A 72,089-nucleotide genomic window follows, 5' to 3' on the forward strand; every position below is an offset into this window, starting at 1 on the left:
TTTTTGGCCTCAAGAGCTGTGTTTTGTCCAGAAAATTGCATTTCATAGCTCTAATCTCAAGAATTCATTTTTAAATAACTTTACAAAGTTATTTATATTAGACTGAGGATGAAGAGTAAGTAAAGTATTTAATATTTATCATACTGGTTGTGTTTCCAAAAGAGTTAACAGAAAAAGAACACAAGGGCATTGCAGCATGAAGATTTCTGACTTGATAAATTTATGATATATCATATTCAAAGCAATGTAAAATAAACATAGTGTACTGACTACATATTCACTGAAAACATGCAGTAGCAAAGAGGTTGCAAAAAATAAGACTAAAAATATAAAATATCACACCACATATCATTGCCCAAAAATAAATGAAGAAAGCTGAAGCAGAGTTTGGAGGCAATAAAAAACTTTGGGTGCATATTTCACACAGAGACATACATGTACATGATTAGACTGAGAACACATGCCAAAATGTCAATAGCTGTAAGTCTTTCTATTCAGTAAAATGCCAGTTTTGAAGTTGTAACCAGTATTTGCCTATAACTAACTTCTATTTTAATAATTTACTTCGAACCCAACTTAGGATATACAGATTATATTCCTTTTCAGATAGTTGTATTTGTGATTTAGCATAACTGAAAATAATTTCTAAAACAGCAGTCAATAGTTTTCATATACAAGCCATAGATTCTTCATATAAAGCACTATGCTTATAATGTGAATAGTTGACATTTGTGATTATTTCCTTGAATGGATTTCATACTTCATTTTAAAACATTGTTTTGGAATTATTCTCCTCTAGTGCTGATGAAACTGAGAGTTAAGCACCCTGTGAAATTTACTATTTCTTACTACGAGAGGATTCCATCTGAGACTGTGTTAACTTTGAAAATTGCTTTACTCATAAGGTAATAATTTAAGATTTGAGCATGGTATAGTTTTAACTAGTGTAAACACGTCTTCTTTTTTTTTATATTGGGTGTCCATAAAAACTGTGTATAACAAGTATTTCATTTTCTATTATAAAATATACTTTTCAAAACACATTCCTAGGATTTCCAAGAAATGTTTGTATAATGGAAGCAATAAGACAATAAAAGCTTTTGCTTATTTTCAGATGGAGAGGCCAGGGAGATAATGTGAATAAAGTTGAATTCTTAGCATAGCTGTTTTTATCTTATTTGTCCAGAGGTCTCTCCTTCTTCTTGATAACTCTACTGACAGCACATTTCACTTCTTTGTTTCTGAGACTGTAAATGAGTGGGTTGAGCATGGGGATCACAATGGTGTAAAACACAGAAGCCACTTGATCCTTTCCCAAGGAGAAGGACTTATTTGATTTTAAATGAGTAAAGATCATGGTTCCATAAAATATAGTAACTGCCAGGATATGAGAGGCACAAGTTGAGAAGGCCTTTTGTTTTCCTGTATTTGAATTGATCTTCAAAATAGTAGAAAGAATGGACACATAAGACACAGATATTGTAATAAGGGACAATAGTAGGGTGGACCCAGCAAAGACAAATATAATGAATTCAATATCATGTGTGTTGCTGCAAGACAGGGCTATAAGTGGGGATGTGTCACAAAAAAAGTCATGGATGACATTAGAGTTGCAGAAATCCAGTGTTCCCATGCATATCATATTAACAGTAGAATCCACAGCTCCAAACACATATGAGCCAGTAAGAAGGGCACTGCAGAATCTGCTGGACATAACAAATGAATAGTGTAGAGGGTTACAGATAGCTACGTACCGATCATAGGCCATTGAAGACAGAAGGAAACACTCAGTGGCGGCCAAAAGGACAAAAAAGTACATTTGGATGAAGCAGCCCATGAAGGAAATGCTCTTGTTTGAAGTCAGCAGGTTCTCTAAGGTTTTAGGTGTGATGACAGTTGAGTAACTGAGATCAAGGAATGACAGGTGGGTGAGGAAGAAATACATTGGAGTGTGAAGCTGGACATCTAGATGAATGATCAGCATCATGCCTATGTTCCCCAGCACAGTGACCAGGTATATCAGGAGAAACAGCACAGAGAGGACCAACTGGATCTCCTTGGAATCTGTCAGCCCCATGAGGACGAAATCAGGCTTGCTTGTGTAATTCCAGGTGTTCATAGTGAATGACCCCAAACTGTTCAGAAATCAAAGGTGACACTATGTAGAATGAATCTTAATAAAATATTTTATGTATGTTTACCTATTTTGATAATGAATTTCTATTGCCTCAATCTTATGTAACTTTTATTGTGAATTAAAAAAAAGGAGTGCCAAAAAGCGAAGCATGACATTTGGTTATCATGTAACAAAGTTAATAGAATTCTTTACATGTTCAATGGAACATATATCCCATCATTTGCAAAGAGGAACAAAGTGCAGAATATTAAATAACTACTGAGTGTTTGCATCAAATGCCTCATGATTGTCTGTATGTATTCTGACTCCAGAACATGCTTGTGATTCTGTATTGCTCTTTATCCTTAGTTTTTGAAATTTAAACAAATCTTTGACTATACCACGAACAAAGCTAGAAAATCATTTTAAAGTACTATTTGCTCTTCATTTTCTTGAAATATGCATTGTGTCTCATTACTAATAAATCACCTTTTTAAATAAGTCTTGTTGGCTGTGTTAAAGCTTATGACTATTGATGAAAAAATAGTCTGCCTCAGCAATTCAAAATTCTACTAGAAGTAGAGTTTCAAAATATGACACTGACTTTTAGAATCTCATGTCATTAACACATTTTTTTGCAGAAATCCTGACAGTCCTTGTGACAGACCCAATCTCTGTGTGTACAGTCTTATCATAAGCACATTATTTTATTTTAACTGTCTAAGTTCTTATAAATTTCAGAATACTTACTGTGAGCCAAATTATTGGGAAACAACCACCACAAACAGACCTTTCAATATCGTATAACTAAAATTTTGACAATTTTCAGCTTTTTTTCAAAAAATAAAAGAGGAATTAGGTTTAAGGATCTTAATGCTTCTGAAGTATGGTTTTCCTTCAGATTTTCAAATATTGGTGTATTCATTTTCTTTAAATGGGAAGTCAGCCAAAATGTTTTATTCAGAACTTTTTGAATAGAGCATTCACAGTAGCTAAGAGCCAAATGAGTTCTAGGAGCTCCTATGAGTCTCAGTAGAGCAGGGTATGTACTTCCTCTGTCCCTAATAATTATAGGGAAATTTATCTAATAGTGCTTAGCATCATGTAACCTGTGGTCATCCTCAGGGGCCAATTTTTAAGCAAGATTGGCCTGCTTTTGAGAACCAAAGTTCAAGGAGTAATTGAGCCAAAGTTTTCATTTTCTCTCGAAGCCCCACAGTGAGTAGCATGGACCAACTCTTCCCTTCTAACAATACATTTGCAATGTAGAGTGATCATATGCAGTCATTTTTTTATTACTTCAGAAGAGAGAAGATGTTCACAGATATGCATGTTTAGCAGTGGATCCTCGAGATGGTACATATGAAGTTTTCAGTGAGATATATTTGAAATGGAAAAGAATGATTCTGTAAACAAAGGCTGTGTTCATTAAAAAGAATATGCTACAATAAAATATCAGCATGCCTCATTTTTATACCCTGCTTATGATTTATTTTTTATTTCATTAAACATGACAAATGAGATACAAAATTAAAAATTACTAACCATTAAAAAACACATAGTGGTGCAAAGCTCACTCCATTTGTTACTCACTTTCTTAAATGAGAATGAACTGTTTTAAACTATGGTGTAAATAAAGCTAAATAATTTTTGAAGTATGTTTTCCCAGAGTGAAGAATAAAAAGGATAATAAATCATTTTACACAGAGAAAATTGGAGTAAAACACTCTTGTTAATCTGACATCAATTTAAGGTGAAAAAAATCTTTACATGTGAAAGTGACTCCTTTAGAATGGGGTACACACACCTTAGAATTTCAGGAGATATTTCATTATGGATAGAGATATTTATTTTGTGTGTATTACATCTTTGATGAACTTCATATAACCAATGCTATTTGTTAAATGAATCTTAGCTATTACTGACTAGACAACATAGTTTGTAGAAACCAGCATCCAACCATGTGACAAACAGGTGACCTTGATAGTTTCAGCTAACTGAGTCGCTAAGGCTGGCTCTCTACATGAATCTCAGTATACATTCTAATTGCCAGATGACTTTGAAAATGTTTTACATGGACATTTTCACAGACATACTTTTTTTGTGAGTGTGGATTGCATGCAGTCCAGGTCATGATAGTAAAGCCAATATGCCAATATGTAGTCATTGTAGAAGCCAGAATGTTTTCAGAGTTTATGCTGTTTCAGTTTACAAAATAATGCCATTTACAAAGCCCCATGCCTGAATTTCTTCTTTCTTGAATTATTATTACTATTGAATTATATTTATTTTATAATTCATTCATCAGAGGATAACCTTATTTTTTTAATTTCTACTTAGTTTTTTTTCAGTTAATTGAACTAGTATGTATTATATAAGCAATGTTTTGCACTATGAAAATTTCATACATGTATATAATGTGATCATCTTAACTTTCCCTTCTTCCGTTCCTTGTGCCCACCACCATTGTAATCACCCCTGGTTACATTCCTCTTCCACAAGAGCCTTCTTTTAAAGTTCATTTTTGTTTTCCTCTCTATTCCACTTATGAGAGGAAACATAATACTTGACTTTTGACTCTGGCTTCTTTCACTTGACGTTATGGTCTCCATTAATGTGCATTTTATATCATTACTAATCTGGGTCCATTTAATGTCTGTAGAACACTGAACTGTACGTACATAGGTGCTAGACTATATCTTCCCACTCATCTGTGATTTGGTAGAAGCCTGCTGCATGGCTTGACTGTAATGAAGGTGTTACAGAATAAGTGTGTAGCTATTTCTGATGGACAGTGCCTGTGATTATGTCAAGTGTACATTTGGAATGGTATTGCTGAGTAATATGGTAATTCTTCTTTTGCTATTGTTTCCATTATTACATATTTTATTTTATTTTTAAGTTAGTCATTACAATTTTATTACACACACACACACACACACACACACACACACACACACACAATTATCCCCTATTATACTCTCTTCTCATTCTCAACAAAGCATTTGTTCTTATTTTCATGTCTTTCCATTTGAATGCCTTTCTAGTTTATTTTGTTGTGATGCATTACATTTAATTAGGATTGCATTTATGAACATGGATGGGCCTTATTTAATTGAGCAAGGGCAATTTACAGATGACTACTACTGAGGGAGATTACTTCCCAAACTACATCAAGCATAAACTTTCTATAGCTCCTCAGCAAGGGCTAGGGTCTTACGAGCACTTCCTCACCTCCATGATGAGATGCTAATGGGTCCAGTCTTGTGTAGACAGTCATGGTTGGAGAGTGTTTATGAGCACAAAAGTCATGCCATGTTCAGGTTTTCTTTGCACCCCTTCTCATTCTCTGGTTCTTACGTTGTACACCTTCTTCCATAAGATCCCCTGAACCTATAATGGGAAAACATAGAAATACCATTTAGATCTCAGGACTTAAAAACCACATATTCTAAGCATTTTACCTGCAATGAGTCTTTGATTTAATAACTTCCCACTTGAAGCACAAACATTTGTCAGGAAGATTGAAGGTAGGACAGATCTATTTGTATAAACATAAACACTCATAGCCATAATGTTTGCTGTTAGAGCTGTATTTACTATACACCAAAGGTCCTGACAAGTTATATTTTCATTTGTATTTATTCTAGGATTTTTTATATTCACACTGATTTATTCCATGGTCCATTCACAATTTGAAAGCATTTTATTTAATCACCACTCTTTCATATATTCTGTTTAGTTTATTTTGGTGTTGACTTATGTTTTTATTTAGTATGGTCTTTTAAAAAACAATGAATTATTTTGTATTTTTATATTTGTTAATAATTGCTTCATAGCATAAAATGTGATAAAATTTGGAGAAAATGTAGTTAAATGCTTAGAAAAATATTTTATTAGCTGTTAGATAAAATGATTTTACTATAGATAGCTGTTCAACTCGATTGATATATTTTGTAGTTTAATTTTAGGGTTTTGTTGATATTTTGCCACTGTTCATTGGAAATATGTATAATTCAGAAAGCATGGAATCTATCAATCATCTAATGCATTGATAGAGAAAAATAAAATATTAAATTTCTAGAAAGAATTATATAAAGACATCTGATAGTATCAATATGTAAACTAAAAGTGTTTTTTTTTACTTGTTTATTTAGAATAAATAAAAGTTTGGTAGTTAACAATATAAATTTTCATTTCCTGAGTATTTAGTTACTGAACAGCAATGTATGTCAAACAATGTTTTGGATTTCAGAAAACAGATTAATTTTTGAAAAAATTCTAAATTCATTACATAGTATGCAATATGAACCTCCTTCTCCATCAATGATGGAGTGATGATGGTATCAGTCTTATACATTACTTATGCAGTTAACCAGAGCTTCTCTGAGTCCATAATTGCAATGGGCTTATTATATCCAGAGGAAAGCATTTCATGACACTCCTATCTATGTTCTGTCTATTTTTCTCAACCTCTGCCAGGATATTTCTTTAGCCTTGAAATAGGGGCTATAGATGTCTTATTTAGTACTGAGGAATTACAGTAATTTATTCTCAACACTTTGATCAGTTATGAATATCAGTATTAACTGATGCTCATTGTAATAGCAAGATTTGCTGACCATAGAGGGTGGACTAACATATGAGTATAAGCATAAATATATGGAAGACAGAAATTTACACTTTATGAAACAAAAGCAATAGATCCCTCTAAGGACAATCTTTTTTAGAGCCCAGAGCTATTAACATGAACAGTCATTATTTCCTCCAAGAAGACTAGGTCCTGAATGCAATCAGAATAGGATCATTCACACAAAATCAGTTACAGCACTATTGCACTCATGGTTACTGGCAATTCAGTATTGTCCTCAAGTAGTCTGCAGCTGAATAAAAATTACTGGTTCTCACTGGGAATTTTTTTCTTTAAACACAAACAACTCTAATGTCTTTTGGTGAAGGCTTATAATCCACCTACTTCAAAGTTTAAGGTGGAGTATTTCAAAGCCTGTCTAATAACAAAAGAAACAAAAAGAAGAAAAAATGAATAGCAAAAAGTATGTCCAAAGTCAGAGTACATTCACAGTATGTGTTTCTATGTTGAATTTTTAATAGGAAAGAAATGACTTAAGCAAAGCTCTATCGGTATTTGTCATATTGCAATAGACATAAACATGCAATTTATGTAAGATATTTATCTGCATTGTTATGAGTCATGTTGGAAGTTGTACTACATCATTTTTGGTAGACTATAAATTATTTGACCTGTGTTTCTTTTTCTTTAAGATTTATTTATTTATTTTTATCAATTTATTTTTATTTAACATCCCTGCAGCAGTTTCCCTGCACTCCTCTCCTCTCAGTCCCTTCCACCAGTCCTCCCTCTGTCATACCTCACAATCCACCACTCCTTTTCTGTTCGGGAAAGGGCAGTCTTCCCATGGGTATCAACAAAACATGGCATATCAAGTTAAGGTAAGACTAAACACCTCCCCATTTATTAAGATGGAACAAGGTGACCCAGTATGATGAGTAGGGTCCCAAAAGCCAGTAAAAAAATCAGAGACAGCCCCTGTTACCACTGTTAGGAGCCCTGTAAGGGGACAGAGCTACACAACTGTGATACATATGCAGATTGTCTAGGTCAGTCCCATACAGGCTCCCTGGTCGTTTGTCAGTTCAGTCTCTATGAGCTCAGGTTTATTGATTCTGTGAGTTTTCTTTTTGCGTCCTTGACTCCCCTGGATCCTACAATCCTTTTTCCCACTCTTCTTCAGAATTCCACAAGCTCAACTTAATGTTTGGCTGCGGGTCTACATCTGTTTCCATTAGTTGCTGGACAAAGCCTCTCTAACGGCAATTGCCTAGGCACCAATATGATCATAGGAGATGGCCAGCTCAGGTAACATATTGTCTATTGCCAGGAGTCTTAGCTGGGGTCATTGCAGATTCCTTAGCACCAGGTTTTTATCAGAGCCCTAAAACTTCTCTTTCTAGTAGTAGTCTCTTTCAGCATTCTCCCCCTCCATTCCACATCAACCCTGATCAGTCATGTTCCCATGCCTATCCTCCCTCAGTTGACTCATGAAATCTGTTGAACCATCCTTGTTACCTAGTCTCTCTAGGTCTGCGGCTTATAGCATAGTCATTCTTTATTTTATGACTAATATCCAATTAAGAGTAAGTGCAAACCATATTTGCCTTTTTGGTCTGGTTTACCTCACTCAGGATGATTTTTTTCTACTTCTATTCATTTGCCTACAAATTTCATGGTGTCATTGTTTTTAACAGCTGAATAACACTTTATTGTGTGAATGTGCCACGTTTTCTTTTCCATTCCTTGGCTGAGGGACATCTAGGTTGTTTCCAGATTCTGGCTATTACAAATAAAGCTGCTATGAACATAGTTGAGCAAGTGTCCTTGTAGTATGATTGAACATACTTTAGGTATCTGCCCAAGAGTGGTGTAGGTGAATCTTGTAGATTGATTTGCAGTTTTCTGAGAAACAACCACACTGGTTTCCAAAGCGGCTGTACAAGTTTGCACTTCCACCAGCAGCTCCACTTCTTCTCCATAATAAACTACTGTTAGTGTTTTTGATCTTAGCCATTCTGACAGGTGCAAGATCTAAACTCCAAATCTCAGCCATTTGAGATTCTTCTACTGAGAATTCTCTGTTTAGATATGTACCCTATTTTTTAATTGGATTATTTGGTTGGTTGAGGTCTAGTTTCTTGAGTTCTTTATGTATTTTGGAAATCAGCCCTCTGTTGATGTAGGGTTGCTGGATATCTTTTCTTATTCTGTAGGCTGCATTTTGTCCTATTGATGGTGTCCTTTGCCTTGCATACAATTTTCAGGTTCATGAGGTCCCATTATTAAGTGCTGATCTTCATGTCGGTGCTATTGGTGTCTTGTTCAGGAAATTGTCTCCTGTGGCAACATGCTCAAGGCTAGTTCCTACTTTCTCTTCTATCAGGTTCCATGTATCTGGTTTTATGTTGAGGTCTTTGATCTACTTGGACTTGAGTTTTGTGCAAGGTTTTAGATATGGACCTATTTGCATTCTTCTATATGTCAACATCCAGTTATACCAGCACTACTTGTTGAAGATGCTTTCTTTTTTTCATTGTATAATTTAGGCTTCTTTTTAAAATCAGGTGTCCATAGATACATGGATTTATGTCTGGATCTTCTATTCAATTCCATTGATCCACCTGTCTGTCATTATGCCAATACAATATGGTTTTTATTACTGTAGTACAGCTTGAAATAAGGGATGGTGATACTCTGGAAATTCTTTTATTGTACAGGATTGTTTTAGCTTTCCTGAAATTTTGTTTTTCCACATGGAGCTGAGAACTGTTCTTTCAATGTCTGTAAAGAATTGCATTGGTATTTTAAAGGAGAATGCATTGACTCTCTGTACTGCTTTTGGTAAGATAGCCATTTTTACTATGTTACTCCTACTGATCCATCAGCATGGTAGAGCTTTCCATCTGCAATTTCTTTCTTCAAATACTTGAAATTCCTGTCATATAGGTCTTTCACTTGATTGGTTATAATTACATAAAGATATTTTATATTATTTGAGGTTATTGTAAAGGTATTGATTCCCTTAATTCTTCCTCAGCCCGTTTATCATTTGTATATAGGAAGAATACTGATTTTTTTTTTAGTTAATCTTGTATCAAGTCACTTGACTAAAACAGTTTATCAGCTGTAGGAGTTCCCTGGTAGAATTTTTGGGATTGTTTATGTATAATATCATACCATGTGAGACAAATGCTTGGACTTCTTCCTTTCTAATTTGTATCCCCTTGATTTCCTTTCGTTGTCTAATTTCTCTAGCTAGAACTTAAAGTAATATATTTAATATATATGGAGAGATTGGACAACCTTGTCTTGTTCCTGATTTTAGTGGAATTGTTTTGAGTTTCTCTCCATTTAATTTGATGTTGGTAATTGGCTTGCTGTAAACTGCCTCTATTATGTTTAGGTATGTCTCTGGTATCTATGATCTCTCCAAGACTTTTATCATGAAGGGGTGTTGGATTTTTTTCAAAGGTTTTTTCAACATCTAATGAGATGATCATGTGGTTTGGTTTTGTTAGCCTTTCAGTTTGTTTATATTTTCGTATGTTGAACCATCCCTGCATCTCTGGGATGAACCCTACTTGATCTTGGTGGATAATCTTTTTAATGTGTTCTTGGATTAGGTTTGCCAGTATTTTATTGAGTATTTTTGCATCAGTGTTCATGAGTAAAATTGGCCTGTAATTTTCTTTGTATGGTTTGTGTATCTAGGTGACTGTGGCCTCATAACATGAATTTGGTAATGTTCCTTCTGTTTCTGTTTTGTGAAACAATTTGAGGAACATTATTAGATTTTCTGTGAAAGTATAGTAGAATTCTGTACTGAAACCATGTGTCCCAAGCTTTTCGTTTGTTGTTGTTGTGAGACTTTTAATTACTGCTTCTATTTCATTAAGGTTCATCAGTATATATATATATATATATATATATATATATATATATATATATATATATATATATATATAAATTGTTTATCTGATTTTGATTTCACTTTGGAAAGTAGTATCTATCAAGAAATTTATCCATTTCTGTTTGATTTTTTAATTTTGTGGAGCACAGTTTTTATTGTATGATCTAATGACTTTTGAATTACTTGGAGTCTGTTGTTCTGTCCTCCTTTTCATTTCTGATTTGATATTCTGTCTCTTCCTTTGAGTTAGTTTGGATATGGGTTTATCCATTTTGTTGATCTTCTCAAAGAACAACCTCTTTGTTTTTATTTTATTTATTTCAGCCCTCAGTTTGATTATTTCCTACCTCTACTATTCTTCGGTGTATTTGCTTCTTTTTGTTCTAGAGCTTTCAGGTGGAAATTTAGTTGCTAGTATGAGATCTCTCCAAATTCTTCATGAAGTCACTTAGTGTCATGAACTTTCCTCTTTGCATTGATCATTGCGTCCCATAAGTTAGGGTATGTTATTATTCACTTTCATTGAATTCTAAGAAGTCTTTCATTTATTTCTTTATTTCTTCATTGAGCCAGTGGTAACCCAGTATAGAGTTGTTCAGTTTCCATGAGTTTGTAGGCTATCTGTTGTTTCTGTTGTTGTTGAAATCCAACTTTAATCCATGGCAGACTGATAGGATACAGGAGGTTATTTCAATTTTCTTGTATCTGTGGAGACTTATTTGGTGGCCAAGTATGTGGTCAATTTTGGAGAAGATTCCATGAGATGCTAACAAGAAGGAACATTCTTTTTGTGTTTGGGTGAAATGTTCTGTAGATATTTGTTAGGTTCATTTGAGTCATAACATCTATTAGTTCTGTTATTCACTATTTAGTTTCTGCCTGGAAGACCTATCCATTGATGAAAGTGGGTTGCCAAAGTCCCCCACTATTATTGTGTGAAGTTTGATGTGTGATTTAAGCTTTAGTAATGTTTCTTTTACAAATGAGAGTGCCCTTAGGTTTTGGTCATAGATGTTCAGAATTGAGACATCATCTTGGTGTATTTTTCCTTTTATGAGTATGAAATGTCCTTCTCCATTTCTCTTGATTAATTTTGGTTTCAAGTCCATTTTGCTAGATATTAGGATAGCTACACTAGCTTGCTTCTCATATCCATTTGATTGAAATCTTTGTCTAACCCTTTACTCTGAGGTAATGTCTATCCTTGATGTTAAGATATATTTCTTGTATGAAGAAGAATGATGAATCCTGTTTTGGTATCTATTCTGTTAGCCTTTGTATTTTTATTGATGAACTGAACTGAGTCCATTAATTTTGAGGGATATTAATGACCAATGATTGTTAATTCCTGTTATTGTTATTATTGTTGGAACTCTCTCTCCCTCTTTCTCTCTCTCTCTCTCTCTCTCTCTCTCTCTCTCTCTCTCTCTCTCTCTCTCGGTGTGTGTGTGTGTGTGTGTGTGTGTGTGTGTGTGTGTGTGTGTGTGTGTATGTGTGTATGTGTATGTGTATGTTTGTATTTCCTTTCTTTGTATTTTTGCTGCTGTGAGATTATCTATGGCCTGTGTTTTTGTGGATGTAGTTAACTTCCTGGGGTTGGAATTTTCCTTCTGGTAACTTCTTTAAGGCTGGGTTTAAAAACAGATGCTGTTTAAATTTGGCTTAGTTGTGAAATGTCTTGTTTTATCCATCTATGGTACTTGACAGTTTTATTGGATATAGCAGTCTGGGCTGGCATCTGTTGTCTCTTCTGGATTTTAAGGTCTCTGTTGAGACATCAGGTTTGATTCTAATAGGTCTGCCTTTATATGTTACTTGGTCTTTTCTCCTTGTTACTTTTAATATTCTTCCTTTGTTCTCTCTGTTTAGTGCTTTGATTATTATGTCGAGAGGTGTTTTGCTTTTCTGATCGAGTCTATTTAGTATTCAGTTAGCTTTCTGTACCTTTATAGCCAGGTCCTTCTTTAGGTTGTGAAAATTTTCTTCTATGATTTTGTTAAATGTATTCTCTGAGTTTTTCATCTAGGATTCTTCTCCTTTTTATATTCCTTTTATTCTTAGGTTTGTTTGGTCTTTTCTTAATGTCCCAGATTTCACTAGTGATTTGCTTTAGGAATTTCTTATGTATAACATGTTCTTTGGCCAATGAATCTATTTCTGCTATTGTGTCTTCAGTGCCTGAGAATCTTTCATGTACTCTGTTGGTGATGCTTCCATCTGTAGTTCCTGTTCAGTTACCCAGATTTCCCATTTTAAGAATTGCCTCTGTTTGTGTATATGTGTGTGTGTGTGTGTTTTATTGCTTCTATTTCTATTTTTAGGTCTTGAACAGTTCCCTTCATCTGTTTGTTTCTTCTTAACATTTTTGGGATTCTTTTAGGGATCTATAGATTTCAGCTAATTTTTTGTATGTCTTTTCTTCCATTTCTTTAAGGGATTTCTTTCATTTCCTATTTAAGCACCTCTATCATCTTCATAAAATCATTCTTAAGGTCAATTTCTTATGCTTCATCTGTGTTGGATTGTTTAGGTCTTATTGTCATAGGATAGCTGGGCTCTGGTGGTACAATATTGCCCTTTGTGTTATTGACTGTGTTCTTACATTGACACTTAGGCATCTGGATTTGGGATGATTATAGGTCTAGGTGTTTATCTGTTGGATGGGTGTTTTGTTCCTAAGTTTCTCTTCCTTCACTGGTCTTCTGGCCTGGGTTTCCTAGATCCGGCCTGAGCTCTGGTAAAGCCAAAGTCTTTAGAATTTGTAGGCCAGGATATGGAGCCCAGGGGAGGGGATTCAGTCTGGAGTTGCTTGACAGGCTTAGAAGGGTTATGTGGATGGTGGGTGGTTTCTTAATTGGGGTCCCTAGGAGGAGTCTGTCCTCTGGTAAAACTTTGAAGGATTTGGGTCCTAGTGTGAAGACCAGGGGAGAGGGTGCAGCCTGAGGTTATTGTGTAGTTTTTAAGAGTGTTAGCAGGCAGTGTGTGTTATCTTATCTGTAGTCCCTAGGATGATTCTCCCCTCCACTAAAGCTGCTAGTTTTGTGGCCCTTGTATAAAGCCCAAGAGAAGGGGTGAAGTCTGGCATTGTTGAATAGGCTTAAAGAGGTTTAGTGATCAGTGGGTAGTTTCTTACCTAGAATCTCTAGGACCAGCCTGGCCTCCCGCAAGGCTTCAGAAGCTATGGAGCCCAGTATGAAGCCTAGGGGAGGAGGTCTGTTTTATTTTATTATTTTATTTTATTTTATGTGTGAGTGCTTGTATAAGTTTATATGTACCATAAGTGTACTGTAACCAAGAAGGACAGAAGAAGGCATTAGAGCCTCTGAAACTAGAGTTATATACTGTTGTGAGCAGCCAGGTGGGTACTGAGACCCAAGCCCAGGTTTGTTGCAACATCAGCAAGTACTTTTATCTGCTGAACTATTGCTCCAGATCTAATTTGCATCTCTCAGTCTGAGGTCATTACTATTAACAGAAAATAAGCACTGCTGATGTTTTGATTGAAATAAGGAATGCCACTTCTGATCCTTTCAAACAGGCAGATATTAGAAAAAAATATACATGTTTCTAATACTTTTGATAGTTACATAAAGGGTACATTCTTTAAACATGCAACACAAGAAATAAGTTATGTAAATAATCTCATATCTATTTAGAGCCTTACATATTTAATGAAAACTACTGCAAAAAAAAAGAGAGGCATTTTTAAGCATAAAAACATTCAGTTTTCCACAAGACTGAAATTTGAGAGGATGTTGGATGGACATTCTTTAACCGTGCAGAAGATAGCAGCTAGAGTAGCAGAAAAATAGCACCTCCTGCAAATATTTGTGATTCACACTTTAGTCAATTCAGGACAAATAAGGATAAAACAAACCTGTGGGCTGCATCCAAGGACATTTTTGTCTTTTTTGAGCCAATCTCTTTCTAGGCCTCTTTACTGTACTCTGAAGCTTATTCCCTAGCATAAATCCCATCTCCTGAATAATGCTGTCTTATGATCTCCATCCCTTTACCAAGTTCACTTTTCTGTATATAAGAAAATACTTGAGTATTTATATTTGAGACATCTAATATATTACGGTGAAAATCACACAAGGTCTGGCCAGCAGCTCTAGAGAACATTTGAAATTGACATACAATTCTCAATGTCTTCTGTTTTTAAACTATATTTTTGTGGAAACAGGGAACCAATATGTAGACAGTTGAATGATTATGTGCATAAAATCTATATGATATAACTGTGATTAGGACTAATGTCAATATGCTAGAATTAAAATATGAGGTATTTTGTAACTAGCAGTTTAATGGTGAGCAAGTTATTTATTCTATGAATGAAGCAGACTCATCAGTATAGCAGGTCCACAAAGTCCAATTAATGAGATGTTGCACTGAGCTGGAAGAATAATTCTTATGGTCATTTACTTAATTATGTTAAAATAAAACAAAACACTAAGCATAAGATATACAAATAATATAGCTAATAACTTCTATGAAATATAAATGAATCACAAGAGATGGATGTCAACAGATATCACTTCAAATACACAAAGCAAGGGTGATTTCATTAAGTAAGAAAAAACATTTTCACTTATTTGCATAAAGCAATATTCAATAAAGAAATAAAATGGAAAATGTCCAGTAAATATGTGGACCAACCTTTAAAGGGAAAACACAGGACTCCATGCTGTCAAAACCGCTTAGCATAACCCATGTAATGGATGGTTTAGGAGTGAGGACATCATATTTCACTGATTGTCAGTTGTAAAGATTAGGAGGTTACTCTACACGTGAACAAAAGACTTATGTCTTTTGTTAAGAAGGTATTAAAACAGAATCCAAATTTATTCTAGAGGTAAAATCAACACAAACTCATAGAATGGTTAAAATATTGTTGGATATGATAAAATTTCAGTAAGATTCTTAATGTTTAGTTTGACCAGCTATATATGATTACAGAAGCCTGAAAACCCAGCATTTGGGAGATGGAGGACCGAATACCAGGATTCTGAGGTCATCTTTGCAACACAATGAATTGAAAACCACCATTACCTAAAGGGACCCTGTATCAAAACAAAAATTAAATGCTTTCTTGAGCATGGGCCCTACCTGCATATAGTGTAATGGATTCACTTAGTCTCATTCCACTTACAAAAACTCACTTTTCATCTCTCATCAAGTATAATTTGTAAACAGCTTCTTAGTTTTCTGTTTTCATTTGCTTTGTTTGAAGAGAGAGCAAGAACTTTAAGTCTGGTGAGTAGAAAAAGAGAGGCTCTGGGAGGAGTTGGGAAAAATAAGGATGATAAAAATGTACTGGATGAAATTCCCAGAGAATAAATCAAAACAGAGAAAAAGAATAATATAAAGCCAAACAAATAAAAAAAAAACTGAGCTTGTCAAATAAAAATGTAATTTCCATTAGTTAAGGATTTTTTGTTATTTCTCAGTTGCCAATTTTATTGTAACTATAAAAACTATATATAAAGTATAAAAAGGCATTTTGGTATATATTTTGGAGAAAATATAGTTGTGTCACATTTAAATATTTAAATATAATTGTAAAACTATCTACATTTAGTAGATACACCTTATCAGATTTTGTTGTTCTTCATTGATAACTCAAAAACAAAATTAAAATATACTTTAGAAACAAGCATAAATAAAAGCAAGATAAAAAGATGTTAAAAATGATTAGAAAAAATGAAACAAATAAACAAACATGATCTTCTTTAATGTGTATTCAATATCAGTAATGAGCCAAAGCAGGAATTATAAACACTTATCATTTTCATTTTTCTAATTACAAACACAAGCAAATTAGAATAATAATAGTTGCAGATTCTAGACAATACCAGTACAAGAACAAAAATTAAACTTAATACTTTTCTGTGATATAGGATGCTTCCAATAAGTTTTTTTAAAAAAAAAAAAAACAGAGAAATACAATACATATATTAAAGTTTTGGAAAAATCAGATGACAATTTTAATTTGTAAACAATTATTAATTATCTATTAAAGATACAGTTTACATTTGTTTGTAAGGACTTGTGAGTTTTAAGAAAAATAACTAAATACAGTTTGTAGTTAAGGTTTATATATTTCAGCAAACAAATATTTAATGTTGGAATGAAATAATTTCAGTACTAATAGGTACAGGAATAAAGCAACACAATTTAGCTAAAGAGACCACAGAGGATAGTATAGGTTGTTACCATTGCTTTGGATTGCTGGCCTGAATCAGGTGTTAAAACACTATTGCTGAAGATCATATCCATTTTAGTTACAGGACAAAGAGAAATAAAGCTGAAACTGTAATAGGGGCTTATTTCTTGTTGCTGTTTAGTATACACAGAGCTTGAAGGGACTGTTCAGGCTGCTTGGGATAGAAAAGTCATCAATGGTAGTTACCCAGCTGTGGACCCTCCATGCTACAATACCCAACTGTCAGGGAAGGTAATGCCCACTCTTAGAATAGTGCCATGGATATTTCAGGAGTAACAAACCACACTTCTACATTTGAGATCTTCTTTTAGAAGCTACACCTGGTACTGCAATCTGATCAAAAGTCTATGATCTGGGAGATCACAGGTCCTATAGGAGAACATATTGACATTATTTTGCTGAATGGACATGTTATCAAACTATCTTCTAAACGTGCATGCTTACATCCATAGAATAGCACTACTCTTAACGTTTAGACAAGAAACTTTGTTTACGTAGTAGGAAACTGTGAATTCAGAGACATATGTGGTAAAAACACTGAGAAAAGTGAGTGTTGAGGAATCATCAGTAAAGGAAAATCTTTCATTCATTCCCAAACCAGGGAACGTTTAAGAAGAGGTGGTAGAAGGAACGCAACAGTAAGAGGATTGGGAGAAATGCTGTGGAGCACCGCAATCCAGTCAGGACCTGGCCCTTGTGTCCATGAAGACAAAGCAGATAGAGATATCTGTAAGAGCTTCCTTAGACCTTTCAGCTTTCTGCCATGTATGTGTGTGGTGTCTCTGAAGTCCCACTTTACCTCATTGTGATCATTTAATGATTGCCAGGAGAGATTACCTCTTCTTTTCACTGATATACACATAGCTGACTTGCCCATGCTCCATAAAATTATCTGTCACTTATGTTCACATAAGCTAACTAGGCAATGTAGGTCAAAGAAAAAAATCTATAATAGCACACTAGCTTGGAAAAAGAGAGATGGACAGAATAAAAGTGGGTAATGGGGGTTGAATAATATATATATGACTTTTAAAAAATAAAGACAATTAATTTGAAAACAGAAATTAAACAATTGGGAAGTAGACCATGTGTTTAAATAGAAGGAAGATAATTCAAACTGCAGTTACAGAACATGTACCATCATTGAAAAGCTTGCACATGGATGTTTCTAATTCTTACAATGTTTCTATTCCTTAAAAACTAAATATTTTTCAAATTTTCACCAAAACTATCATATAGAGTTTTGTCAACTTAATTCTCTTTAACAGTTTACTCTAGATTTGTGCTGTATATTCCAGAGAATGCTCTTTGACAGACATATTTTGTTTGGAATGAGTGAATTTATTTAGTATATAGCAAGACTCAGTAAAACAACAAATAGTAGGTTAGCTAGACAGATCAAGTATAGATGATGATGATATGTAGATGGCAAATAGATCTATAGGTAGGTAGATAGAGGATAGATAGATAGAGAGAGAGAGAGAGAGGGAGAGAGAGAGATAGATAGATAGATAGATAGATAGATAGATAGATAGATAGATAGATAGATAGACAGACAGACTGATAGATAGAACACATCATCAGATCTAGTCCTCAAAATAGCCAGACAAAAGCATCCAGGATATTATCTGTAAGGAATCCAGATGGATGTCCCAATAGAGATAGTAAAGCATCCCCTTGAGTGAGACTTCCAATTAAAACTGCAAATATGAACAGATGAAGATAACATTATCAAATTGGACACACACACTATCAATCAGAAACCAGGGAAACTGAGACAGTCATCTGGTGTTCCCAATTGAGCTCTCTCCATGGATGAATTTTTAGCTTCTTTTTTCCAACTATAAGCACTTTATTTCATAGTATAAATAGGAGTAATGTCTGTTGGACATGGTTCACCTTCTAGTGGTGCCCAAGAACACAATGAAACTATTTGTTATTCCCTTCCATCGATATTGTAGTGTTCTGAGAGCAATATTATCATTGGAGATATTGGCAGATACTTTGAGACAAACATGCTTGGCTCTAAAATGAGACAGGGTCACACCACTTTCAAACCCAACTTCAATGACCACAAACAACACCTGACAACTTACCAATATAATGTATGTTACAAAATCAGTGTCTGATAATCACTGATTGTGTTCCTTCTCATCTAATTGTGTTTTCCTGAGCTAACTGGAAAATTATTTGAAAACAAAAGTAGTTATTCTTCAAGAAAGGGCATCATGAGTATAAAATATTGGAAACTAAGTATTAATGAAAATTAATAGTGTTTGTGTTTACTATGCTTATACTTATGATTGAATAATAATAGATTGAACATATTTCATCTATTATTCTATCACATACACCTAAAGTTACTCTGTCTACTCTGAAGCTGAGTAAAATGAGGCTTAAACATTCAGAGAATCATTAATCATTTCATAGCTAGCTAGTCAATTCATATACTATAAAAGAATGATTCATAAGCTATTGATATTGTGTCAAAATTATCTTTTCCATGGCATAACTAAAATTTAGTATGTTGAGTTTCTGTTTAAGATAGCCTTAGAATTACACATTTGTTTTATTAATTTCTACACTACATGCCTTCAAAAACATAATTATTTTAACCATGACCAATGTGTTTTCTGACTTCCAAATATGACAAAGTTTGCAAACCACATTCCTGTGAATGGTAAATACAGTGTTTGTGTAAGGGAAGCTACACATACATAGAAGTCAGACTGTCAGAGTCAGATGCACTTAGAGAGGCAAAGCAAGGGAGAATTTTATATGAAAAAAGGAAACAATCGTTTAATCACTTAGCGCCAATGTGAACTTAACTGCCTTGAGCCCTCCTGCTTCTTGATAAATGTGCTGACAGCATTTTTCACTTCTTTGTTTCTGAGGCTATAAATGAGTGGGTTCAGCATGGGGATCACAATGGTGTAGAACACAGAAGCCACTTGATCCTTTCCCAAAGCGTAGGACTTACTTGGTTTCAAATAAGTGAAGATTAAAGCTCCATAGAAGACAGTGACTCCCAGGAGATGAGAGGCACAAGTAGAGAAGGCTTTGTGCTTTCCTGAAGTAGAATTGATCTTCAAAATAGTAGACAGAATGGACACATAGGATGCAGATATTGTAATAAGAGAGACCATTAATGTGAAACCAGCAAAGATGAATATAATGATTTCAATGTCATGTGTGTCATTGCAAGACAGTGCTAAAATTGGCGAGGTGTCGCAAAAAAAGTGATGAATTACCTTGGATCTGCAGAAATGTAAGGTACTCATACAAAGCATATTAACAGTGGAGTCCATAGTTCCAATCATATAGGAACCAGTGATAAGGGCACTGCAGACTCTCGTGGACATAATAACTGCATAGTGTAGAGGGTTGCAGATAGCTACATATCTATCATAGGCCATTGAAGCAAGAAGGAAACATTCAGCAGCAGCTAAGAGGACAAAAACATACATCTGAGTAAGGCAGCCAGTAAAGGAAATAATCTTGGTGGAAGTCAGCAGGTTCTCTAAGGTTTTAGGTGTGATGGCAGTTGAGTAACTGAGATCAAGGAATGACAGGTGGGTGAGGAAGAAATACATTGGAGTGTGAAGCTGGGCATCTAGACGAATGACCAGCATCATGCCTATGTTCCCCAGCACAGTGACCAAGTATATCAGGAGAAAAATCACAGAGAGGACCAGCTGGATCTCCTTGGAATCTGTAAGCCCCATGAGGATGAAGTCAGGCTCATTTGTGTAATTCTGAGGGTTCATAGTGAATTACCCTAAAACAAAGGAGAAATCAAAGGTGATCTCAAGCTGAACAACTTTACTAAGAGTTTTATTGAATTGTACATGCTGGTATTTGTTTTGGTATAGTTTGGGTTAACTCAATCTTGATATTTCTTTTACAGCACAAGGATAAAGAAAATTGACAGGTATAGATATAAAAAGTCATATTTGAGTAAAATTTGATAAAAGGTGGCATACTATGTTTTTTAACTACCACGGTAGTTTTCTAAATGATTTCCTTTAATAGAACCTTAATTAATATAGAATATTTGTTTGTAGGTAGAATTGGCATAGGTTCATTTTAAATGAAGAATTTAGAAAGTTCAAATAATTTGTCAGACCTCAGTTTAAATGAATGCTGCCTCTTTTCTGTTTTCTGTAAAATTTTGCTTAGAGAAGCATGAATATGATACCATATCTGGCATATTACTGATCATTAAATTCTACTTATTACATATAATGAGAAGAGAAAACAACTTTATAGATTATCTTTTTTTCATTTAATTTTGATGTCAGTTAAAACCAACTACATATATATTTTAGGTTTTATAGATTTTAATATGGTACTTGAAAATGAATAAACATTAATGGAGACTGGATACTTTCTCTTCCTGTAAATGCAACATCAAATATCTTCTAAAATTATATCCATCATTCATAAACTGTTTTTGTCTCTTTACAAATCTTCATATTTACTTGGACAAGGCATAGATGCTAAGTGCTTACTTGTTTCTTTCCATAAAGCCCTTATTTCATCCTAACAGATTTAAACCTTGCCAATTTTAACAATACTTACTGTGAGCCAAAGTTTGTGAATGGAAAACAACACCAACAAAAGTAACTGAATAAACCTTTTAATATCATACATCCAAAATGATGCTAATTGCCAATTTTTCTCATAAATAATATATGAAATTTAATTAAAGACATGAACATTTCTGTACTGCAACATTTTTCCCATGTGATCAATACTTTCATATATTTTTCCATCGTTTTTTAAAAATACAGAGTTAAGTCACCCTGGAAATTATTCTTGGGTCTCTACAAAAGGGAAATTTTCTCAGATCAGGCAGATATTCTTTAAAAGCAACTCAGGGAGCTACTGTGAACATAAGCAGAGCAATACAGGACTTTTATCTCTGCCTTCGTCTAAGGACATTAGGCATCACCCACCATGTGGTCTTCCTCAGGGACCAATTTTCTAGCAAGATTACTTGGCATGATTTCAAAGACTAAAGATCAAGGTTTTGGTTTCTCCCAAGGAGCATGATGAGAAAGATAAATATGTTCAATGTGTCTGGTTTTATCTTTTATGAACTAAATTTAAAACACATTTTAAATTAACAGTTAATAATTGTAAGAATGTATGAATTTTTGAAGTGTATTGTTTAGGTAGTACAATGGTCATATCAGATAATTTCTTACTCCTATGGAACATAACAATATATTATGCATACATACATATGCACTTTGTAAGTTAGTTTATCAGTGACAGTCTCAAGGATAAAGTGGTGAATTTTTCCCTGAGAGAAAATTTAAATGTAAAATTGTGATTCAAAAAAAGCAGTAGACTATGGCAAATCTGACATGAGTCCATGGAGGCAATCCCTAGTTCTTGTTAACGGCTATGTAACAGTAACATATATATATATATGTATATATATGTATGTATGTATATATACACACACACACACACACGTGTGTGTGTGCCAATTTTCACAATCATTTTCTTCTGTGTGCAAGCACAGTTTTTTGTCTCACTTGCATATTTTCATAATTATTATACTATATATATTGCTATTTTGCCATTAGAATTTTATGTACTATGGACTGACTTGTGCTTACATTTTACAAAACCCTTAATTTGATTTATTTTGTGTTGGATGGGTGTCAGTCTTAACTAAGTGAACCAAACATTCCCAATCTGATAAACACATTTTAGCATCACAAGGATGACTGATCCTCCATTTTGATTGGGGATGTGACCTACTTTAGCAGCATATGACATTTGAACAACTTCCTTCATTTTCACGGTGAACTTTAATGTTAGTTTTATTTTATAAAAACATATTATGGAAAATATATGGACAAAGTATATTCTAAAACTAATAAAAACGCTACAAAAACTGAGTAAAACAAAGCTCATTTCATATATTCTTAATTAAGTCAAATGGGCTCTTTAATAAGAATGAAATAATGTATGTATGATGTTAATATGGGTAAATATTTTAAATTTTTTTTTGCTGGACAAGGAAGTATTGCATTGAGAATCAAAGTGAAATATTCTAGTGAGTTTTATCTGAATTCATAATGAAATCAATATTCCGGAATAGGTAAAAATGTCTCCTATGGTTTAGAAAACAAGGGATTGTGGCATGTTCAATAACACCACAGGGTGTCAGATGTCAAATGAAATAGAACCTAAGGCTGAGTGATGAGTGGGATCCAGCCTTTGGAGAATCTCATAAAAACGGAAGAAGACTCAGCCTAAGAAGGAACTTTAGCTTTCAGCTAGCTGTATCTTACTTTTAGAACTGCCTTGTATGTATTTGTGCATGTAGTTTAAATAAAACATTTGTAAATATCAGTATTTTGTGTGTAGAATTCAACAATTTTATATTATTTATTGTTATTAACAGGGTCTTACCATGTAGAACATACTGGTCTCAGATGAAATATTCTCTTATATCAGCCTCTTAAGTGATGAGAATATAGGCAAGTACATATCTATGTCTGTTTCAGTAATATTTCTCATGCCAGTGCAATGGTTGATGAAATATATCGTGAATAAATACATCTTCCCTAAGTAACACAGTAATAATAAAGCTCAGGGATGTGAGCACTTAATGCGAGGGGCCAGAATCTCTACTTATGCTTAGACTTCTGTAAATTCATAGATAGAATGAAGCACAAGATAGCTTTTACCTTAAATTGAATGCCTTTAAGTTAAAATATAAACTAGATTGTTATATATTATTATTATATATTTTCTGACTAGTTCAAGGATATTTGATTAGTCTGGTAAGATATAAATATGATGTTTTAACATATATTGCAATATGTGTTTTATAAAATTTGGAATTTATGGTTATATAGGATTATACATTTTTAAAGTTTGAATAAATGTGTGCATCTGTGAGTGCACATGTGTGTGTGTGAATTATATACATATATTCATATTTATATTATCAGTCTGGTTTTCCTCCATATGTGACTCTATTCAAAATCATATTACTTAAAAAAATGAGATATAATGAGGATGTCTATGTAAGGCTTTATTCAATTGTTTAGTATCTGAAGAAGGTGAGATTTAGGTATAGGCATTTACAGAGATAAGAATATATAGAGATAGAGGGATTTGGTATTGCAAACCACAGAGAAAAGCCTCAGAAGAAGTCAACCCACCCACCACAGTTTGGCATGTCTAGCCTCCAGAAGCACAGGGGAAAAAATATTTCTGTTGTTTAATTTATTTGTTATATGGCATTTGCTTACTTTAAACAGAGCAAATAAATACAATTAATATCAGTATGTGCATGAATACGTGTGTATGGAAGTAAATGAGTGCATGAACTGAATAAGAGAAAACTAGGGGATGATTTTTTCCCACTTGTAAAAAAAATGAAATAAGTTTAGTGAAAATTATGATTTTTATTTTTGTATTGAAAATAGATTCTTCTCTCATATACTACATCCCAGCCACAGTTTCCCTCCCTCCCCTATTTCCAGTTCTCCAAATCTCCCCTCTCCCCCAAATCCACTTTTTGTCCATTTCCTGTCAGAAAAGAGCAGGCCTCCAAGAAACAACAAAACGTGACAAAGCAAGACACAGTAAGACAAGGCAAAAGACCTTCTGTGGAGACTGGACAAGGCAACCCAATAGGAAGAAAAATGTCCCAAGAGCAGGGAAAATGAGACAGAGACACACGTGTTCCCACTGTTAGGAGTCCCTCAGAACCACCAAGCTAACAGCCGTAACATAGGCAGAGGACCTGGTGCAGACCCTTACAGGCCCCGTGCCTGCTGCTTCAGTCTCTGTGAGCCAATGTGAGCTCTGCCTAGTTGATTCAGTGGGTCATGTTCCCATAATTTCCTCCATTTCCTCTGATGCCTAGACTCTCTCCTTCCCTCCTTCTGCCGGGTTCCCCAATCTCTGAAGGGAGAGGGGGACCTGATGGAGACCTCTACTTTAGACTCTTTCCGCATAATACATGGCTATGGATCGCTGTACACACACACACACACACACACACACACACACACACACACACACACACACACACACACATCTGTTGCTGAGGGAAGCCTCTGTGATGATTAGTGTAAAGATAACAATCTATGAGTAGAGCAGACTAACATTAGGAATTGGCATTTTCTTTTTTTGTTTGCTTGTTTTGTTTAGTCTTTTTTGACAGTCATGTTTGGTTCTACCTAAGTCCCTAGGTCTCTGGACTATACTCTCCAATTCTTGGCCACCCAGGCTGGGTAGGTCATGGTATCCCTCTATTGTGGTAGACCTCGTTAGAACGGGCAGTGGTTGGCCACTCCCACAAGTTCTGTGCCACCATTGCCCCAGCATTGTGCAAGTAGGGATGATTTTTGGTTGAGAGTTTTTTGGCTTAGTTAGTGTCCAGATTTCTCTTTCTGTACCCTGCAGAGTGTGTCCCCTGCCAAAAAGCCTAGAAGGTAGGAGTGAAAACTCCATGCAGGTACCAGTTGGACCTCTCTACATTCAATTATCTATGTGGATATTGCCCTTGTCCATGGAGTTCAGCTGTCAGTTTCTAGAAAACAATCCTCTGTCTTAGCATCAGCCAAGATTGCTTAGGCATATCTATGGGACCCCGTTAGACACCACTGCAGCTGAATGCATCTCAGTCTCACCACTGGAAGCTTTGCATGCCTACAGAGGATGGCTGGTTCAGGCTCCTTATCCTCTATTAGTAGGACACCTTATTAGGGTCACATCCATAGATATCAGGTAGTTTCCTGGATTGCACTAGATTTCCACACCACATCTGCCATATACTGCCCAATTCCAGCTGTCTTTCTCTACACACTCTTTCTTATCCCCACAACCTGATCCCTCCTGCTCCCATCCCCATCAGTCCCCAATTGACTTGTAAAATATATTCTATTTTCCCTTCCCAGGGAGATCCATGCATTTTCCCTAGAGCTCTCTTTACCTAACCTCTCTGAATCAATGGATTATAGCTTATTATTTACTGAACAGTTAATATCTACTTATATGTGACTACATACCATATTTGTCTTTTTGGGTCTTGATTACCTCACTTAGATTGATTTTTCTAATTGCATACATTTGCCTGCAAATTTCATGATATCAGTATTATAACAGCTCAAAAATACTCCATTGTATAAATATAGATATGCCTCATTTTTTTTATCTATTCTTTGGTTGAGGGACATCAAGATCATTTACAATTTCTGGCTATTATGAATAAAGCTGGAATGAACATAGTTGAGCAAAGGTCCTTGTGGTAGGATGGATATACCCAAGTGTCATTTGTGTATATGCTGAAGAGTGATATAACTCGGTCTTGAGGTATATTTCCAATTTTCTGAGGAACTGCCATATTGATCACCACAGTTACTGTACAAGTTTGCACTCCCACCAGCAATGTAGGAGTGTTCCCCTTGTTCCACATCCCTGCCAGCAAGAGCAATCACTTGTAGAATTGGCCTTTATCATTCTGAAAGGTGTAAAAGGGAATATCAAAGTAGTTTTGGTTTGCATTTCCTTGATGGCTAAGGATGTTGAACATTTCTTTTAGTGTTAATCAACCATTTGAGTTTCTTCTACTGAGAATTCTCTGTTTAGATCTGTATCCTCAGTAATAATATTTTTAAAATCCGACTATTTGGGTTTTTGTTACTTAGCTTCTTAAGTTCTCTATATATTTTAGATAATATTCCTCAATCAAATATGGTATTGGTAAAAACGTTTTCCCATTCTGTAGGCTGCTGCTCTGTTCAACTCACAGTGCCTTTGCCTTACAGAAGCTATTCAGTTTCACAAGATCCCACTTATTAATTGTTGATCTTAGTGCCTGCGCTATAGTTGTTCTATTCAGAAAGTGGCAATGTGTTCATGGCTCTTCCTCACTTTCCCTTCTCTCAAGTCCAGTTTGTCTCGTTTTATGATGAGGTCCTTGATCCACTTGGACTGGAGTACAGATTGTTACTTTAAAATGTTAACTGAGAATAGAAAAACACAATTGAAATTCAATAAGAATTTTCTAACAGTATTGGTGATATGGAGGCAGTGAAAATTAATCTTTGTATTATTGTGTGCTTAAAGTAAAAAATTTATTGTGTGGCCATAAATTTTTTAACTAAATATCTTCGCATTGCCTGTTTCACATCTTTGTTCCTGAGACTGTAGATGATGGGATTCAGCATTGGAATCACAATGGCATAAAATGTGGATACTATCATGTCATGCTCCAAGGCATAACTGGAACTTGGTCTCATATACATGAAGAGGATTGTTCCATAATAGATGGACACTCCAGTGAGGTGAGAGCCACAGGTAGAGAACACTTTTTGCCTCCCTTCAGCAGAATGCATTTTCAGAATGGCAAAGAGGATGAAACTATAAGAGATGATGATAATTAATATAGTGACTATCTCAATGGAGCTCACAAAGATGAAGAGTAGAAGCTCATTCATTCTAGTGTCAGAACAAGAAATAGCCAATAAAGGAGGAATATCACAGAAAAAATGCTTAATTTCATTGGATCCACAAAAAGATAGGCTAGAAGTAGCTCCTGTATGAATAGAAGCATGTATAATTCCACCAGTGGAGGAAGCAATGATGAGTGACTTGTAGATTCTGGGTGACATGTTCACTGCATATAGAAGTGGGTTGTAGATAGCTACATAGCGGTCATAAGCCATGGCAGCCAAGAGAAAACATTCTGTGGTTCCACAACTGACAGCAAGAAACATCTGGGTTGCACATCCAATGAATGATATGACTTTCTCCTCTGACATAAAATCTATTAACATTTTGGGGGTGATAATGGTAGAAAAGCAGGCATCAATGAATGATAAAACACCCAGAAAATAGTACATTGGGTTGTGGAGCTGGGGATTGCCAATGACTACTACAATTAGTCCTAAGTTTCCCATTAGTGTGAAAAGGTAAATAGCTAGAAACAGGAAGAAGAGAATGATCTGAAGTTCTACATTGTCCGTGAGCCCCCTCAGGATGAATAAAGATATTTCAGTGGCATTCTTCATATTGAAATCTCAGACAGTCATCTTGAATTCTTTCAGAAGATAATCATTCATAGTACAAGAAAATAGTAGACTCTTGGTGGCAAGAATAAGATCTGTCCCTTTTCGTTTATCAAATGATGGTGCAAAATGCTCAAGCATGAATAAAGAATCCAGTGGAAGGTGTGCATTCATGACCTGGTGATCTTATGTTGTGCTTAAAACCACCAGTTCTGCTAGTCAGTTCATCCAAATATTCAATTACTTTCCCATTTTAAATTCTATTAAAATCCAAGTTGAGAATTAAGAGTGGTAGTATTGGCTTGGGAATTGGAAGTAGGACTGTCAGAAACTGAAAATCATCCTTACCAGAGTGAGACTAGCTTGAGCATATGAGACTGTTAAAACAAACAAGAAAACAAATTGAGGAGGTAAAATTCCTCTGACATTCCAAACCATCAAACTTTCTATTAGTGTCAGCAAACAGGTTGCAAATATAGGTTTCTATGTCTTTAAGCAACTGGGTAAAATAATTTGATATGATATTTTCTCCTGCAGAATGTGAATTTACTTCACAATGTACGTATAAAGATTGAGGAAAAACATGGTAAGGGTATTGTTCTAAAGAGCTATTTTGGTTATAAAACATGCTGAAATGAGTTGATGGTACAGAGTAAAAGCTTCATGCATTACAATATTTTACATGAATTTTAAAACAATTCTAACTTCCTTTGAACTTATTAAATGTTTTAATAAAATTGTGGCTGGTGAGATGGCTCATGGGGAAAAGTCCTTACTGCCAAGCTGACAATCTGAGTTTAGTTCCTGGAAACTCACATGCTGGAAGGAGAGAATCAAAGACTTCAAGTTGTCCTCTGATCTCCACATGCATGCCTTGCTGCATGCATGACACATTCCCCTAAATAAGCAAGAAAATACATGTATTTTAAATAAATGATTTGATTAGTAAAATTGAAAAATAATTGAAGGTGAAGGTGGAACATGATAATTGCATGACAACATATCAGACCTTTTAAATTCTTGGTACATTATCTGTTAATAGTGACAATCAATAAATTCATTAGGTTTGGCAAGCTATTGGTGTCATTCATTCCAGAAAAGGCTTTGGACTTGAAGTAGTGAGAAATGAAGAATGAAACTACATATGAACAATCTCTGGGACATAATTCTAGGTGTGTAAAAGAACTGTTGCTGGGCGATGGTGATGCACACCTTTAATCCCAGCACTCGGGAGGCAGAGGCAGGCAGAGCTCTGTGAGTTGGAGGACAGCCTGGGCTACAGAGTCAGTTCCAGGAAAGGCTCCAAAGCTACACAGAGAAACCATGTCTCGAAAAACGAAAAAAAAAAAAAACTGTCAATATCATGAAACAGTGTTATGATACCATAAATAATACAATCAAATTAATTATAAATTATAAAAATATTATTCGCCTCCTTCCCCTCCTTCCCCTCCTTCTCATACTTAACCCTCACTTCCCTCTCTTCTCCTTTATTCTCTCTCTTGCATATTTTCCCCTTTTCCTCCCAGTTCTAAGTCCATTATTCATTCTTTTATTTTTATTTTTTTTTTTGTTTTTTTTTTCATTATTCATTCTTTTTATCCCTCATTATATTACCTCTTTACTCAATATATCCCAACCTCAGTATTTCAATGTGGATGTTTATCTGTTAAAGCATTTTACTTTTCTTTTTGGTATTTGTACAGTTGCTTCCTTAAAGTGACAAAGCTGTCATGAGGCCTGATATTTTCAAGTGTGGATATTCATTCATTCAAATGAAAAGTATACAGATTATTTCTCATAGGAAAGTTCATTGAATATAAACTCACAAACAGAGGAAAGGTAAAAGAATGACCCAGAGGCTGGAGAATAGATGCATGGATAACTTTAAAAAAATAAGCTAAAACTCCATATTAAAAAATACAGAATATTTAAGTACAGAGAACTGGCAATAAAAAACCCTTCAGTGACCAGTGCACATACCTTACCTGTCACTCTAGTGGCAAGTTGAAGAGGTAAATTGAAAATGACATAAAGTTTTCACGAATGTTCAACTTTAAGTAACAAAGTCTAAAAATAGGCCATTCACAAATTATGGGTAAGTGAAACAAACACTCCAACCATAGTGTTGTGTTGAGCTGTAAGAATTTGTAGACTGAAAAATATTCTGTTAATACTTAATAATCTTTAGATCAATGGAACAAACTATAGTTTATAACCCAATGAATATGAGTTTAAAACAAGCTATGTAAAAAGTGCAGCAATATGCGGTAGTAATTCATTTAAGACATCTGAATAACTATAATGGAACAGTTTAATTGCTACATACATATGTAATTAAATAAAAATTCCATGTGAGTAGTGACTTGGAGACAGGGTTACCTCTTTTTAAAACTAGAAATTAACAGAGTCAGGGCCATTTTAACAAGAAAAACAAAGACCATGCAAGTTTCAATTTCATGAAACATGAATTTCTGTGGCAAATATTAACTAAATGTAAAATCACAGAAATAGGGAAAATCAGTCATATATCTATGTAATATTCTTTGTGAAAACAGAATTAAAATAAACTAATGATGGCTGAGTAAAATGAACTGGATCCACTTTTTAAAGTGGTTATGACTACCATGGAGAGAATTGAGCCCAAATAAATACTGCCTCAGAAACATAACATGATATTTCGAGTTCCATATATGAAACTTGATTTTGAATCTAAGACTTTGCAAGAATCGTACAACTTTAACGTTAAAAACCCTGTGTGCTCTTAGGATTTCTCCTCAAAGAGTTTCCTCATTAAATAAGACTACATTTCAGTGAAATGAGAACCATCATCGTGAGTATACCCAGGCTGAGCAATTACGAAGATAAAAATACACAGTATAATTTCTTTTAACATGTAAGTTTGTGCTTTAGGATTAATGTCAATAGTTAATAAAATATTCATAAAAATTTTAATTTAAACATATTGGGTCATGAAATTTGTGTTATATCAAAAAATTCAAATATGTATAATCAGAACTTTTATATGTGTATTTTTCAATTTTCACTTTTTTCATAGTGCCCAGCTTTGTACAAACTAAGCACCTGCTCTGCAAAGTCAAGCTGCTTCTCCATCCAGTCTCTCTTTCCATCGTTATCCTCATGGGTAATGTTTGTGTTGCAGCAGGTCCAAAACTTACTTCTTCATAACTTACTTCAACTGTTTCAGTAATAGTTCGGTGTTATTTATTTTCATTAGATTTATTTATTTCATTTCTGTGTGTTTGTGGTACATACAGAGAGAGGTCACTGGGCAAGCTGTACACCACATGGATGCCAGGGATTGAACCGCACTTATCAAGTTTCGCAGTAAACCCCTTTATCCCTTTATACACTGAGCCATGTCCATCTAACCCTTGGCTATGTTATATTTTTTTCTTCTTAGGTTTTATGTCTGCCAATTATAATGTAAAGAATATAGCAGTTTTGAAAATTGCATCATCTGTCAATGCCAAATATATATAATAATATATAATTACAGTTATATTTGCTGTATTTTGAAGTTTTTATCTTGTCATATGTGAAGGACTTAGGAGAGTCCTGTGGTTTTAAGAATTTCATTTCATATGAAACTCCTCTATAATGGTCCCTGTGATATTTCAGTTTAGACATACAGTAAACATTAATCAAATTCAGCCTTCCATCAGCCAACTTTCCATATTCTTCCAAAATTCCAATGAAAACTGTTCTAAGTTCAGACGGATCCTTTTTTTTTTCATTTTATACCACTAGAAGATACCAAAAGAGGATAGGTTCTGTGTTGCTAAATAACACATTTGTCTACAGTAAAATGACTTAGTACTGAATTGAAAATGACAATGTTTCACGAAGAAAATAACAATGTAGAATAAACGGTTTAAATGCATATAAATCCCTATATAAACATAATTTGAATTGAGATAGAAGTCTCTAAATACTTTCACTTCTATGACTTTGGTTTCCGTTGTTACAGCTTGAGCAGGTGCCTCTGGGGTGCACATGAATCCACCTGCTGGACTGTGGTCGATGTTGGCTTTAGCTGGCTGAGTTGGCAAAGGAGAAATGCAATGACAGTGACTGTTAAGCACTTTGGACAGGAATTAATCAGACTCTGTAGTGGCACTGTTCTATAGCAATTCTCACAGTCAAAGGCCATAGGCTAGGTTTAGTCCCATGCCTCACTGTATTACAGGACCTTTGGACAATGATTCATTGCTTGACCTGAGTCCATACCTGCCTTCTACGTGGGGCACTTCCAACACCATCCACCACAGTGACATGAAACAAAACATGAAATCAGCTGTCATATGAGTGACTTCAAAACTGTGTGTCTAGCTAGAAAAAAACAACATGTTTTTTCACATTTTATAAAAGTTCAGTCTCCTAAAACGTTTTAAGCTAACTGTGTTTTCTCCTCTCTTGACAAATTCCTCATTACTTATCCTTCAAAATTGCCTTCACTTTTCATTGTGACAATGAGGCACACATCCTATTTACCACTGCAAGCATTAATTATACATTTAAAAAATTTTCCTTGTTGGTTACATTATGCAGAGTTCTGCATAAACAAGATTTCAGTAAATTTATCTTAGTCACTTTTTCAATAGCTGATAATTAACATTTATCTCCAGGTTTAATAATGAAACTGTTTAGTACAAAATAACATACTTTATATTGAATTGTAGGTCTCCTAAAATGTACAATTTCTAAGTCTAAAAATCAATCTTACCTGTGGAAGATCAATTACAGGTTTAATTACATGACAAATATGGTTCGTTGAGATTATTTATATCTGCTAACTTTCTGTGAAGCCCACAGGAAATTCTCCTGGGTGGAATTGTTCTAATTATCTTCTGTTTCAGTAAGCACTGTGATAACTTATCAATAGAAAAAACAAGTGGCTGGAGAAAATGGCTGATAAGTTTTGGAACAAAAAGGGATTTTTTTGGTCAAAAATAATGAATTAGGAAAATAAACATTTTTAATACACGATAAGAAATCTTAAAATACCACACAAAAATCTTACAACTCAGCTTCGATAGTGAATTATAATTCAAGTTTCATGGTGCATGGTAATGGTCTAGGCTGTTTATATTGTAATAAGCCAATGATTATGATACACTACAGTAACCCAGTAACCTGTAATCACAATATACATTGCAAAGGTCAGAGAGATGATAAAAATCATTCATTCTTTTACTCTTCATTGTGCCCAATTTAAACACCTACTTTGAAATGAGCAAAGAATTAAATTTGAGGATATCAGAGGATTACTATTTACAAATAAAAGACAAATAAAAAATGTTAGTGGTCAGGGTGGTGGTGGTGCACACCTTTAATCCCAGCACTTGGAAGGCAAAATCAGGCAGACCTCTGTGAGTTCCAGGCCAGCCTTGTGTATAGAGTGAGTTCCAGGACAGCCAAGGCTACACAGAGAGACCCTGTCTAGAAAAACAAAAAATGAAAACATCAAACTGCTAGAAATATCAAGGAGTCAAAATCAATCTAACAACACTCCTTAAGACTTTGTAAAGCTTATTATGCTGTGGATCATGATCCTAACTTACAGTCTACTCATTTGAAATATTACACATGCTTATATATATGTGCTCCTTCATACACACATAAATGTATATGCTCCCATGAACAAGTGCCATATGTAATTGACACAGCAGCACACAGAGCTGTAACAGAATTTGACACTGGTACATTGGTAAATTAGGAAGACACAATACTTTTTTCCAAAGCCAGGTATGGTGGTGCACACCTATAATCTTAGCACTGGGGAGGTGGAGGCAGGTAGATCACATCTTCATGTGTGTTTCATGTGGTTGCATAAGTGAGAGGACAGACTCAGCTGTCTTCCTCAGTTTGTAAGAGACATAGTCTCACAGTGCCCTCAGACTCACTGACTCAGGTAGGCTGGCTGCGAGTGAGCCTCAGGCATATGATAGGTACCACCTCCCAATGCTTGGATTACAAGCACTTGTCACAATCCTGGCTTTTTTATGAAGGTTCTAAGGATCAGGCAGGTTATCAAGTTTACTCAGCGAGGGTTTATCCACTAAGCCACGCCCCATCAAAACTTTTAATAAATGTAAATAAAGATGCTATAGTGCCCACGTCCATGATTTATGTGGATATAAACTGTACTGGCTAGTTTTATGTCAACTTGACACGTACTATAGTCTTCTGAGAGGAGGGAACCTCAACTGAGGCTATGTTTCTAGAAGATGGAGCTACAAGAAGGCAAGCCTGCAAGGCATTTTCTTAATCAGTACTTGATGGGAGAGATACCAGTCCATTGTCCGTGGTGCCGCACTTGAGCTGGTGGTCCTGGATTCTAGAAGAAAGCAGGCTGAGTAAGCCATGAGGAAGAAACAAGTAAGCAGTGCTTCCCCCTGGCCTCTGCATCAGCTCCTCCCACCGTGTTCCTGCCCAGTTTCAGGATACCTAAGCTAAATAAACCCTTTCCTCCACGAGTTGATTTTGGTCACAGAGTTTTACGGCAACAATAGAGACAACTAGGACATAAACTTCTCAGTCCTTTATGCAAATGGTAAGCCCTGTTATTACTAGACTACAAGTAAAACCGTGGGCAACTTGGCAAGAAACTTTTACCTTTTCCAAATCCTTTCACAATTTTGCGTTCTCACAAGCTGTCCATGGGTCCCTACTGTTTTACAACATCAACATCAGTATATTGCAGGTATCCTGGATTTGTTCATTCTAATTATTATGCAGTAGAGGTTCTGCTATTTTAATTTGCGTTTCACTACCCTCTGATATCTGAAACATATTTTCCTACATTTATCTTTGTTTATGTCGCTTTTATTGTTTGTGACAGGGTCTCTCTGCTAAGCCTGACTACGTTCTCTCTTCATTGCCACATCCAGAGAGTCTCCAGAATTTATAAATCCCTGCTGTATTGAATCTCTCTGAAGCTTTTATAACACTGCCTTCAAGCTTCCTACAGGTCTATTCTTTTATTCAGAAGACAAGCCCAAGAGAGAGAGGTAGCTCAAATTTCTTCAGTAATGTTTTAAAAAATACCCTTTGTATATTAATATGAACAGATGGAGAGATTAGCATTTTTAAGCAGCTGTGTGGTGGGTAAGGGAAGGGTAGATCCTGAGAAAGTCAAGAGTAAGAGGAAAAGGATGCCTTAACAAAAATCAAAAGAAAAAGAAAATAAAAAAATAAACCTCTCTCATGACTTAGAAGTATAATGTTTTTAAATTCACATGTTTAATTAATAATCTTTATTGAAGGGTTATACATTCTCTCATAAACTATGTTTACATAATATCTTTGTACATGTTTACAAGATGAGAGATAAATATTCCATTTCAAGAGAGGAAGTTGGCTTTCTGAATAGTTATTAAGTCCACAACTCAGAAGCAGAGCTATAATTATGTTTTAAATCACTTAATTTGTTTTTCAGTTCAGAGCATATGCATCTTGTATTGAGGGTTAATTGGTATCAAGGTCTAATTTGCATTCTTATAACCATTTGTATCCTTTTATAATGAAATTTCATTTTTGAAAGTTATTCACCTGTTTACCATGGGGGAAACAATGACAACACTTGGGTACTGTTCTATCCCTAATGACCTTCAGTGTGTTCTTCCTGGGGAGTCCCTGGGGATTTTAGAAGAGCTCAAGGGCCTGGTCTAAGGAGGGAATATGTAATATTTATACCTTGCTTCACTTGACTGAGAAATTATTTTTTGAAGGTAAGAAAAAAATTTCCTATTGCACGTGAAATATTTAGAAAACATAACCTTTCATTTAAAATTGCAATGTGGGTGCTATCATTGCAATACAGATAGAAGGCTGCATTAAGGAACAAAGCCCGGCAAAGTGCGGGATGTCTCACATACATTAATAGCACAGATCTAAGTCAGGGATTTCCCTTAATACACTTGAGAAAAGGTAGCAGAACAAGAGCAAAATATTAAAAGATATATGCATAATTTAGAAAAACTATGAACCAGTCTTTGGTTACTTGCCATTGAGGTTTTTAATATTATTTTTTAATTGGGGATTTAAATCAAGTTTGAATTTTTTGTCCAATTAGGAAATTCATACAAATCAAATACTGATTTGTGAAATAATTTGTATATGTGGGAGTTTGATTTTATGTTGTTTCTAGTGAAATAATATTTTATGGTAGGTGTAAGTGAGGTCATAGAAAAAAATGGCCATGATTCCTGGCTTTGCTCTGAACTGTGTGACCTTATCAGGTTATGTTACTAAGCCAATCAAACTTTTTTCATCCATTAAAGGCTATTGAGTCACTTCTTTTGTATGATTTTATATAGATATAAGGTATACATAAGAAAATGAACATTGCATGTCACTGCTGTCATGACCTATTTCACTTGCACTATACCATAGGACTACTGTTTTTTCTTATGTTCAGTGTTTTGTGTTTTCTAATTTATTATATTTTGTAAAAAAAATTCCCTAAAATCTTCTTCATCATATCACATCACAAGTATCACACACACACACACACACAAATTAGTTCTAGCTTCCTCAAATATTTGGTGGAAACTTTTGTGTTTGTATTTGGAGGTCATTGGAGAAAGTACCTGATATCCTTAATTATTATCAGTCATGCCTCCCCTCAGTACCTTACAGTGGATTACATATTTGCCACAAGGATGGTTGATGTATTAGAAAACACTCGTCTTTCTATCAATCAACATGTCCAAGAGTATTTTACAAAAATTCCCACCAGTTAGTTGCCTTTCAACTAAAGAACAATTTAAAATGCATTCATAGTTTATATTTCCATGTGTTTTGATTTACTTAATTCATATTTTGTTTTGGATTTTCAAAAACAATTATATATTTCACATTTTTTAAAACTATATTGTAAGGAAGTATAAATTATTAATAATAAATACAATCTTTATAACGTTCCTTCAAAACAGTAACACACATATGCATGCATGCATGCACACACACATATTTAATTAACGTCATGTATGTTCTTTTATTGATACAGGCATTCAGGGGCTAGAGAGATAACTCTGCCTTTAAGATTGCTTACTGATCTTCCAGAGGATTCAAGTTCAATGCACAGCACCAATATCATTTAACTCACAACCACCTATAACTCCAGCTCTAAGAGATCCAGCTCTGGTCACCCTCATTGCCAGTCCACAAATGGTACATCTTAACAAAGGTACATAGAATAAAATAGAAAAAGTATTACATATGTAGCCATTTACTTAAAAATAAGTTATCATATTCCTATACATGCCTATGTATAACGTATAAGTTGTCTTAATTTACCATGAAATTGGAATTTTGTTTATGTTTTAAGGTTAAGCACTCTGGAAATCTAGGAGAAATAGTGTTTTATTTGTTCATTTATAACCCACATTTACAAATTTATTGATCCATGTATTGGAAAAATCTTCCACAAAAATTTAGAAACTTTAGAAGCAAAGAATAATTTTCAATTGCTTTTTTAACTGTCTTATTTTCTGTTTGAAGCTTCTGTATGACAAAATACAGTACGTTTACTATAGGATGAAATAGTAGATATTTTTCATGAGTAGTAGGTATTTTCCTCTCATAAATGTAGGTTGGTACAAGTCTTGCTGAAAGAAAAAGTTTTCCAGTGCTAAACACTTCATCACTGTTCTTGTTTGATTTTCCTTCTTCAGAACTGGTGTTACCAAATTTGGTGTCCAAGTCTGTAGCCAAAGAAGTCAAGTTCAGCCACCCATTCTAGAGAGTCAAATTAATAACAAAAAAACAGAAAAAGGAAATACATTCAACATGGCAACACTTAGAAGAACAAAGAGATCCTGTAACCCCTATCCTTTTCCTTCTTCAGAGTCATGCCATAGGCTAAACAGAGGGCCAGAGGTACATTCCTGTCTAAGTGGTCTCCGTAAGGTGTGGTCCCATCACTACCAGCACTGCAGGATCATCTTTCACAGTGCTGTGGCAACATGTTAGAGCTGTAGGAGATTGCTTTCATGGTGACAGGTTGGCGCTCTGACTGGTACGATTTCCTTCTCCAGAACCAGCTTCACAGGAAAATTCACGTCTTTAAAGTCCATTGTTTCACTAGACTGATAGTCAGATTGAGTAACACAAACATTTCTTTAGTATATCTTATTTCTGCCAGGATAATTTTTCATAGGAACTGAATCTGGGCCTCCTGAAGGCTAGTTGAGTACTCTACCACTGAGCTGCACTGGCATTCTTCCTTTGAAGATCTTGTTGGAAGTGATGTGACATCTAATATTTCATTCCAACAACAGAAATATTCTTTTCAGAGAAGAATGTTTAACATTTCCTTGGAACAAGTTTCTAACATATATTGTGGTTTTCTTACTTCAAGAACAAATTACTATGTGTAAATAATTCTCTTGGTGTTTAGTGAGTAAAAGATTATTCATAGTATTTCAGAAACACTATCAGAGCCATAATATTTTCATGATATGGCTGTGAATTAATTTTAACAAAATTATTTTAAGGACTTTACATTAATAATCAGCATATGAACCAATAAATCTGACATTAATATTAATTTGAAAGCCAGAAAAGTATGAGAAAATGAAAAATCAACAGAGTTCACAAATTAACAGTCAGTGATGGTTGCATTTAAAATAAAATGTGATAAGCAACAGCAGCAAAAATTATAGCAAGGAACTTTTAAAAATATTCATTCTCTAGAAGTTGGTCTGTCCATCACTGAGTCTGCCATGCTCATGGAAAGGGATAAATGTCTGAAAATATGAGTGCAGAGGCTTTAGTGAGAAAACAAATTACAGAAATGAACACATAATACCTCACTTCTAGTTAACTAAGAATGGTTAATAAATAATTCTCATTTGATTTTCTCCATAAACCTCAACTTATTGTTATCATATTAATGTGATTTCCTTTCAAAAATAAGAATATTAAGGAAATTTCCTCTATTGATCATATATGGTTATGCTCAGCCTCTCTGAATTTTACTATAATATTAAAATGAAGGTATTTAAATAATGAGGGCAACTGGAGTTAACAAAACTGCACTGGCTATCTTTTTTAGCCTGATAAATTTATTCAACAAGAGAAAAATAACCTTTCTTCAATTTATTTAAACAGAGAAATGCATCTACTCAAACTCATTTCATTTACTGACAATCTCATCAACGACAAATGGCTTTTCCAAATATGAGCATGAGTGTATAATGTTATTGACTTTAAGTTTACAGAGTGTTGCATTTAGAATCTGCAAGTGAAACCAGAAATGACAAGGACTCCACCAGAGAAGAATGCAGAAAAAATTCAGATGAACAATGTGACCGAAATCACAGTGTTTATACTACTGGGATTCACAGATGATTTTGACATGAAAATATTCTTGTTTATATTATTTCTTGCAATATACCTTGTAACTCTGATAGGAAACCTGGGGTTGGTTGTATTAGTCATTGAGGATGCACGGCTCCACACCCCCATGTACTATTTTCTGACTGTTTTGTCACTGTTGGACGCCTGCTTTTCTACAGTACTGACTCCCAAAATGTTGGTCAATTTTCTTTCAAAGAATAGATCCATTTCACTTGCTGGATGTGCAACACAGATGCTTCTCTTCGTTACATTTGGAACCACAGAATGTTTCCTTTTGGCAGCAATGGCTTATGACCGTTACTTGGCAATCTACAGCCCACTTCTATATGCAGTGAGGATGTCACCCAGAATCTATGTGTCACTCATTATTGCTTCATACACTGGTGGAATTTTACATGCTACTATACACACAGTGGCTACTTTCAGCCTTTCTTTCTGTGCATCCAATGAAATTAGGCACGTCTTCTGTGATATTCCTCCATTGCTGGCACTTTCTTGTTCTGACACTCACTTAAATCAACTTCTTCTCTTCTACTGCGCAGGCTCCATTGAGCTAGTCACCATCTTCATTGTCCTGGTCTCTTACGGTTTCATCCTGGTGGCCATTTTGAAGATAAATTCAGCTGAAGGGAGGAGGAAAGTGTTTTCTACATGTGGAGCTCACCTAACAGGAGTGTCCATTTTCCATGGGACAATCCTCTTCATGTATGTGAGACCAAGTTCCAACTACACCCTCGAGCGTGACATGGTAGTGTCAACATTTTACACCATTGTGATTCCCATGCTGAATCCTATCATCTACAGTTTGAGAAACAAAGATGTGAAAGAGGCAATGAGAAAGTTACTCAAGAGAAATTGCTTCATGAAAAAAAATGCATTTTAAAAACTGAGTAAACCTAAAGCTAACATGAGCTTATATTTATATCATATATGAATGTCCTGTACTTTATATGCCTAATATTTTCCCAAAATGCATTAATTAATTTTTAATATAAGATATGTGAATGTTAGCATATTATTTACATATCTATACTATGTTTACATTGAAATATATCAATTAATTATTGATATACATAAGATCCTATTCATAGTTTTCAAATAACTTAACCTTTGCTGGATATGTCAGAAATTATTTACATTAGGGATATTTAGTTTTCAATTGCTCATATTGATTATGGAAACACAACATAAACTTAATTCCTCTTTCTTTTGTCTTCTTGTGAACTTTTGCTTCAATGGTACAATATTTTCTTACATACCTCAAACTTATATGTACATTATTTGGTGCTGTTGACTTAAATCATAGGTCTGTTCCTATAAAGTCTTTCCTTTCAACTCTTCAATAATAGTGATGGAATAGAAACTCCAAAACATAACCAATACTATTTAGCGATGTTATTGAGATTTCTCTATATTAGCCATGCAAATGAATGTATAGACTAAAAGAATAACCTTAAATTGGCTTCCATAAATGCCTCTTATTTATCTATACAGCTGGACTGCTTTAATGAAATAACATTTCTTCTTATGCTCAAGGTCCTTGCTCAGTTCCCAATCCTATCTTTTACTATAAGTAAAAGAAATGATTGTGTATTTTTTATAATACCGCAAAGCACACTCCTACTCAATAAAAGGCCCATAATACGGAAAACACATTCACTTAAACTCAAGAATACACCAGTTATATTCATTTTGCTATATTTATTTCTATTGCAGAATTGGTTTACATAATGAACTATTAAGAATGGAATTTATTTTTATTTTGAGGAGATGAAGCCATTTCTCAAAGAGGTCATTTTACTGTGGTCATACTGGGAAAATGCCATCAAATTTAACAAAATCAAGCTTTGAACCTGTAGAAAAGGTCACTTGCTTCCATCAGAAAACCTGTCATTCTGCTAAAGATAAATAGTAGTATACAAAATCAGCAATAGTATCAACAACAAGATTCAATAATGGTTTTATATTTTAATAACACATTTGCTCAGAATTAAATCAAGAAAAGTATCTTGTTTTTACATTGTCTTTAAAATTGCTAGGATCACCAGTCTAATTAGAGTAGCATATTATTATATGAAAATGATATTATTTGAATAGTGATAGAAAGTGATGGGGCTCTAGACTCAGACAGTGGGATACTCTCTAATGTAAAACAGGGCCACTTCTATAACTAATGTGGTGACCGTGAACTGTGTTTAATCTCTCTATGCTTGAACTTCACCACTCATAGTTATTAGTCTCCAAGTGCATTAGTTGAGATCCTGCTGTCAGTGGTTAGAACAAATCTAGTATTCATAGAGTAACGCAATCAACATACTGATAAAATGTATAGAAAATGAGCTGGTAATAAATGCCCTGGAATAGAAATTAAATAGAAAAATACAATTTTAAAAAGGGAAGTGAGGAAGAACCTTATTAAACACAAATAAACAAAACTACACACCAAAAAATGCAATTGACTTCAAGAAGAATCAATCAGGGGCTAAAGAGATGACTCAGTGGTTCAGAACACTGGCTGCTCTTCCAGAGGACGTGGGTTCAATTCCCAGCACCCATGTGGCAGATTACAGCTGTCCGTAATTCCAGTTCCAGACACCCATGGCTAAATACCAATGCACATAAAATAAAAATAAATAAGTTAAAAAAAGAAGAAAAATCAGAAATAAGAAACATTTATAATAGTATAAGGACAGTAATCATAAGAAAGAGTTAGGAGGTTAGAACGCAGTGAGCATGGTAAAGGAAATGAAGGTTTAGGACTGCAGAATGAGAGAGCCTTTGAAAGGACTAGAATCAATGTCATTATCTACGAGGAAATAATTCCAAAGGTTTTCCCCTTTATTACTCCTGGGATGAAAGTTTTAGTGAGGCTGTGAAAGAAAATAAAACTTACTATTTAATAATACTATTCTGCTAAATAGTAGAAATGTACATCTAAAATTATGTACTGTAAAACAAACTAGTAGGCTTCATCAATAATTTTCCAAAATGAAATTTGTCTCCTTGGTCTGATACAGTGACAGAGGAAGTATTGAGTAGAATCTACATATAGTCCTCATTTCCAGCTACCCTATGAAACCATTAGAGTTTAAAGAAATTCTGGAATAATATTGCCTTGAATAAGGCAATAAGGCAATAAGAATAAGACTATATACTAAAAAGACTGAAGAATATCTTTTCTTTGAAGATTTTTTTATTTAGTGTATTATAACTATGTACATTTTTTGAGATTATTATATAATTATATTTTCCCTTCCCTTTCCTCCCTTGAAACCCTCTCACAAGCCTCTCTGCTCTTTGAAATTCATGAACTCTTTTTTTCATTAATTTTTGCTACATGCATATATGCCTAAGTATATACATAAATATTCAGTAGTATAAACTGCTCAATTTGTAGAATAATATTTATATGCATATTTCAGGAATAATCTTTTGGTATCAGATAGCTAATTGATGTGTTTTTCCCTCAGGAAGGCTATTTTTTTCTTCTTTTAGCATTTCTTACTAGCCAGTGTTTCTTTTGTATGGTTGGGGGAATGTGGGCTTTTTCTCTGTCAGCATTAGCATGTCCATTGGCATCTTCCTTGTTGAGTTCATGTTTAGACAGCCATGTTTTTGGTGTAGCATTTGACCAGGAGACATACTCTCTCAGCAAACACATTGATCCTCTCATCCTATATCCTCCCTCTTCTTCTGCAATGCTCTGTGAGCTTTAGGTGTGGGACTGTTTGGTAGATGTATCCATTAGGACTGAACTTTGTCAACTCTGAATATTGACTGGTTACGGTTTTCTGTAGTGGTTTTGTCTACTGTAAAGAGACATTTCCCTGATGAGAGGCGAAGATTGAGCTTATCTGTCGGCATAAGGACAAATATTTATAGATTGTTGTTAGGGATTATGCTGGTTAATAGAGTAGTAATTGTAGATTCTCCTCCAATAACTACTAGCACTGAGTAGTTAGCCAGGTTTTCAGTACCAGGCATGGTTTCTGCTTTTTGAGCAGGTCCTAAATTCAATTAGAGAGCTATTGTTTGACACTAAGTTTTGTGTGCTACTATTGCATCCATTAGGTTATCTTGTGATACTCGTCATTGATATGGCTCACAGACATCATAACTGGATAGAACTCTTGGTTTCCTCCCTCTGCAATAAGCTTGCATGAAAGCTAGTCCTCAGGGAGGAGGCATTGAGCTCACCTCCAGCTCAGAGACCAATGAGTCTTATTTCAGCAATTCATGGTACCTTCAGTAATAAGGACTTACTTTAGACCCCTGAGGGGCAACTAAAGGTAATAACAATAAGTTGTATGTTTTGGGGTCCCTTGGACCACCTTGACTCAAAACAGGGTTTGTCATGTCTGGCATTGAGGCTTTTATTAGGTGGTGTTGGAGTTTTGCGGGAGCAATATCAACCCAAATGAAAAAAAAAATTCATTAGAATGTATACTTATATTTATGTCCAGAATTTTGATCAGGGAAATGGAAAGGGTGGGCTCTTTATGGAGTAGAAGGGAAGTAAATACAGAAGGAGGGTGAAGGGAAATGGCAGGATACACATGTTTTGATGAGGAAATGGGGAAAAGTGAACTGTTTAGAGAGGATCAAGGGAGGAAAATGAAGAAAAATGAGAAAGGATGGTACAATAGCAATAAGGATTCTAAGACAGTCATAAGGAATCATGTTATTCACTATTTATCTAAAAGAACTCATTCCTTTTTGTTTAATGAAAATAAAACTTGTGTTTTGCTGGTGCCTACCAGGAAAATAATTTGCAAAAATAAACTTCGTTTCTGCAAAATATATTGTTTGGCATATTGTAAATACTAAGCAAAATATGTAATTGTAGCTATTAAATATCTATCTATCTATCAAAAACAAGTCATCTAGTACATTTTTCTATGCTGTGTTACAGTCTATCATCTCTAATCTCCCTGTCTGTCTGTCTGTCTGTCTGTCTCTCTCTCTCTCTTTCTCTGTGTATATGGGTATATGTGTGTGTGTATGTGTGTGTGTGTGTATATCTGTGTGTGTGTGTGTGTGTGTGTGTGTGTGTGTGTGTGTGTGTGTGTGTGACTCTCTGTCTCTGGTCTCTGTCTCCATTTCTTTCTTCCTTCTTTTACATTTTTGGACAGTGTGGGTGGGGCTTGTAAAACCACCAAGCTAGTCTTTTCAGTGGCTAGAAACAGAGTTTAAGTGAGGAAACAAATGCTGGACTCTCTCCTTCTTGAGTAGGTTGGGGAGCATTGGGTGACAGGAAATGCTTTGTCAGTTTTAAAGAGACAGTTAGCTATTGAAAGAAAGGTGAGGGCAAGAAAGCCTGGAAGGCAGTGCAGGCTGTTTGGGTTAATAAGGAACTAGATGCTCTTGCTTAAGATAGTTGACTTTTGTTGCAAATAGGGGATGTGATTGCTTTCATTAGGTTTCCATTTACTTATAAGAATCCTTTTGTTTACTGGAGTGCTTCTGTTTAAGATGTCATTAGTACTGCCATTTTGGGGCCTGCATTGGACCTGACAGACAGGTTTCAATTAGCCCATCCTAGCCTGAAACTTGCTATATGGTCATGGATGACTTTGAACTTTAACTGCTTATCTCTACAAATTCCTAGTTCTAGAAGTAAAAGTGATTATCAAGACACTGGGTTAAATTTTTTTTAATGTTATACTTTTTAGACATAAACAAAGTAAACCGTAAATTTTATACAACATAGTTACAAGTAAAACAAAGTTCATTTATATTTACATATATCATTGATATAAGGCAAAATCTCAAAATAGACTGAGAGTATAAGTGTATAAAATATTTTAAAGCTTTCAACAAATTAATATACATTCTTAATTTAAATTTAATATTTTTTAAAAATATTAGCTCCTAAATTAAAGAGTCACAGTTTAATTGTAAAGTTTGAAACCATTTTGTAAAATAAAATATAATTTTATAAGTGAAAAAAATCTGCGAAAATTATTTTAATATAAAACTTCTAATATGAGCTTTAATGACAGAAAAAATTAAAACTATACTTCTTTATCTTCATGTATATTACAGATGACAAAGCTAAAATTAGATTTTTTATAGCATTCCATCTGGGCAAAATTCCTGGGATTAAGAAAATCTATATTCACTTGTTAATATTTTTTCCATCACATCTTTTCTCTATTAAGCCAATTTAGTGAAGCATTTCCATCAATAATTACATTTGAGAAGAACTGCAAATCCATTGGAGGAAGATGCAGAGTGCCAGGAGGCTCTCAGGAATCCACAAGGATGACCCCACCTTGGAGTGCTGGAAGTGATCTAGAGATTGCTTGAACTGGCCTACTCTGGTGACCGACTAGCAAATACCCTAACCTTCATCAAGGAGCCTTTGTCCAGTGACTGATGGAGGCAGATGCAGAGATCCACGGCCAGACTCCAGGCTGAGCTCCAGGAATCCAATTGATGAGAGAGAGGAGGGATTCTGCAGGCAGGGAACGTGGAGATCATGACGGGAAGACGTGCAGAGATGACTGGCCACACTGGTGGAAAATTGTAGATTAGTGGCTGTGGAGCCCTCATGGGACTGGACTAGGCCCTCTGGATATGAAAGATGATTGTTTGGCATGAACTGTTTGGGGTGCACCCAGGCAGAGGGATCGGGTTCTGTCCCTGGTGCATGGGCAGATTTTTGGGAGCCCGGTGCCTGTGGTGTGATGCCTTGCACAGCTTTGGTGCAGTGGGAAGTGTCATGGATCTGACTAGGCTCAGTGTGCTGGGCTATGCTGACTCCCCATGGGAGACCTTGAATTTGGGGATGTGGGGTGGCTTGGGAGAGAAGGCTGGAGGGTGGGAGGAGGGAGGAGGGGGATCTGTGGGTGGTATGTAGAGTGAGCAGAAATTTCCTAATGAAGAAAAATGAAAAAAAAAAAAAAGAAGACTCCTCCTTTGGTGGTGGGAGTGCAAACTTGCAAGGCCACTTTGGCAATCAATATGGCGGTTCTCAGAAAACTGGGAGTCAATCTACCTCAAGACCCAGTTATACCACTCCTGGGCATATACTCAAAGGATGCTTTACCATACCACAAGGACACTTGCTCAACTATGTTCATACCAGCTTTATTCACAATAGCCAGAAACTGGAAATAACCTAAGTGTCCATCAATTTAAGAATGGATAAAGAAAATTTGGTATGTTTAGATAATAAAATATTATTACTCAGCTCTTAAAAACAATGAAATTAGCTGGCAAATGGATAGAACTAGAAAAGATCATACTGAGTGATGTAACCCAAACCCAGAAAGAGAAACATGGTGTGTATTCACTTACAGGTGGTTATTAGTGAGAAAGTACAATCCATGTGTTCAAAGGAGCTATGTGTACAAGTAAGGGTCAAGGGGGAACCCATGAATCTCTCTGTGAGGGGAAAATAGAATAGACATCACAGGTGGATGGAGGGAGAGGTTTGGATGGGGGTGGCTGTACATGAGAATAGAAAGAATCAGGTTGGGGAAGGATGGAGGTCTGAATGGGGGTGGGTGTACATGAGAATAGAAAGAATCAGGTTGGGGAAGGATGGAGGGAAAGAGTACTGGGAAAGACAACTGGAATCAGAGGCATCTTTGGGATAAGGTAGAAACCTAGTCCAGTGGAAATTCCCAGGAATCTATAAGGGTGACCTTAGCTAGGACTCTTAGCAATGGGGGATACAGAGCCTGAACCAATCATCTTCAGTAACCAGACAAGACTTCCAGTGGAGGGATTGGGACCCTAACCCAACCACATGAACTTTGACCTATAATTTGTCCTGCCTTAACAATATACTGAACAAAGGCAGTACAGAAATTATGGGAGTGACAAACCAATGACCAGCTTGAAACCCATATGCTGAAAGAGAGCTCACTTCTAACAATGCCTGGAGGGACAGGACCCAGAGTCTGGACAGTCCGTAGACCTAGGATAGAATAAAATTGGCAACAAAAAAAGGTCAATGAAATGATTTTAAATGTTATTCTGCTATTCTCATAGATTGGTGCCTAGCCCAGTTGTCATCAGAGAGGCTTCACCCAGCAACTGATGGAAATAGATGTAGAGACCCAAAGCCAAACATTAGGTGGACATTTGGGAAGCCTATGGAAGAGGGGGAGGAAGGATTATGGGAACCAGAGGGGTTAAGGACACCATGGGAAAACACACAGTGAACGGACCTAGGCTCATTGGAGGTTCACGGAGACTGAACCACCAAACAGAGAACTTGCATGGGACTGAAATGGGCCCTCTGATAATGTGTTGCCATTGTGTGGTTTAATCATCTTGTGGGACATCTGGCCCCTAGAGGGAATGGAGAATGTCTCTGACTCTGTTGCCTGCTCGTGGGACCCTTTCCTCCTGGTGGGTTATCTTGTGCAACCTTAACAGGAAAGGAGTTGCCTAGTCTTGCTGCAACTCCATATCCCACGGCTGACTGATATACATGGAAGGCCTGCACTTTTCTGAAGGGAAGGAAGAGGGAAGGGGTGGGTAGCACTTGTGGAGAGAGACTGTGAGGAGAGGAGGGCAGAGGGGAAACTGTTATCAGGCACGGAAAAAATAATTAATTGATTAAATAATAAAAAAATGATTAAAATAAAATAAACATAACTTAAATGTTAAAGAAAAGATCTACGGAAAAAACAAACAAACAAAAAACTAAAGGAAAAAGAATAAGGCAGTTTGCTATGGCTTCTTTTTTAATTTATTTTATATTTTAATTTAATTCTACATATCAGCCACGGATTCCCCTGTCCTTCTTCCTCCAGCCTCCCCACCCGCCCTCCCCCCAGCCCAACCCCGATTCCCATCTCCTCCAGGGCAAGGACTCCTCTGGGGATTCAGCTCAGCCTGGCAGGTCCAGTCCCTTCCTCCCTTCTCCCAGGCTAAGCAAAGCATAGGTCCCAGGTTCCAAACAGCCAGCTCATGCACTAAGGATAGGTCCAGGTCCCACTGCCTGGGGGTCTCCCAAACAGTTGCTAATCAACTGTCTCACTTATCCAGAGGGCCTGGTCCAGTTCCATGGGGGCTCCTTAGCTATTGGTCCACAGTTCATGCGCCTCCATTAGTTTGACCATTTGTCCCTGCAATTTTTCCAATCATGGTCTCAACAATTCTTGCTCATACAATCCCTCCTCTTTCTCCCCTATTGGACTCCCTGAGCTCCACCTGGGGCGTGGCCATGGATCTCTGCATCTGCTTCCATCAGTCATTGGATGAGAGTTCTAGCACGACAGTTAGGGTGTTTGGCCATCAGATCACCAGAGTAGATCAGGGAGGCTACCTAGAAAACAGGACCCTAAGAAAGACACAGGGATTGCTCAATGACAGAGAAATGAATAAGATCTACATGAGCAAACTGGACGTGACAGGGGTGGGTTGGGGGGGTGGGGGTGGGTAATGAAGGGCAAGGGTCGAGGGAAAGAGAGCTTAGGGGAGCAGGAGATCCCACCTGGATCAAGAACAGAGAGGGAGAGCAAGGAAAAAGAGACCATGATAAATGAAAACCCCATGGGAATAGGAAGAAGCAAAGTGCTAGAGAGGTCCCCAGAAATCCACAAAGATACCTCCACAATAGACTACTGGTAATGGTTGAGAAAAAAGCCCGAACTGATCTACTCTTGCTATGACTTCTTAATATGTCACACTAAAACATATCTTTCAAATGTTTTCCACGTGCACACACTGGAGTCATCCTACAAGAAGGCTTTATTTTGTATATGTAGGGAGTGTGTGTGTGTGTGTGTGTGTGTGTGTGTGTGTGTGTGTGTGTATGTGTGTGTGTGTATGTGTAGCTGAGGGCATGTGAGATCAGAAGCCCATAAGGGGACTCTGCTGGAGCTGGAATTACAGCAGGTTAGGTTGTAAGCCACCAGATGTGGATGCTGGAAACTAATATGGATCTTTTACCATAGCAACACATGTTCCTAATGACTGAGCCTCCTGACTGAGTGGAAATAGCTTTAAGCTTTAGCATTCTAATAATCAGAAGCTAGAGTCCAAAATCCACAATCCGTAGTTCAAAACAAGATCACTTAACCCCTCTGTGGATTCCTTCTTGAGATTAAAAATAAATGCTTTATTCTCATTATACAGAAGTTATGGCTTCATAATTCTCTAAAATTACAGGATATATAGAATATCACACAATATAATTTTAACAATGAAGATCATTGTTTCTAATTTTCCAATCAGTTGTCTTTAAAACACACATATTTATACCACAGATCTGGTATATATTTCATATTATTATAACATAGATTTCTAAAATGTTTCCTTAGTAATATCTAGGATCAAGTTATATTATGTAAAGAAAGCTTCACACACAAATTTAAATAAAGCATACAATAAGTTTTCGATAAAGACCAAGGAAAGACCTAATAGGAAAAATAGAAAGGGAAGAGCCTAAGTGCTGAGCACCACTGTTACCTTAACTGCCTCTGGTCTTCCCTCTTCTTGATAACTCTACTGACAGCGCTTTTCACTTCTTTGTTTCGGAGACTGTAAATGAGTGGGTTCAGCATGGGGATCACAATGGTGTAGAAAACAGATGCCACTTGATCCTTTCCCAAGGAGTAGGACTTCTTTGGTTTTAAATAAGTGAAGATCATAGTGCTGTAAAATATGGTGACTGCCAGTAGGTGAGAGGCACAAGTGGAGAAGGCTTTCTGCTTTCCTGAAGTAGAACTGATTTTCAAGATGGCCAAGAGAATGGATGTATAAGATATTGATATGGTGAGAAGGGACACCATTAGAGTTGAACCAGAGACAATGATTATTATCATTTCAACGACATAGGTGTCAGTGCAGGACAGTGCTAGAATTGCAGGTGTGTCACAGAAAAAGTGATTGATGACATGAGAGCTGCAGAAATTTAACCTGCTTAGACAGAGCATATTGACAGAGGAATCAATAGCTCCCATCATATAGGAACAGGTGAGGAGGGTCTGGCAGCGTCTTGTGGACATAACAAGTGGGTAATGCAGAGGGTTGCATACAGCCACATAGCGGTCATAGGCCATGGAGGAAAGAAGAAAACATTCAGCACCACCAAACAAGACAAAAAAGTACAACTGGGTAAAACAACCCATGAAGGAAATGCTCTTGTTTGAAGTCAGCAGGTTCTCTAAGGTTTTAGGTGTGATGGCAGTTGAGTAATTGAGATCAAGGAATGACAGGTGGGTGAGGAAGAAATACATCGGAGTGTGAAGCTGGGCATCTAGACGAATGATCAGCATCATGCCTATGTTCCCCAGCACAGTGACCAAGTATATCAGTAGAAACAGCACAGAGAGGACCAACTGGATCTCCTTGGAATCTGTCAGCCCCATGAGGATGAAATCAGGCTTATTTGTGTAATTCCAGGCATCCATAGTGAATGGCTCTAAAATGCTGAGAAATCAAGTGACTTTAGTAATAGCTATGTTTGGATTAAAAATTACAAGTATCTATATAATATATCTATATAATATATTACCAGGAAATAGATAATTTATTTTTAAAAAATTAAAATACAAATTGTCAGATATTGATGCAGATGTAGACTAGTATTTGGAAATTTAGAAAAATATCCAATGTCACAAAGAGTCTCCTACTCCAAATAATGTGTCTGAACAAGGTAGAGCTTTCCTCTTAATCAAGAGACTGTGCTTGGAAGGACAAAGCATCCCAAGGTAGAAAGTGCACTTGGCCTAAGGCAGGTGGCATCTGATCTTTCCCCTGTTGACAGGGGTCTGACCTCACAGTCTTTCTTAGCTTTAAAAGAATCCTTGCCAAGAAAGTGAAGGAATGTAAGGAGGGCTTGGCTACCTAAAATTTCTAGAATATAGCTGGGTCTTTGTGTACACACAGCCTTTATAGTGTGTGTATTGAGGTGGGGGGTAGAACATTAACATGATAGTCTTACAAGGTGAAGAAGGCAAAAAGATTTGCATTGCTTGTCATGAACACAAATTTTACAATGTTTGATAGAAAACACCAATATTTAATATTTATTTTAAGTATGATATGACATTTTACTTCATCATCCCTGTTCCAGTCCCTTTTAGTTAAAATTAGAATTTAAAGCTGGAATAAAATGGAAAATGATACAACATATATCTGTCTACCTAGTGAATTTATAACTCCTATTTTTTCTCTTTCTTTTTAGTGATATCGTGACTATGAGGGGAAACTTTTAATTTTCATATTATAAAGCTGAGAAATGTGAGGTCTTAAAAGAAAATCAATCACAAAGGACTATGGCAGTCTGTAGACATTTAACATAGGACATATTATTTCTTTGTCAATGTGGTATGTTGTTTTATGTTTATGAGTGTTTTGCCTGTATTGTACTGTACTGTACACCACGAACCATGATCATGCAGTGTGTGTGTGTGTGTGTGTGTGTGTGTGGAAGACAGAGGAGGGTGTCAGATCCTCTGGAACTGTAATAACAGGCAGATATGATCTGCCAGGTAAGTGCTCTGAATTAAACCCAAGTCATCTAGAAGAAAAACAACCAGTGCTCTTAACTACTGAGTCATTTCTTTATCCCCTTAATTAAAAGCTTATTAAGAATTTATATGGAGCTAAAACTAATAGTTTGAATTAAATGTTTTAGAGTGCAAATTTATATACCTCATAATTAGAAGAAGGAACTATTTATTCATAGGTCTTTCCTTCCTGAATACCTTTAATATTCATGAGCATGTGACATCACAGGTTGTACAGTCACCTACATATTTTACTAAAAAAAACTTTAATCCCAGCACTCGGGAGGCAGAGCCAGGCGGATCTCTGTGAGTTCGAGGCCAGCCTGGACTACCAAGTGAGTTCCAGGAAAGGCGCAAAGCTACACAGAGAAACCCTGTCTCGAAAAACCAAAAAAAAAAAAATAAATAAGAAAAGTTGTTGAAGGAAGAACAATTTAAGCACTATAATCCTTCCCAGAATCTTGATCTCTGAAGTTATAGAAGTTTAAACAAATCATAATCAGGCTTGACAACTAATCAACAATTATAGGGAACATTTGCAATGTATCATTTAGTCCCTATTTAACCTCAAAATCATTGAACACATTATAAATAAATTTCAATCATAAATCACATTATTGTGGTAAATTAGAATTACAGATATTATAATACTTGACCAATCTAAAACTAATAAAATATACTTCAATACACTTACATTGAATGCAGACCCTGACTTTGTCAACACTACATTTCTATTTCTGCAAATACCAACACTGTTCATGATAAGACCCAAACAAAATCACCTAAAACCATCTAAAGTTGGGGATACTTACTGTGAGCCAAGGATTGTCATGACACTTCTTCCTTGACTGTAGCCTAGAAATGCTTCAACATTAAATTTTTCTAGTGTATAAATTATCAAAGTATTTAAATGACTTGTACATTTCTGTAACATAATGTTTATTTTCATTGGGGTGATTATTTTTAGATTTTTGTGCATTCATTTTTTAAATTATCAATGAAAATAATCTACAACAAAATTTTGTTTTAGTCTGGTCAAATGAAAATTTTAATAAGAATTTCAGTCTCTAAAGTATGCCAAATACTTGAAAGTCCTCAGAGTGGTGTAGTGCATTGCCTGATCCTGTTGAGACAAAGAGCTTCATATAACCAACAATGAAGACCACACAACATGAGACTGTCCTCAGAGACCAGTTTCCAGGGGAATGAACTTGGCACACTTTCTAGGGCAAAAGTTCAAGGGCAAATGAGCAATGGCTTGTTCTCTCAGAATCTCTACCATGAACCACAGCCTCACTTGGTCTTCTTTTCTGATATTTCACATGAAAAAAATTATTTGCTTTTAAATTGACCTAATAATTATAGAGTTTTTACATTGCATAATGATCACATAAAGTCATTTTTAGGATGATAAGCAATGTTTAGAGAAATAACTATTTTAAGCTTTATATAATAAAAATGAAAATAATTCTTTATTGTGAGCACTTAAAAGCATGTTTACAGGAATAGACATGTCAATCAGAAAAAAAGGTAAAGTATAACAGATTTCCAAAAAGTAAATGAAAGAAATTCAAATTCATTCTTGATATTTTGTTAACATAATTATAATTTGTCTCAATTATTTTCTTTGTGGGTACATAATACTTACTTTAGCACACACACTTGTTTGATTTTTGCTTATTTGTTTGTTTTTCAAGACAGGGTTTCTCTGTGTAGCCCTGACTGTCCTGGCATCTGCTCCATAGACCCAGCTGGCATCGAACTCACAGAAATCCACTGCCTCTGTCTCCTGAGTGCTGGGATTAAAGATAGATGGCACCACCGCCTGGCTATTTACTTAATTTTAGTCTACTATAGTCAATATTATATCCTCAGTTTACATTTAAAATTGCGAAAAGAAATTAGTAAATGTTGTAATGAGTTTTTGAATAGTACATATTATTTGTGTATAAAAATGATGTGAAATATAAATTTATTTACATGGTAGGCAGTAATTTATATAGTATTTATATGACAATGTTTATTTAGTAATTTACACTTATTTAGTAATATTTATAATGTAATTTAAATAAGAGGAAATAATCACCTCAGGGAAACTAGCATAGTCTTATACTTTTACCATTGCAATATCTCCTCAAATTACATTAAAAATTTTTTGCAAATTTGATAAGTTTTTGAATAGAAATGTAAAGTAAAACAATGAACCTAAATATATATGATCAGAAGAACTTGCACTCGATTTCTTTTCTTTTCACTGATAAATTTGTTTCCTTCGTAATGCCTGAAATATTTTCTTGAATTAAAGTAAATTTAAAAGTTACTTTTTATTTTATATAAAAATATACTTTAGGCCGGGCGGTGGTGGCGCACGCCTTTAATCCCAGCACTCGGGAGGCAGAGCCAGGCGGATCTCTGTGAGTTCGAGGCCAGCCTGGGCTACCAAGTGAGTTCCAGGAAAAGGCACAAAGCTACACAGAGAAACCCTGTCTCGAAAAACAAAAACAAAAACAAAAAAATATATACTTTAAAGATGGTGAAAAAATGCAAACTCCAAGAATACCTATAACTAACAGCATCATCACTAAGCTGTTCTAAATCTAGCATACTGAATGGAAAAGTGGCATTGTTTTAAAGTTTGATGCAACATATTTTTAAATTGAGTGTCTGTTGTCACTGTTCAACAGCTAGATGATATCTAACACCCTACTGATGTGACACATGGTATAAAGATTGTCACCTTAATCATTTAGCATGTAAAGACCAAGAGATTTTGAGTAGTAAAGCCAAAAAAAATGACTGAATAAAAAGCAGACATACTTGTGAAAGTTACCACTACAGGGTATGGAGGTAAAAGAGAAATGGAAGACAAATGGGTGGAAAGAACCTAAAGAAGTTAATATCTTAAAAGAGATGTATGGGTATTTAAATATAATTTTGGCATTTAAAACAATCTACTCTCATGAGAATAAATAAAAGAACTGTAGTTTTCACATCTAGGTACATACAGGTGATATATGTCAATCACAAGAAGAAGGATAATTAGAGATAAAATATTTATTAATGCCAACAATATTAATATTTAAATTATTTGTATATTAAAGCAATAATACACATATAACTAACAACAACTATTTCCACAAGAATGAAGATAAATTCTCTTTATGAGATACTTATTTGAAATGTAAAAATGTGATACCTACATGCCAGATATATATAATTAGGTAAGATCATAAACACAGCATATAATTTTTTAATACACTCAACCCCTCATAATATTTATTCACAAAGGAAAATCAAACTGAAGCCACAATAGCAGAAGGAATATATTTACATAGAGTTATGTCAAATACAATGCATCAATGAAATATTTCAAGAATAGCCTAGAAATTTTCACACACTTAAACAATGTTATACAACTCTATAACCATTTCTTTTCTAATGTCATATATATATATATATATATATATATATATATATATATATGTATGTATTTGCAGAATTTTACTGACTGGACATCACTCTAGACAATAACAAAGCAGAAAGTTTGCAAGTCAACTGAGCATAAATCTGTGACTCTACGACACCAAGTATGTTTTACAGGTAAATGGAGAAAAACTGTAACTGTTATGTTCAAATGGCTTAAAATTTTGTTCCTTCAGGGCAAAGGTTGCTTCACAGCACCCATATGGTAGCTACAAACATCTGTAACTCCAGGGCCAGGAGATGGAATGTCCTCTTTCCACCTCCCTGTGCATCAGGCACACACATGGTAGTGCATCTATACTCATATAGGCAAAACATTCACATTTAAAAAAATCTATAAACTAGAAGAATGTTTATGCCTTCGTGTGATATTATGTTCATTAAAATATGTACATATGTCTTCCTATTGCCTTGTGTATTTTTATTACATGAACAATTTATGGGCTGAAATGACCTCCTGATGAATTTAGTATATCCCATAAACAAGTAAAATAATGATTTATATATCAAATTCTAAGACACTATGTTCTCTAACTCTGTGGTATGTCTTTTGAAGTTACTCTACAATATCCTGACTGGTGAAGTAACTATTTGAAAGTACCCAGCTCTTTTTTTTTTATTTGCAATGGGTGTGGTTTGTCATAGAAAAAGTTTCCTGTGGATGACTCTCAGGAGAGCATTTTTCACATCTTTGTTCCTCAGACTGTAAATCAGTGGGTTCAGCATTGGAATGACAATGGTGTAGAATACAGAAGCCACTTGCGCCTGGGTGAGGGATGAGGTGTTATCAGGTTGCAAATAGGTGAAAATCAAGGAGCCATAGAAGACAGTGACCCCTGTGAGGTGGGAGGCACAGGTAGAAAAGGCCTTCCACCTGCCAGTTCCTGATGGGATCCTGAGGATGGCTGAGATGATGATGAGGTAAGTGGAAGCAATGATGAGGAGAGAACTGAGCAGTGTGAACCCAGCTAGAACAAAGATCACAAGTTCTGTGTTGAAGGCATCTACACAGGACAGGGCTAAAAGAGCTGTGGTGTCACAAAAGAAATGATTGATGTAGGAATCACAGAATGGCAAACTGCTTATCACACAGATAGATATCAGAGAGTTTGTGAATCCAATTGCATATGGTATAACTCCCAGCCAGTTACACACCTTCTGGGACATAATCACAGAATATAGCAAGGGATTGCAGATTGCTACGTAGCGATCATAGGCCATGGATCCCAGAAGGAAACACTCACTACACACCAAACCAACGAAGAAGTACATTTGAACAAAGCAGCCTACAAAGGAAATTGATTTCTGTGTGGACTGGAAATTGACTAGTGCCTTGGGTGTAACAGTGGAGGAATAAAATATGTCAATGAATGCTAAATTGCTGAGAAAAAAGTACATAGGTGTGTGAAGCTGAGAGTCAATTCTGATTAACATGATTAGCCCAAGATTGCCCAACACAGTGAATAAATAGATGAAAAGGAATATTAAGAACAGACTGACTTGTAATTCTGGATGATCTGAAAATCCACTGAGCATGAAGAGTGTCACTTCTGTGAAATTATTCTCTGTCATTTTTGATAACTCAACCATTGATTTAACCTTGAATAAATAGTAAGAAAAATTAAAAAAAAAAAACAACACTCAAGACAAAAGGTCCAAGAATCAGTGTAGGCTTGGCCTCCAGCGTTAAGAACAAAATGAATAGGTAGTAAATGTTGAAAGACTATATGGTTTTTATTATTTTTAATTTAATTTAATTTTTTGTTTGTGTGTATGTGCGTGTACCTGAAAGCAGGTACCTGCAGAAGCCAGAAGGGACTGTTGGAAATCTGGGAGTTGAAGTTACATAATGTAGTGAGCTGTTTGATGTGTGTGTGGTATTCACCAAACTCCAGTCCTCTGTATGAGAAGCAGGTGCTCTTAGCCTCTGACATACATCTCTAGCCTTTGAATTATTTTAATAGCAAATGACAAATACAAATGGATATTGAAATGAATGGTTATGTAGAATTTTAAATGCTCTAAGACATCTTGTCTATAATAGTTACAAGATGCTCCTGCTAAATTACACTATCATCTATCAAACTCTACCACTGGTACAACAGTTTACCCCTATCAATTTATTTATTGGACTCAATCATTCAATATATTTATTTTTTGAAGTATTAGGAAATATAAAGCCTACTTAGAAACTGTAATTCATGTATTTAATTATAATTTCGTATTGGATTCATAATTTTTTAACATCTTTTTTTTAACATAACTTACAAGTTATGGACAAGATGGACACATCTAATAGTGTCTCAGACTCAGTACATTTCAGTTAGTTTTCATGCTGGGAAACTATAAACATTCAACTCACATTTCATTTTCATAAAACAATTGCTCCTGTTTCTCTATTTTCCGTCACTTATCCTTTTTTGTTGATGATTTCAGATGCTACAGACTTTAATGTATAACTTAGTTCCCATTCCTTCACCTGAGAATGTAGAGACCATGACTATACCCAGCTTACAGCACACATGACATCAGGAAGTAACACGTTCTTTGTTCGAGAGTAGTTCCCAAAGTAATGATGAAAAGTCTGAAAACAAATATTCAAAACAAAACATTATAAAGTGATCTCATGAAAACAGAAATTACTTTTATAATGCACTGACAAGTACATAAGTAAAAATGAAAGTAGAATGCACAGTTAAAGCAAATTTGTTTTTATATTGAGCACATCATGCCAAAGGGACTTGAATCCTGTTGTGTCTACATAATCATTTAATGTGCCTCATGTCCACAAAGGTTCCTATATATTTATTTGCACATTTAATATGAAGTTGTGCAATGACATCATATTCACTTGCCTGTCACTAAAATAACTTTCTTAAGTCTTACTGGAACATGCAAATTTGAAAAAGGAAAAAAGTAATCTAATATGAAAAGCATAGGCATTATATATATATATATATATATATATATATATATATATATATATATATATATATATATATCAACAGACATACTTGCTCAAGTATCATGGAAAGATAATGATGCTCACATAGACTTGCAAAAAAAGTCTATTTTTCTTTCTGTACCCATCCATTTACTTTTACTATCTATTACTTTTACCTCCTTTGATGCTCTGAGTTCCATGACTCATTGATGCAGTGCTTTGGTTCTGTGATTATTAGTTTTACTGTTGAAAGACTATGTAGCACAAAGTTATTTTCGTCTATTGTGGACCCTTATACATATCATGATACTGATAACTGTTAGTGCCTTTGATAATATGATACCTCTTGTTGTTATGTTTAATTACCTTGGCCTGATGAGTAGAAATAAAAACAAAATTAACTGTCATTTGTTTTATATAATTTCCTTCAAAGTAAAAGTTCTTATTTTTCCTTAAACTTTTATTCATATTCAAAATATTTTATTGGTAGCATTATTTCTAAGAAGGCCACACAACAAAGTATTATCTATAACATTCTGTGCAACGGAGACTTCTTATATATATATATAGACCTCTTCAAACTCTTAAGCTCACATAATAAAGGAGCTTGTCAGTTGCCACATTTGATCTCTTGAGGTTTATGTTTTAATTGTACTCTAAGGTTTGAATCTAAATGGAAGGAAATAGCTCCAATGGAGACATTATTACAACATGAGATTTTGGTTTCATTAGTCTGCTTGTGACATTTAAAAGCCAGGATTGAGCAACACTATAATATCAACACTGTGGGCTTTTTATTTTATCTTTAGAATATGTTAATTATATTCACACATTCACATTTTGATAATATTAAGATTTTATATGAAAATTAGGCTGATATAAATAATGTGAATATTTTAAAAAATGTGAGCCTATAATTGTATCAATATTATACCTTTGTAATAATATCTTAATCTTTCTAATCCTTGGTGTCTATGATTGCCCAGTGGCAATACAGACATGTACCTTGCTTCACTTTGAAAATTACATTTGATGATATATCATAGATGAGGCATCTTGCAAAATGTTGAGACTAAAACAGATATTCAATGACTGACCTCTTCAAGCCTTTATCTAAATGGTTTATAAAATTTTATATTTATGCATAAATACTTATTACACTGTTTTCTCCAAGTGTGATATTTACAATCATGAAAAAAAATCAGTTTCTGTCAATTGTAAAAGAAAGCACTACAAAGATTTAAAAATGATTTAGTTTTTAGCTAAATAACCAAAAACAATGTTCTAAGACTCAAAGCTATGACTTACTGCTACATATCACTACGAGTGAGTGGGAGAGTTTTGATCTTACCAGTATTGGTCCAAGTAGTTTCCTTAAAACCATGATTGCCTTTACTATACCATGCAGAATATAGTCCCCCATTTCACAGAGCTCAGAGCTTTAGTTCTTAATTTTCTTTCTATGCCTGAAGAGCATTTCCTCATATCTTTGTATAATATTGCTATCCCAATTTCTAAACATTGTTGCAAATATTTGTTTCATAAAATGGCTACTTTTATATTTTAAAAACATTTATTCTTCTTTCATATAATACATGTCGACCACAGCTTCCCCTCCCTCCACTCCTCCCAGTTCCTCACCACCTCCCTTCTCCCCCAGATCCAGTCCAACCCGCTCAAGAGCTGGCCTTCCAGGGACATCAAATGAACACAGCATAACAAGATACAAAAACACTGGATACAAACCCTCACATCAAGGCTAGGAATGGAAGCTAAGAAGAAGGAAAGGGGTTCGAAGAGCAGACAAAAGAGTCTGAGATACCGCCATGTCCACTGTCAGGAGTCTTCCCGAGGCATCAAGCCAAAAACCATAATATATGCAGGCTCCGTAATTACTGCTTCAGTCTCTGTGAGTCCAGATGAGTTCCTTTTAGCTGATTCTGCAGGCTGTGCTCTCCTGGTGTCCCTGATCCACCCCTTTTCCATGGAATTCACTGAACTCCAGCTCCGTGGAGAGGAAGGTCTTAGATGGAGAACTCCATCCAGGGTTCTCTCTCTGCCTAATGTTTTACTGTGGGTCCCTGCATACTTTCCCTTAAGTTGTAGGAAGAAGTGTCTCTGGTGACGATTGGAATAGGCACTGATATATGAGTATATCAGAACGTCATTAGGGATCATTCCATCTACTTTCTCTCTCTCTCTCTCTCTCTCTCTCTCTCTCTCTCTCTCTCTCTCTCTCTCTTTTCTTTTCTTTCTTTCTTTTTTTCTTTCTTATTTTTGCCAGTTGTGTTTGGTTTAATAGATTGAAAAACAAATACATTCCAAAGTTTATTTTCTTTATAATATCTAATGTACAAGTGCCTAAATTGCAAATAAAAATTGTATAAAGCTTGTATTTTTGTTGGTATGTGTAAAAATATTTGGAATGTTGTAACACGAATCTTAAAAGGTCAATCTTAAAAGGTCGTCACCTTGCCAATTCCTCAGCTGATCCTGTTTCCCCAGACTGGAAGTCTCTGAGTCCTCAACCGGAATGAATCTCAGCAGAACTGCTGCTCAAAAGCCTAAAAGCTTAATCGACCCTAGTTCCTGGTTTTCACAATTTATATACCTTTCTGCTTCCTGCCATCACTTCCTGGGTTAAAGTCATATGTCGCCATGCTTGGCTGTTTCCAGTGTGGCTTTGAACTCATAGAGATCCAGATGGATCTCTGCTTCTGGAATGCTAGGATTAAAGGCATGTGTGTCACCATTTTCTGGCCTCAATATATATGGCTGTTCTGTTCTCTGACCCCAGATAAGTTTATTGGGGTGCACAATATTTTGGGGAACACAATATCACCACAGAATGTATTTAGGAATTATTCTTGTGCAGTAAAGTGACTAATGTAGGTTTTGCCCCAAGATCCATGACTTCACTAGCACTGAGTGGTTGGCTAGGCTTCCAGTACCAGTCACAGTTTCCCTATTGTTGAGTGGGCCTTATGTTAAGTTAGAGAGCTGTAGGTTACCATCAAGGCATGTGTTCCACTCACTACTACATCTTTACCATTATCTTGGCATCCTGGTCATTGATGTAGTACATGATACACTCTGAAAACTATGGAAAGTAGTTTTCAGGGAGGAGCCATTCAGCTCACTGCCAGCTGAGGACCTTGAGCCCTATTTCTGAAGCATACAGTTTCTTCAGCAATAGGTACGTATCTTTGACTTTTGGAGGGCAACCAAGAGTAATACTAATAACCTATAATGTTTGGGGGATTATATACTCATGTATTTAGGAATACATACACACATGTTAGCAACAATTTAAGAAAACTATCAATTCGAAATAGAGCAAGCTGTAGCAAAAGGGAGAGTTTTGAGGGAGGAAATAGGAGGAATAATAATAATGGAAACAGTACTATATTCAAGGATATGGCATGGTGCTGCAATGATGAACACACAGCACAAGTGACCAACTGCCCAAAAAACAGTACAAAATAATAAGACAAAAGAAATTTGGGAGTAGTTGACTCCAGATGTGGGATGCTTTTGCAACAGAGTTAGTGGTAAGGAATAAGTGAAGGTAATTAGGGAGTGCATAAGATTATAGTGAATTGTATACCTGCGTTAAACTGCTCAAAATAAGGTGGAAACTAAAATGAATGAAGCAATGCAAGAGAAATGCAATATTTTCAGGAACATTCACAAGAATATTATTAGACAAACAAAGATCCTTGAAGTTTCACATTGAGAACAATGATTACAGAAGAGAGAAAAAGAATCAAGTCATCAATTATATTGGAAGCCACAATAATTGGTTGTGGAAGAGAGATACCAGGAGATAGAAATTCTAGGAATAAACATAAGCAGTTGGATAAATGAAAATCCATTGGCACATTTAATGTTTATTTATCTGCATACACTAATATTTGAGCTATTTATTGTTCTAGAAACATGAACACAGTTGTAGGTTTTTTGTGGTTTGTTTGTTTTTACAAGCTTACAATCACCACTCACTATGTATTATAAATCTGTTATGCTGAGTGTTAGCATGTCCAGATGTGCTCCCCTGGTGTTGCCTAGAGTTGTCCAGACATAGCAATGGGGAATGAAGATTTAAATGCTCTTTCATGCAAGCCAAAAAATGACATGCGGATATAAGCAACACATAGTTCTGAGTTCCAACTTGTTTTTAAAATAAAATGGCATTTCAGAAAACTATATTATTTTGAGGAAGATGTCAAATTCTGATTTTTGGTGAGTTTCAGTATACTCAGATAAGTGAAGGTATTTGTATTTGTGTGCAGTAATTCTGTTCAACTGAAGGGTATAAAGTTTCCACGAAGGGAAAAAACACCCCCGTTTACTAAATATTCCAGTTTCCATTGTTCTAAATGAAAGATGGTATAGGAGAAATAAAAAACAAGTGCTATTTACTAATGCCAACTAGGAGAAGGCTTATTTATAAGCATACAATAGTATGTCTTTGAATTTCATCTCTCAGAGTTTTGTCATGTCTGACCTGTGACCTGTGATCTGTGCTCACATCTTTTGACCTGAGTTGTTTCACCTGTAAAATGGTCCACTGTAACAAAGAAATGTAAAGTTTTCTTATGTAGTCATTTTTCCTTAATTATTATTATTTACATGATTCTTATTCTCCTCTTCCCCTCTGTTCTTGAAGAAAAGTGACAATCCTATTTTAAAATAGTCAATGATGGAAAATGGAGTCAATCAGTTATAGAGGATATTAGACTTTTTTCAGAACCATCACTTGAGAATAAAAAGTAGATATCAGTGACATGAAACAATTTAAGAGAAGACTTCTAAGATTCTGCAAGGAAAAAAAAAAACTGTCAGAATGTTTGAACCTGTACTAAAGGCAGATATTTGTGAAAACAGGGATGGTGAAAATTCATTCTTTGTGGCATCTTCACACATGGAAGGACAGAAACTACCACAAGGCTTTTCCATGTGGGGTTTTATTGTTAGAAAACAAGACAGACAAACGCACTTGCCGTGGCATGAAACAAACACTGTGAAAGCTTCCTATCTGCTTTTAGTGTTGCACTAAATGCCATTTGTTTTTTCACATACACATTTCCCTCTGCTCTCTCACCTTGTGCCTTTAAACTGTGTATACAGAATTGTGTACATAGTTATTGAGAAAGTGGGACTTTTTATGAGTTTCAGATTAATGCAGAAATAGGCCCTCATCTATGTCCCATCAGTAAACTCAATATAATTCTTGGAACTACTCTCATCTCCCCAAAAGGAACTTGCATTTTAGAAGGGGGGTTGTGGGATAAAGAATGGTTCCTGTGGTATTTAGAAAGATCAATCTTATTATATTGCATATTATATATAGTGGGGTAATGTATATAATATTCACATATATGTGCCATGCATATATGGGATAACAAAATCACAGTGAATAATTAATTTAATGCTAATAAAAGCATTAAAAATTAAAGGCCTACCATGAATGTATGTTTGAACAAAAATTGCTTTCAAAATTTCTTACTTGCCCCTGCTTGAAACACTGTAGGCATTTAACCACATCTTAGTCTATAGAATAAAGAAGCATGCCTTATACATCTCTCTCTGGAAATCCATAGTCACTGAGAAAACACTTTTCTCTTAATCATTCTTCTCATGGCTTCTTTGGCCTCTTTGTTTCTCACGCTATATATCAAAAGGTTCAGTACTGGCAGCAAAAGCGTGTAAAACACAGATAGGATTTTTTCTGTGTCCTGCGGAAAGCTTGAGCTGGTTCCCATGTAAGTCGATATCACAGTTCCATAAAAGAGTGTTACTACAGTTAGGTGGGAGGCACATGTGGATAAGGCCTTATAACTTCCCCTGGCAGAATGTATTTTCAGGACAGTGATAAGAATCCCTAGATAGGAGCCGATTACTATCAAAAACGTCGTTATGGATGTAGCTCCAGAAAGAACAATGAATAAAACCTCACTGTGGCGAGTATCCGAGCAGGAGAGCTGAAAGAGCAATGGAATATCACAGAAATAGTGGTCAACGGCATTGGGCCCACAGAAAGTCAGACCGAGAAGGCTTCTCAGGTGGGTGAGTGAGTTGGCACAGCCCAGCAAGTAAGAGGCAGACACCAGATAGATGCAAAACGTGGGGGTCATGAGACCCCTGTAGTGAAGTGGACTGCAGATGGCAAGATACCGATCATAGGCCATTGCAGCCAAGAGGAAGCATTCTGCAGTCAGAAACATGTTGACGAAGGAATACTGTAGGAGGCAGCCGTGGTACGAGATGGTTTTTTGATCTATCAAGTAGTTTATCAGCATTTTGGGAAGAAAGACTGATGAATAGCAGAAATCCAAGAAAGCCAAGTGGCTAAGAAAAAAGTACTTGGGGGAATGAAGCTGGGCAGTAGCTAAAATTATTATGATAATCCACAAATTGCCTACAACAGTAATGACATAGATTAAGAGAAACAGCACAAAGAGTATAGTATTCAGCATAGGGTCGTCAGTCAGTCCCAGGAGGATAAATTCACTTATCACACTCAAATTTCTGTCAGCCATTGATGTGATTCCTTTATGGGGGATCTGCAAAGAACCAGAAGAAAAAAAGAAATGACCCGAGAGTACAGTTTACAGTCATGAAATCATTCTATTAGCATCTTCTAAGAACTTCGAAGCTTTCATTATCAACTATAATAATACAAATCAAATTCAAATTAGCCAAGTATGAAAAGTCAGTTTTTAAGATCATTTTCTTCAACATTCCTCTCATCAAGGAACTAAAATTAGCATTATGTGTCATATGAAGGAAGATGTGTGAGAACATGCAATACTCTTTGAAAGACACAATAAGAATCAAGTCTTTATTTTTTTCCTGGTAGAGAGTGTAGTCAGTGGGTCATGGGTAACAGAATATTATAAATTGCCAGAATAAAAAAGATGGACTTTGCCTTCCAGGGGTTAGTACCTACTATGGAAGAATAAAACGAGCAAGCAAACAAAATTCTCTCAGCATTTACTATGTAAGTTAAGACATCAAAAGAATGTTCTCTATTCAATTTAGGCAAGTTAAACAGTAAAATACAATATAAAGGTATCAAATATATTGCATGTACATATATATATATATATATATATATATATATATGTGTGTGTGTGTGTGTGTGTGTGTAAACAGACACATATAATAACATCTAATTTAATGTAGAGTGAATAATAAAGGAAAATGAGACTCAGAGTCTGGATTATGAAACGAAAAGAAATTTTAGTGAGATGTTTCTTTCAAATAACTTGTTCCGCTCTTCCACAAAATTAGTATTTGAAACAGTAAATAGCACTTACCATAAATGGTCTGGCCGGGCGGTGGTGGCGCACGCCTTTAATCCCAGCACTTGGGAAGCAGAGGCCGGCGGATCTCTGTGAGTTCGAGGCCAGCCTGGGCTACCAAGTGAGTTCCAGGAAAGGAACAAAGCTACACAGAGAAACCCTGTCTCGAAAAACAAAACAAAAAACAAAAAAACAACAACAACAAAAAAAAACATAAATGAGCTGATTTTCTGCAATTTTTACCCTTCGGTGTGGATTTGAAAACAGCAGATATTTTGTTCACAAGGCTTTGATTTTTTTCTTTTGTCTTTTAATCTCTGAAGTTAAGTGGACAAATCAATTTTAAGAAAGAATATGTATACCTATGACCCAATTGATGATTTATAGATTTAGCTTTTAATTCACAAAAGTTAGATGACTAGGCTAATTTTATTTTAAGATATGACTTCAAATAAATGATGCCATTTGTTGATTTACAACACACTTAGAAAGTGGGAAAGCAATGCTTATGGGAAATTCTTAACAAAGAAATTTTAGGAATATATAATATGCTGGGATACAAGAATTTTCAGTAAGACAAATCCAGAGAATATTTTTCATAAATTTGATAGGAAACTTCATTTTAGCCAAACATTCATAAATATCATTTTCCACAATCAGTGTACCCAGATCATCTGAGAAAGAGGTTTCCCTGACTTTTAAAATAAGGTAAAGAATGATAAGGTAGGGGCTCAAATTTCAAGCCAGCTATTAAACAACAAGGCAAATATTGCAAATTAGCATTGACTTTCTGTACTTTATTGAAACTGCAATAAAATTATGGCTTGTTTTCCACCAGAGCACTCAGATTTTTATAATCAAGTAGATTTTTCTACAAACTTATCTCAGTGGTAAGTTGTGGATGTCATCTAGAAACATCTGGAAAATTGTCAAACCTAACATAGGGTGCCTAGATATTCACTGCTGATAGATGCCTAACAAACGCAGAAAATAAAGAAAAAGTAAGCATGTGCTGAGTAACTTCACAATGGCATTTTGGATTAATCTATTTTAAAAATAATTTTTGGTTTAATAGTATTCAGCATTTTCTCTTAATAAGTTTTATTTTAAGAAAACTGAATTTATCATAATTTCTATGTTTTTGTTCAATTCGGTGATTTCATAAAGGATTTTTAAATTTACCTAACTACAACTTTGTCTAGACTATTTTCTTTTCTCTTTTGCTTAAAATAATTTATATTTCAGTAAATTTATATTAGCGTCTAAAATGTTTTTCTGCTAATGAAGGAAAAATTTAATTTATTGTTCCTTTACTCAACTTAAGAAACATCAGTAGTTTATAGGAATTTTTCTAGATTTGAAAAGATTTCAACTACATTCTCTTTTCAACTTGCAAAAAATAAAACTATACACAACTAAACACAGCTATCTGAAGAAATGTAGAACATGCCTACAGTGTGTCTCAAGGGTGACCGGTGACTGTTGCCTTTTCCTGACTCCATTTCCCGAAATTCATGATCAGAAGGACTAGCACCAGGTAATCTTGTGCCACTTTATATTCATGTATTGGGGACATTGCTCATTTTGAAAACCTGTGAAGTTATTTATAAATGCTGTGCTGTAGTAACCAAGAAGGACACCTACCTGGTGTGAAGGAGCAGAATTGGTCCATCTCTAAATTTCCTTACTGTTGAGTTTATATTTGGCTTTTTGCCTTTGGAGGATGAAATCCCCAGGGCACTGTAAACACTGGGATTCATTAAAAATGCTTCAGGTAGCCCTGAGGAAGTTAAGGACTTTGCTATGTTCCCAAAAATGTAGCACAAAAAGAAAAGAGAAACATGAAAAAATATTTTCTATTTTGAAATTATAATTTACCTATTTTATATGTGTAAATTACATATGATATATATGTATGCATATATATATTCAATGTGAAAGCACAAAAGACTTGGATATGATTTAATGTGAAGTGTGTATGAGTAGTTATGCTCCTCTGTCTATTTTCATATAGTAGATATGTATGATGTTTGTAATATAGCCAATTAGGCAACCTGGATACATTTCTAAATCAACATTTTTGTCACAATGGAACACTGAGTAGCTAGAATAATTGAATAATGGATTAAAATAGTTAAAGAGTTCAATGCAAGCTTTAATGGTATTCTAAATATTATTAATTGAAGATAGTGTGCATAATTAAGTAGCTAATATGTCATTGAAAACCAAACCAAATAAATAAATAAACAACTGCTTACAAAAGTGGCAGTAAGACCGAGCAGTGGTGACTCATGCCTTTAATCTCAGCACTCAGGAGGCAGAGCCAGGCAGATCTCTGTAAATTCGAGGCCAGCTTGGTCCAAAAAAAAAGTGGCAGTAAACCTAGAATACTGACTTCAGTATCTACAATAATTTAATCTAATATAAGTTGAGTAATATAATTGGCTTTGCTAAAATGATTATTTTTTTTAAGTAAAAATGTCAAAAAGTGTTTCTATTTACTAAATGCTTGCTATGTTCTGGGCACTCATGGCAGGGTCTTTAATCAACATATAATTCCATTTCAATGTTCTTTCTTTATTTATATATTTAAATTTCAACATTTCCTACTTTCCTTTCCTCACTTCAAAAACTTTGCATACACCCCTCCCTGCTATCCTTCAAATTCATGGCCTCTTTTTCCCTCCATTGTTATTGCCTGAATATGCCTTTTTGTAGATACATTCATCTTCCCAAATATAACCTTTTGAGTCCATGTAACGTTATCTGTATATATGTTTTCAAGGTTGACCATTTGGCACTGGACAACTGATTGATGTGCTCTTCCCTCAGGAAAAAGCATATCTCAGAAGAGCACATCTCCCTCTCTGAGCTTTTATTAGATAGATGCTTGAGGCTCTTTGTCTAGATTTGAGGTCTCAAGGGCTTTTCCACAACCAGTTTGGCATGTCCATTTTTATTGTCTTTGTTCAGCTCATGTTTAAGCAGTCATGTTGGTAAGACTTTATGGGTGTAGCTTCTGACATACCTAGGAGACACAATCTTCCAACATGCTTTCTGATCTTCTGGTACTATAATCTTTCTGTCCCCACTTGGACAATATTCCCTGAGCCTTAAGTATTGCAGTGCTTTGTAGATGTTTCCACTGGGACTTGGCTTCACAGCTCTACATACTGTTTGGCTGTATTTTTCTGTAGCAGTCTTCTTCTGCTGCTAAGAGACACTTCCTTGATGGGTAAATATTGCACTTACGTTTTATATAGATTGTTGTTAGTGATTATGTTGTTTTAGTAAACTGCTGCTTGTATATTCTTTCCAATAACCGTGATTTTACCACTACTGAATAGTTAGTTGTTTCCAGTACCAAGCATGGCATCAATTTTTGTTTTGTTTTGTTTTGTTTTTTGAGACAGGGTTTCAAAACTCTGTGCAGTTTTGGTGTGTGTCCTGGATCTCATTCTGTAGACCAAGCTGGCCTCCCAAGTGCTGGGATTAAAGGCATGTGCCACCACTGCCCAGCCAGCCTGGTATCAATTTTATTGAGCAGTTATTAAGTCCAATTGCACAGCTGTTGGTTACCACCAAAGTATGTGTGTGTTAGTATTCAGACCCACTTCTTGGAATTCTGGCCAATAAGCAGGTAATACCCTAGCCGACTGTAAGAGAAAACTCTTCTCCCCTGTCCCACCTCTGCTTCTCTCTATTCCCATGAGTTATTCACTGCCCCCTCTCTCTTTCTCTCTCTGTCTTCTCTCTCCCTCCATCCTTCCCTCCCCCTCCCCTTTCTCCTTCCTTCCCTCTGCTTCTCCCTTCCTCCCCCAATAAACTTTCCACATGGATGCCTTGTCTGCATGGTGTGAGTAACTTTTCACTGCTCCACCGCAGCCCGCTCCTGTGTCTGCATGGGGTGTCTCCCTCACCCACCGGGGCACCTTGGCCCAACCTGCCAAAGCCTCCTGTATGCTGTTCCATAACACTGTGTGCCATTACTTCACCTCTAGGCTTATCGTACAATGCTGGTTGTTGATGTGGTTTATAGGCATCATGGTAGGTGAGACTGTGAGTTATTTCCATCCTTTGCATGTTTGCATAGTGCCTTTGATACCATGACGCTGTTTCTCAGGGAGTCGGCAGTCCTGTCAGTCATACTTCATAACCTAATTTACTTCCTGCTACTGAATTTCATCCTTCATCACAAACTACTTCATGAATGTTTGGGGGATTTTTAACTTGCTCAGTTACCTTCAGCAATCCTTCAACAGGGAGGAACTTCAACACTGAGCTTCCTCAATGTCAGATTCCACATATGGAAGTGGGACACAAGAACTACTCATATCACCCCCGTGGATGGAAATGTGATCTGCAACCAAGGTTTTTTTTTTCAAAACCCCTCTTTTAAATGAAAATTCTACACAAAATTTTTTTGTCATATCTTCCCTTCCTCTAACTTCTCTTAGATCCTCCCTACATACCCAATTACATGTTCGTGTTCTCTCTCTCTCTCTCTCTCTCTCTCTCTCTCTCTCTCTCTCTCTCTCTCTCTCTCTCTCTCTCTCTCTCTCTCTCTCTCTCTCTCTCTCTCTCTCTCTCTCTCTCTCTCTCTCTCTCTCTCTCTCTCTCTCTCTCTCTCTCTCTCACTCACTCAAATAATCCCCCAAACCAAAAGGAGATAAACAAAAATCAAAACTAAAGGAAAAAACAAGCAAACAAAACAACAAAAAAACAATAAGGCAAAAGAATAACAAAACAAATGTTAAATCTCACAAAATAATCATTGTGTTCTTTGTTTTATATTCCTAGACATGGGTCTTTTTCTGGAATGTGGCTGAGATACTCAGTGACACTTTATTGGAGAAAAACAATTTTGCCTTTGCCAGCAGGGATTAATTACAAGTGGCACCTTGGCTGGAAGTGGCATCTTCAAGATACTTTTAAAGAAGCATATTCACTTTATAAAGTATTAGGACTATAAATTATCAAGGAAAAAAGTTTTTAAATGTAGCTGGCTACATTCTAGTAAAACAACAATATGGTGTTGGAAAATTATTTATATTGCTCAAAATATGAATAAGCTAAGATATATCTTAAATGTTGTAAACATTATCTTTTTATTTTTTTCTTTTGTGGTATCCTTACTGGTGAGTCTGAATATTCATATTTTATGTATGTATATTTGTCATAAATAAACATATTTATATAAATTCCAATTCAAAATATGAGAGAATAAAGACACTGCCAATTATATCAGATAACTACCCTAGGACAGAGTCTATGGTTTAGGTTAAATAACAAAACACAATCCATGCATTTATTGTATAATATTACTGAGTGTGTTTTCAGCACTGTATAAAACAATGTTCAACTTGAAGGAATACTATAATTCCAGTTATTTTAACCTTTATTGAAATTTTATACATTATTACTTACATCAATATTTTTTATATCTTTGTCATAAATCAACAAGAAAAATGTTTCATCTCCATTACTCTTTTCACAGCATCCTTTACTTCCTTGTTCCTTAAACTGTAAATCAGTGGGTTCAACATGGGAATCACCAGGGTGTAGAATACAGACACCACCTTCTCTTGTTCTAAGGAGTATTGGGAGCTTGGCTGAATGTAACTGAAGCTAATGGAGCCATAGAACAAAGTCACAGCTGTCAGGTGGGAAGCACAGGTGGAGAAGGCTTTGTGCCTGCCTGCTGCTGAGCGGATCCTCAAGATAGCAGCAACAATGAAGATGTAGGAGACCATCACCGCCAAGAAGGTAATCATTGCAATGACGGTGGTGAAGACCAAAAGCAACAGTTCATTCATGGAGGTGTCTGAACAGGACAGCTTCAACAGGGGAGGAAGGTCACAGAAGAAGTGACTAATGACATTTGGCCCACAGAAAGACAGCCTCATTAAGCCAATTGTATGTGTAACTGAATTGATTAAACCTCCTATACATGAGCCCAACACCAGTCCAGTGCAAACCATTTTAGTCATGGCCACTGTATATAGTAATGGGTTCACAATGGCTACATATCGGTCATAAGCCATTGCAGCCAGCAAAAATCCCTCTGTGGTAAGTAGTGATACAAACAAAAAATATTGCAGGATGCATGCAGAGAATGAGATAATCTCTTTTTCAACAAAGAAGTTCAGCAACATTTTAGGGGCAAATATTGAAGAATACCATGCATCTACAAATGACAAACAGCTAAGAAAGTGATACATAGGTGTGTGGAGTTTAGGCGTTATATAGATCAGAAAGAACATTCCTACATTCCCTACCAAAGAGACGGCATAGATCAACAGGAACAATATGAAGAGAAACACCTTGAGTTCATCACGATCTGTCAGTCCCAAAAGGATAAACTCAGTAACAAATGTAAAATTGACATCAGCCATGTACTTGTATGTCTTGGTACCTGTTAATGATAGACTCAGATAAATTGGTAGTAACAGTAGGATATTAATATTTTAGGAATTCCAAACTAGCCATATTATCCTATTGTTTTTTGACACACTGTTCTGTTCCTTTTTCATAATAATGTCCATGATTAGCTAAACCAAATGATGGATTCTTAGGTAAGTATACATTAATATGCAA

General features: G+C 35.4%; 8 protein-coding genes across 8 annotated transcripts; 1 reads left to right on the forward strand and 7 right to left on the reverse strand.

Moving 5' to 3' along the window:
- Positions 1-1,174: 1,174 nt before the first annotated feature.
- Positions 1,175-2,119, reverse strand: LOC128100896 (olfactory receptor 8H1-like). Its single transcript, XM_052723639.1, has one exon. The coding sequence runs from the start codon at positions 2,117-2,119 to the stop codon at positions 1,175-1,177; it is 945 nt and encodes a 314-aa protein (XP_052579599.1).
- A 17,534-nt stretch (positions 2,120-19,653) lies between these two features.
- Positions 19,654-20,613, reverse strand: LOC128102089 (olfactory receptor 8H1-like). Its single transcript, XM_052725605.1, has one exon. The coding sequence runs from the start codon at positions 20,611-20,613 to the stop codon at positions 19,654-19,656; it is 960 nt and encodes a 319-aa protein (XP_052581565.1).
- Positions 20,614-26,961: 6,348 nt separating this feature from the next.
- Positions 26,962-27,897, reverse strand: LOC128102097 (olfactory receptor 141-like). The gene has a single exon (XM_052725612.1). The coding sequence runs from the start codon at positions 27,895-27,897 to the stop codon at positions 26,962-26,964; it is 936 nt and encodes a 311-aa protein (XP_052581572.1).
- Positions 27,898-39,178: 11,281 nt separating this feature from the next.
- Positions 39,179-40,165, forward strand: LOC128100897 (olfactory receptor 1102). Its single transcript, XM_052723640.1, has one exon. It carries the CDS (start codon positions 39,179-39,181, stop codon positions 40,163-40,165), a length of 987 nt encoding a protein of 328 aa, XP_052579600.1.
- Positions 40,166-49,709: 9,544 nt separating this feature from the next.
- On the reverse strand, positions 49,710-50,657 carry LOC128102090 (olfactory receptor 8H1-like). The gene has a single exon (XM_052725606.1). It carries the CDS (start codon positions 50,655-50,657, stop codon positions 49,710-49,712), a length of 948 nt encoding a protein of 315 aa, XP_052581566.1.
- A 5,223-nt stretch (positions 50,658-55,880) lies between these two features.
- On the reverse strand, positions 55,881-56,813 carry LOC128102098 (olfactory receptor 8I2). Its single transcript, XM_052725613.1, has one exon. It carries the CDS (start codon positions 56,811-56,813, stop codon positions 55,881-55,883), a length of 933 nt encoding a protein of 310 aa, XP_052581573.1.
- Positions 56,814-63,788: 6,975 nt separating this feature from the next.
- On the reverse strand, positions 63,789-64,727 carry LOC128102096 (olfactory receptor 1052-like). The gene has a single exon (XM_052725611.1). It carries the CDS (start codon positions 64,725-64,727, stop codon positions 63,789-63,791), a length of 939 nt encoding a protein of 312 aa, XP_052581571.1.
- A 6,221-nt stretch (positions 64,728-70,948) lies between these two features.
- On the reverse strand, positions 70,949-71,920 carry LOC128102099 (olfactory receptor 1052-like). The gene has a single exon (XM_052725614.1). The coding sequence runs from the start codon at positions 71,885-71,887 to the stop codon at positions 70,949-70,951; it is 939 nt and encodes a 312-aa protein (XP_052581574.1). The 5' UTR covers positions 71,888-71,920.
- Between the last annotated feature and the right edge of the window lie 169 nt (positions 71,921-72,089).

This window comes from Peromyscus californicus, unplaced genomic scaffold (assembly GCF_007827085.1).
Source record: "Peromyscus californicus insignis strain IS unplaced genomic scaffold, ASM782708v3 Scaffold_7__1_contigs__length_154581171, whole genome shotgun sequence".
In the NCBI taxonomy this organism is placed as follows: Eukaryota; Metazoa; Chordata; class Mammalia; order Rodentia; family Cricetidae; genus Peromyscus; species Peromyscus californicus.

Excerpts from the sequence above, each read along its gene's own strand:
- LOC128100896 (XM_052723639.1), bottom strand. The coding sequence starts at position 2,119 with ATGAACACCTGGAATTACACAAGCAAGCCTGATTTCGTCCTCATGGGG.
- LOC128102089 (XM_052725605.1), bottom strand. The coding sequence starts at position 20,613 with ATGAACCCTCAGAATTACACAAATGAGCCTGACTTCATCCTCATGGGG.
- LOC128102097 (XM_052725612.1), bottom strand. The coding sequence starts at position 27,897 with ATGAAGAATGCCACTGAAATATCTTTATTCATCCTGAGGGGGCTCACG.
- LOC128100897 (XM_052723640.1), top strand. The coding sequence starts at position 39,179 with ATGACAAGGACTCCACCAGAGAAGAATGCAGAAAAAATTCAGATGAAC.
- LOC128102090 (XM_052725606.1), bottom strand. The coding sequence starts at position 50,657 with ATGGATGCCTGGAATTACACAAATAAGCCTGATTTCATCCTCATGGGG.
- LOC128102098 (XM_052725613.1), bottom strand. The coding sequence starts at position 56,813 with ATGACAGAGAATAATTTCACAGAAGTGACACTCTTCATGCTCAGTGGA.
- LOC128102096 (XM_052725611.1), bottom strand. The coding sequence starts at position 64,727 with ATGGCTGACAGAAATTTGAGTGTGATAAGTGAATTTATCCTCCTGGGA.
- LOC128102099 (XM_052725614.1), bottom strand. The coding sequence starts at position 71,887 with ATGGCTGATGTCAATTTTACATTTGTTACTGAGTTTATCCTTTTGGGA.